Raw genomic sequence first — 72089 nt, 5'->3', positions numbered from 1 at the left:
TAGATTACACATATAAGTGAGGTCATATGGTATTTGTCTGATTTATTTCACTTAGTATAGTACCCTCTAGATCCATCCATGTTGTTGCAAATGGCAAGATATCGTTATTTTTTATTGGTGAGAAATGTTCATATATATACACATATATTTACATATATTATTTATATACCATATTATATATTATATTTATATATATATGAATATGAAGTTATATATATATCTTCTTTATCCATTCATCTATTCATGGACACTTGGGTTGGGCTGCCTCCATATCTTGGCTATTATAAACAATGCTGCAATAAACATTGGGTGCATATGTATATTTGAATTAGTGTTTTTGTCTTCTTTGGGAAGCGGATTACTTGATCATGAGATATTTCTATTTTTAACTTTTTGAACCTCCATTCTGTTTTCCACACTGGCTGAGCCAGTTTGCAGTCCTAACAGTGCACAAGGATTCCCTCCTCTCCACATCCTGACCAACACTTATCATTTCTTGTCATTTTAAACTAGCCATTCTGACTATTGTGAGGTGATAGTTTTATTCTTTTGGATGTCACCCAGATGGAATTATTTTATTTCCTTTTCAGATTGTTCGCTGTTTGTATGTAGATATTCAACTGATGTTTTGATGGTTGGCTTTGTATCCAGTTACTTGACTGAATTAATGTAATAATTTTGTTAGTGTTTTGTGGCATCTTCAGGATTTTCTACATATAAGATCACACCGTGTGCAGATATAAATTTATTTCTTCCTTTCCAGTTTGGATGCCTTTTATTTCTTTTTCTTTCTTTAGTTGCTCTGGTTAGAACTTCCAGTGTTATGTTCAGTAGAAGTCAGGAAAGGGGGCATCCTTGCCTTGTTCCTGACCATACAGGAAGAAATGTTCACTGTATCCCTATTGAGTATCATGCTTGCTGTGGCTTTTTCATAAAAGGCTTTACGTTGAGATAGTTTCCTTCTATTTTTAGTTTTTCATGATTTTATCATGTTTCATACAGATATAAACATTAATTTCTTGAGTGCAGAACATGAACAAATACAATTGCCCAGTTAGTAATGCATAATTGTGTCCTGCTCTTTCTCTCTTATTTTGGTAGTCACATCAAAGACATGGAACTAGAGAATGATACACGAATATCAGAATTTCTTCTTCTGGGATTTTCAGAGGAACCAGAACTGCAGCCCCTCCTATTTGGGCTTTTCCTCTCCATGTACCTGATCACTGTGTGTGGAAACCTGCTCCTCATCCTGGCCATCAGCTCTGACTCCCACCTCCACACCCCCATGTACTTCTTCCTGGCCAACCTGTCCTTTGTAGACATCTGTTTCACCTCCACCACCATCCCAAAGATGCTGGTAAATATACAAACATAGAGAAGAGTCATAACTTATGATAGCTGCATCACACAGATGTACTTTTTCATACTTTTTGTAGGTTTGGACAACTTCCTCCTGACTGTGATGGCCTATGACCGCTTTGTGGCCATCTGTCACCCCCAGCACTACACGGTCACCATGAACCCCCAGGTCTGTGTACTGCTGGTTCTGGTGTCCTGGATCATGAGTGTCCTGCATTCCTTGTTACAAACCTTAATGGCGTTGTGGCTGTCCTTCTGTAGTGTCTTGGAAATCCCCCACTTTTTCTGTGAGCTTAGTCAGATGATCCAACTTGCCTGTTCTGACACCTTTCTTAATGACATGGTGCTGTATTTTGCAACTGTGCTGCTGGTTGCTGCTCCCCTGGCTGGGGTCCTTTACTCTTACTCTAAGCTAGTTTCCTCCATATGTGGGATCTCATCAGCTCAGGGGAAGTACAAAGCATTTTCCACCTGTGCATCTCACCTCTCCATTGTCTCCTTGTTTTATTGTACAGGCCTAGGAGTGTACCTTAGCTCTGCTTCTACCCAGAGCTCCCACGCAGGTGCAGTGGCCTCAGTGATGTACACGGTGGTCACCCCCATGCTGAACCCCTTCATCTACAGCCTGAGGAACAGAGACATAAAAGGGACTCTAAATGTATTTTTCAGAAAGAAGCCATAAAAGGGCCATTTTTTCAAGAAGTACCTGTTATTGCAGGCTAATGCCTAACAGCCAGAAATTGTGATTCGTTAATCAGATCATGAAATAAGAACTTAATCCCTCTATCTGTATCCTGGAGTGTCACATTTTCTAAATTCAACTGCTTTATTAAACTTTCTGCTCCTTTTGATAGCCAACAATTTTTTTTTCTTTTTTGTTTTCTTAATTTCCATATTAGTTCCAACCCTGAATCAGGAACGATTTGGAGATTTCCATTTGCCTCGTAGAGTGATGAACTCTACTAGTTTCATGGAATAAACTATGTTTTGCAACTGAGACCATTCTCATAATTTTATTGTAGAGGATATTCTGAGATCACAGGTTTTCGCTCTGTGTCTGCCATTCATTTCCATGTTAATACTTTAAATGCTCTTTCTGGTAATACATACTTAACCTACTAGTTTGTTCTGTAGCTAGTCTTGGGGTTTTATGATCCTCGTTAGGATCCTATTCTCATAGCAGCTCAGCATCCACAGTATACCCAGCACAGAATAATAAAGCAAAAATCATTTATGAAAAACACAATCCAAGTGTAATCTACAGAAAGACAAATTTGCATAAACCAAGTTACCCAATACGGGTTCAGTGTCAGGGAAGACCTGAAATGAGATGAAGCACAATTTTCGATCACATCATATTTCTTTGTGGAAAATGTGCTTTTGATGATGAACATCTACCATTGAAGTCGGAATAGTTGGCGTCCATGTTTAAAGGGTTTTATTAATTAAAGTGAAGACTGTAGTGGCAGATTTTATATTATTTAATTGGATGATTTTGCCATTCTACTTGAAAATTTACAGTGCTGCCTACAAATATTACTCCTTTTTAAAAAAATGTTACAAATGTTATAGTGTGAGTGAGTGAACAGAAAGTGTTTTCACTGTCATTAAATTTTTTACTTATCTTGTGATGCTTTGCTGCTGATTTTATTTATTTGCATCTTCTCCTCCTCCCCTTTTCTTTGCTCTAACAAATGGCTTGCAAATTTGCTTAGGTTTTCAAAAATTAACTCCTAGGTTTGTTAATCTTTTCTATTGGTTTTCTGGTCTATGTATCATTTCTGTATGCTCTGATATTTGGTATTTCTTTTCCTCTGCTGCTTAGGACTTAGTTTGTTCTTTCTCTAGGTCTTTGAATCATACAGTTAGGTTATTCACTTAAGCGCTTTTATTTTTCTTAATGTAGACATTTCTAGCTATAAACTTCCCTCTTAGAGTTGCTTTGGCAACATCCCATAAGTTTTGATAGGCCATGTTTCCATTTTCATTTGGTTGAAGATATTTATTTATTTATTTATGTATTTATTTATTTTTTATTATGTTATTTTAGTCACCATAGTATCATTAGTTTTTGATGTTGTGTTCCATGATTCATTGTTTGCGTATAACACCCAGTGCTCCATGCAATACTTGCTCTCCTTAATACCCATCACCCTGTTACCCCATTCCCCCCCGACACCCTCAGTTTTTTTCCCAGAGTCCATAGTCTCTCATGGTTCATCTCCCTTTCTGATTCCCCCTCTTCATTTTTCCCTTCCTTCCCCTAATGTCCTCCCTGCTATTCCTTATGTTCCACATGTAAGTGAAACCATATGATAATTGTCTTTCTCTGCTTGACTTATTTCATTAGCACAATCCCCTCCAGTTCTATCCATGTCAATGCAAATGTTGGGTATTCATCCTTACCAATAGCTGACTAATATCCCATTGTATATATAGGCCACATCTTCTTTATCCATTCATCTATTGAAGGGTATCCTGACTCCTTCCACAGTTTGGCTATTGTGGACAATGCTGCTATGAACTTCGGGGTGCATATGGCCCTTCTTTTCACTACATCTGTATCTTTGGGGTAAATACCTAGTAGCGCAATTGCTGAGTCATAGGGTAGCTCTATTCTTAACATCTTGAGGAACCTCCATACTGTTTTCCAGAGTGGCTGTACCAGCTTGCGTTCCCACCAACAGTGTAAGAGTATTCCCCTCTCTCCACATCCTCACCAATATTTGTTCTTTCCTACTTTGTTGATTGAAGATTTTCAAATTTTCTTTTTGGTTTCTTCTTTTAACCACCAGCTGCTCATGAGTGTGTGGTTTAATTCCCACATGTTTGTGAATGTTTCAGATATCTGTGCCCTTAAACTCATTGCAGCGTTATTTACAATAGTCAAGACATGGGAACAGCTGAGTATCATCAACAGGTGAATTAATGATGATGACATATCTATACAGTGGAATTCAACAATAAAAAAGAAGACATCCATTCCTTTGCTAAAACATGGATGGCCTCCGAGAGCATTATGCTAAGTGAAATAATCAGAGAATGACCAATGTTGTATGATCTCACTTATATGTGAAATACAAAATCTGAACTCATAGAAACAGAGAGTAGGTTGATGTTTGTGGCTGGAGTTTGTGGAAATGAGAAGATGCTGGTGAAAGCCTACAAAACTTGAGTTATAAGATGAATGAGTATGATTTCACTCAGATGTGGAATATAAGAAATAGTGCAGAGGATCATAGGGGGAGGGAGGGAAATTTGAATGGGAATAAATCGGAGAGGGAGACAAACCTTGAGAGACTCGACTCTGGGAAACAAACTGAGGGTTGTGGAAGGGGAGGTGGGTGGGGGGATGGGGTAACAGGGTGATGGGCATGAAGGAGGGCATGTGATGTGATGTGATGTGATGAGCACTGTGTGTCATATCAATTGATGAATCTTTGCACACTATATCTGAAACTAATGAGGTGAATGAGATGAATGAGTTCTGGGAACATAATGTACAACATGGTTTATATGGTTAACTATACTGTCTTGAATACTTGAATGTTGCTAACAGAGTACATAGTAAATGTTCTTACAACAAAAAGAAATGATAACTTTGTGAAACGATGAATGCATTCAGTAAGTTATCCTGGCGATCATTTCACAATGTACATGCATATAAAATCACCAAGTTGTATGCTTAAACTTCCAGAATTTTATATGTCAATTACATTTCAATAAAACTGGAAAAATGAGGAGTGGGGGATGGGGTAATTGGGTACGGACATTAAGGAGGACACGTGATGTGATGAGCAGTGTGTGTTATATGCAACTGATGACTAATTGAATTCTACATCTGCAGCTAATGATGTACTATGTTTTGGCTAATTGCATTTAAATTAAAAAAGCAAAAGTGGAAAAACGATGAAAAAATACTCCTATGTCTCTGTCGTCTTCCTTGCATTTCAAATGTCTCCTCCTTCTAGCAGAATTTTCCCCATAAAAAAGGAGTGCCAGAATGAAAACCATTATGAATATGTCAATGAGAAGGTCAATGAATAGGAAAAATGTATCTATATTAAGGATGCTATGAAGATGGCATCAGTGATACAACTGTTCTTAGCCCCATCAATTGGTGAGTTAGAAATGGGGTCCCTGTTCTCTCTGAAGTATCTGGAAAGAAAAACTTTTATTTCTTTGATATTTTCTTGGACTAGGAATGGTGACCTACAAGCAAGAGGTGGGGAGTAAATATTTACTTTGGAGGAAAGCCTGACCTTCTGAACTAAATTTCCATGACTGTGGAGTAGACACATAATTCAGTCTTACTGTCTTCTCAAAGATCAGTGCACTGCTGAAGGTGGGAGTGGAAATGAAACCTCTCAAATTGAAATTTACACCAGTGGTAGACTGTTGGCAGAGAGGGTCCCACATCCCCGTTGTTCTATGTGGCCATGTCTTTGGCAATGTGGTCAGCACCTTCCATTAGGTGGTAGAGACCATTCCTCCACCTTTGATCTTGGCTGTATTAGGATTTTTTATTTGCTGTGGCCAGCAGGATATGGAGTGACAGTGGACCTTAGAGTCTTGGTGCATTTCTGGTGCTCTGTCTTAGATCTCTGGCTCCAAAAGTGAATTAAGGCAGGTGGGCTGCCAGAGGAAGTGAGGACATGTGGAGCAGAGCCCAGCCAAAGCCACCTGGGATCCGCCACAGCTAGCTAGCCAAGCCCCAATTATATTAGAATGCCCCTGAGTGATCAACAGAGCTCTCCCAGCTGACACACAGGTGACCCAAGTCTTCTGAGGAAATCAACACAGATTGGAGTAACTCATCACCAAACAATTCGATTTGACACTAAAGACGTTAATTAATAAGACTGATAAACCTCTGGCCAGACTTATCCAAAAGAAAAGAGAAAGGACCCAAATTAATAAAATCACGAATGAAAGGGGGGAGATCACAACTAACATCAAGGAAATAAAAACAATATTAGAAATCATTACCAGCTACTATATGCCAACAAATTAAGCAACCTGGAAGATATGGATGGCTTCCTGGAAACTTACAAACAACCAAGACTGAAATAGGAAGAAATAGACAACCTGAATAGACCAATAACCAGTAACGAAATTGAACCACTAATCAAAAACCTCCCAAAAAACAAGAGTCCAGGCCCAGATGGTTTCCCAGAGGAATTCTATTAAACATTTAAAGAAGGAATCATACCTATTCTACGGAAACTGTTTTTTTAAAAAAGAAACAGAAGGAAAACTTCCAAACTCGTTCTATGAAGCCAGCATCAACCATGATCCCAAAACCAGGCAAAGACCCATCAAAAAGGAGAATTACAGACCAATATCCCTGATGAATATGGATGCCAAAATATTCATAACCAATATGGATCATAGCCAATAGTACATTAAAAGGATTATCCACCAAGACCAAGTGGGATTTATTCCTGGGATGCAAGGGGTGTTCAACGTTCACAAATCTATCAATGTCATAGAGCACATTAATAAAAGAAAACACGAGAACCATATGATCCTCTCAATTGATGAAGAAAAAGCATTTGACAAAATGCAGCATCTTTTCCTGATTAAAACTCTTCATAGTGTAGGAATAGAAGGAACATTCCTCAACATCATAAAAGCCATCTATGAAAAGCCCACAGGGAATATCATTCTCAATGAGGAAAAGCTGAGAGCTTTTCCCTTAAGGTCAGGAACATGAGAGGGATGCCCACTCTCACCACTATTGTTCAACATAGTATGAGAAGTCTTAGCCTCAGCAATCAGACAACAAAAAGAAAACAAATAGGCATTCAAATTGGCAAAGAAGAAGTTTAACTCTCTCTTTTCACAGATGACATGATACTTTATGTGGAAAACTCAAAAAACTTCACTCCCAAATTACTAGACCTCATAAAACAATTCAACAATGTGGCAAGATACAAAATCAATGCACAGAAATCAGTTGCTTTTCTATACACTAACAATGTAACTGTAGAAAGAGATATTAAGGAATCAATTTCACTTACACTAGCACAAAAAATCATAAGATACCTAGGAAAAAACCTAACCAAAGAAGAAAAGGATCTGTGCTCTAAAAACTACAGAACACTTATGAAAGAAATTGAGTTAGAAACAAAAAGACGGGAAAACATTCCATGCTCATGGATTGGAAGAATAAATATTGTGAAAATGTCTATGCTGTCCAGAGCAATCCACACTTTTGTTGCCATCCCTGTTGAAATACCTTTGGAATTTTTCACAGAGATGAAAAAACAAACTTAAAATTTGTATGGAACCAGAAAAGACCCCGAACAACCAAGGGAATGTTGAAAAAGAAAAACAATACTGGGGGCACCACGTTGCCTGACTTCATGCTGTATTACAAAGCTGTGATCACCAAGACAGCATAGTATTGGCATAAAAACAGACACATAAATCAATGGAACAGAATAGAGTCTCCAGAAATGGACCCTTAGCTCTATGGCCAACTAATCTTTGACAAATCTGGAAAAAATATCCAATGGAAAAAAGACAGTCTCTTCAATAAATGGTGCTAGGAAAATTGGACAGCTACATACAGAAGAATGAAACTGGACCATTCTCTTACACCATACACAAAGATAAACTCAAAATGGATGAAAGACCTCATTGTGAGACAGGAGTCCATCAAAATCATAGAGGAGAACATAAGCAGTAACCTCTTTGACAACGGTGACAGAAATTTCATTCAAGACATATTCCAAAGGCTAGGGAAAGAAAAGCAAAAATGAACTTTTGGGACTTAATCAGGATAAAAAGCTTCTGCACAGCAAAGGAAACAGTCAATAAAACTAAGAGGTGATTCATGGAATGGGAGAAGATATTTACAAATGATATTTCAGATAAAGGGCTGGTATCCAAGATCTATAAAGAACTTCTCAAACTCAACACCCAAAAATCAAACAATCCAGTCAAGAAATGGGCAGAAGACAGGAACAGACACTTCTCTAAAGAAGACATACAAATGGCTAACAGACACATGAAAAAATGTTCAACATCATTAGCCATCAGGGAAATTCAAATCAATGCCACATTGAGATATATCACCTTACACCAGTTAGAATGGCCAAAATTAACAAAACAAGGAACAACAAATATTGGTGAAGATGTGGAAAAAGGGGAACCCTCTGACACTGTTGGTGGGAATGCAAGCTGATACAGCCACTCTGGAAAACAGTGTGGAGGTACCTCAAAAAGTTAAAAATAGGGGTGCCATGGTGGCTCAGTCATGGTCTGAGTGTCTGCCTTCAGCTCAGGTCATGATCCCAGGGTTTTGGGATTGAGCCCTGCATCAGGCTCCTTGCTCAGCAGGGAGTCTGCTTCTCTCTCTACCCCTCCCCACTGCTCGTGGTCTTTCTCTCTCTGTCACTCTTTCTCTCTCAAATAAATAAATAAAAATCTTTTAAAAAGTTAAAAATAGAGCTACCATTCTGTTCACCAATTGCACTACTAAGTATTTACCCCAAAGTTACAGTTGTAGTGAGCAGAAGGGACACCTGCATCCCAATGTTGTTAGCAGCAATATCCACAATTGCCAAAAGTGGAAGAAGCTGAGATGCCCTTTATTGGATGAATGGATAACGAAGATGTGGTTCATATATACAATGGCATATTACTCAGCCATTAGAGAGGATGAATACCCACCATTTGCATCGACATGGATGGAACTGGAGGGGATCATGCTAAGTGAAATAAATCAAGCAAAGAAAGGCAATTATCATATGGTTTCACTCATATGTGGAACATAAGGGATTGAATGGAGGACAATAGGGGAAGGAAGGGAAAGCTGAAGGGGGGAGGAGATCAGAGAGGGAGACAAACCATGAGAGACTATGGACTCTGGGAAACAAACTGAGGGTTTCAGCGGGGTGGGGACTGGGGGGATGGAGTTGCTAGCTGATGGGTAATAAGGGGGGCATGTGTTGTGATAAGCCCTGGATGTTATGTGCAACTAATGAATGGTGGAACACTACGTCAAAAACTAATGATGTACTGCATGGTGGCTAATGTAACATAATAAAAAAAAAGAAATAAATTAAAAAAATAAAGAGCAGGCGGTAACATCAAAAAAAATACAACATCCAATACATGATCCATGAAAGAAAGATTGGACTTCATTAACATTGAAGATGTTGATCTACAAAGAATACTGCCAAGACAATGAGAGGACTAACCACAAACTGGGAGACAATATTTGCAAAAGAGATGTCTGATAAAAGAATATTATCCAAAGCATAGAATATTCTACTCCCCCCAAAATGAGCAAAATGATAAACCAACACTTCACAAAAGGAAGTATACAGAAAAAAAACAAGAGTTGGGCATTTTTATATCAAGCATAGAAGGCTTATTTTTCCTGTACTTCCTTCATCATTATTTGGCTGTTTCTTTTGTATGTGGTCTCATAGAGGATGAGGTTAGTTGTTTTCTCCCTTATCTTATGTGGCATCATGTCACTGATATTCTTGGGCTTTGGGTATTGATCTCTCATTTGACATTTCCAAGGGGCACACTCTAATCCTCATTCTGGATTTCATCCACTGAGCAAAGGGGTCCACAGACTGTGCTCTATAATATTGCCCACACCATGACAATTCTATCGTTTTGTACTCAGTAATTTTCTTCCTATCATTCTGTCTTCAGGCATCATATCACACACACATTTATTTCATTGTGCTCTGTCCTCACTGTTATGATACATGATTCAAAAGTGCATGGACCTCACTTTCCTGGTTCACATTTGTTTTTCACCAAGTTATGTGAATATATGTGCTTAATATAAAAAGACCTAAGAATATGAAAAGTTATAGAATTGAAAGAATGAAGGGATCACAAAACCAGGCTACAAAGTAAAATGAGTAGTTTCAAAACAGCTGTCCTCGGTGAATTTGTATGAAAAACCAAATCGAACTGAAATGGGATATAAAATAGCAATCATCAATGATATCAATGTGGATTAATAAGTAAATTGGAAAAAGCCTAGTTATGAAAGAATATAACATGTAATGTTTCCAGAATATTCTGGCCCATGGAAGATCATCAGTTTTTATTTGTTATATGTGTCAGGAATTAGGTCTCAATGTATAAGGACATTTACTACATGGCAAGGTTGTATTTCTGATTCATTGGAAAAGGTTGAATTGCTAAATAAATGCTGGCATATAGGGATATCTATTTGAAAGAATATGAAATCGGTCCCCGTCTCAGATCTTACTAAAACTCAGAGGATTATGAGTGGGGTGTTGGACTTACCTGGCTGGGGTGTCTGACAGGCAGGTCACCATGTGGAAGCCTGAATTCCTCCCTGGACAGCAGGTGATAGAGACTCAAGCTCTGATCTCAGCCGAGACAGCAGGAAGCACTGCAGCATCTGCCCCCGCCAGAATTAGGACCTGGAACAAACAAACAAGAAGCATGGCTCTTCCCTACAGGGTTGCACAGGCTGACAGACTGGAAATGAGGAAGTATTTACAGCTCCCTGTAACTGCTCATTAGGCACACTTCCCTCTTGTGACTCAGGCCTCTACACACATGATTCTCAGGGGGAAAAGTCCACTGGACTGAAAGGATATTTTCCTATTCAATCTCAGTGACCAAAAGACAGGGTTAGAGGTCAAGTGAATCCAGTTTTTGGTGATTTTTTTTCCCTTTTACTCCCTTTCCCTGAACTTGCCCCCTTCTTGATGTGTGAATCTTCTAGTATTTTACCTCACCACCAATTTGTAATTTTCTCCAAGTCTAAGACCTAATAACCTGCCTGGATTAGGTCTCTTTATCTTCAATCATTGACCTGTGGTGGGGACGCAGCCATGCTATCTCCGGACAGGGTCTATTTTTCTTTTCAATAAGGCAAAAAAGTGGATTCTTCTGCTAATTAACCTTGGCCACTACACACATTGGCTTCAAACACATTGACTATCACAATTAGGACTTTCTTACTTTCTACAGTTAAGAGCTGTCACTTAATGCTGTGTCATAAAATGGTTGTAATTACAAGGGATGTGTTTAGATCTTTTTATGTACTATAACATTCATTTGTATCTCATAGGGATTGTTTGATTTAATATTATAAACATCTTATCCCTGAGGAAGTACATTTATGGACTCCAATCTACATTGCAGACATGGTGCTTGGTGCTGCCTAGTGATCTGTCCACATGGAATATCCGAGTATGTGGTGGCCTTGAGTGTCATTCTTTCAGGATGCTTCTAGTTCTCAAACTCTGTGGCACTGGTTTCAACCGGAAAATAATTTGCCCCTGGGGATGTCTGGTGATGTCTGAAGGGATGCTGCTGAACACCTACAATCCAAAGGAAAGCACCGCCAAATTGTCATCATCCTGCCACAAATGTCAACCATAAAACATGAGAAATCCATCTAGCTCAGCATCTCTCCAACCTCAATGTGCCTGTGAATCCACACAGGTCCCACTACAAAGGCAGGTCTGATCACAGGGCCTGGGTGGCCCAGAGATTCTGCATTTATAGCAAACTCTCGGGTGATGTTGATGTGCAGGTCCTGGTGTGTGGAGCACTCTTGGGTTAGCTAAGCTGTGATCCTCTGTTAGAGGTAGGTGTAGGGAGTTTTTAGGCTTTTGTACCAAATATTGTCATTGCATGAAATTTTTAATTAACCAGGCATTCACTCATTCTTCCGGCTGTGTAAACTCTGTATGTTGCTTTCATAAGTGACCAAGATAATAGACTTATGAAAAAGACTTTGTAGTAGACAGAATATGGCCCTCCCGAATGTGTCCACATCTTAACCCCCAGTACCTTCATGTTTTTTAGATTTTATTTAAATTCAATCTAGTTAACATCTAGTGTATTATTAGTTTCAGGGGTAGTATTTAGTGATTCATCAGTTGTGTATTAAGACCCAGTGCTCATTACATCACGTGGCCTCCTTAAAGTCCATCACCCTCTTACCCCATCTCACCACCTACCTCCCCTCCAGGAACCCTCAGTTTGTTCCCTATAGTTAAGAGTCTGTTTTGTTTCACCTCCCACTCTGTTTTTATCTTATTTTATTTTTCTCTTCCTTTCCCTATGTTTATCAGTTTTGTTTCCAAAATTTCACATATAAGTGAAATCATATGGTATTTGTCTTTTTCTGACTGACTTCTGTTACTTAGCATAATGCACTCTAGTTTCAAATGGCAAGATTTCATTCTTTTGATGGCTGAGTAACGCTCCATTGTATATATGTACCACATCTTCTTTATCCATTTATCGGTTGATGGACATTTGGACTCTTTCCATATTTAGCCTTTGTGAACACTGCTGCTATAAACATTGGGGTTCATGTGCCCCTTCAAATCACTATGTTTGTATCCTTTGGGTAAATCCTTAGTAGTGCAATTGTTGGGGCCTAGGGTAGACCCATAACCAGGAAGAAATTGAATCAGTAATAAAAAATCTCCAAACAAACAGAAGTCCAGGGCCAGATAATTTCCAGGTAATTCTACCAAACATTTAAAGAAGAATTAATACCTATTCTTTTGAAACTGTTTCAAAAAGTAGAAATGAAAGGAATACTTCCAAACTAATTTTATGAAGCCAGTGTTACCTTCATACCCAAAGCAGACAAAGACCACACTTAAAAGGAGAATTACATACCAATATCCCTGATGAAGATGGATGAAAAAATTCTCAACAAGATATTAGCAATTCAGATCCATTGGTACATTAAAAGAATTATTCACCATGACAAAGCCACATTTATTCCTAGGTTGCAAGCGTAGTTGAAAATCCAAAAATTAATCAAAGTGATACATCACATTAATAAAAGAAAAGAACTATATGATCTCCTCAACAGAGGCAGAAAAAGATTTGACAGAATAGAGCATCCTTCCTTGATAAAAACCTCAAGACAGTAGGAATAGAAGGTACATATCTCAACATCAAAAAGGCCATATAGGATAGACCCACAGCTAAAATCATTCTCAATGGGGAAAAATGGAGAGCTTCTCCCCTAAGGTCAGGAAGGTGACAGGGATGTCCACTGTCATCACTGTTGTTTAACCTAGTACTGGAAGTCCTAGCCTCAGCAGTCAGACAACAAAAAGAAATAAAAGGCATCCAGATCAGAAAGGAAGAAGTAAAAATTCACTCTGTTCAGACAACATGATATTCTATATAGAAAACCCAAAAGACTCCACCAAAAAATTGGTAGAACTATTACAGGAATTTAGCAGAAGTCTCAGGATGTAAAGTCAACACGCAGATGTCCATTGCATATTATGCAACAACAATGAAGTGGCAGAAAGAGAAATCAAGGAATGGACCAAAAACCATAAGATTTGCACCAAAAACCATAAGATACCTAGGAATAAACCTAACCAAAGAGGTAAAGGATCTGTATTCTGAAAACAGTGGAACACTTATGAAAGACATTGAGGAAGACACAAAGAAATGGAAAAACATTCCATGCTCACGGATTGCAAGAACAAATATTTTTATAATGTCCATGTTACCCATAGCATTCTACACATCCAATGCAATCCCTATCAAAATATGATCAACATTTTCACAGAGCTGGAATAAACAATTCTGAAATTTGTATGGAACCAGAAAAGACCACAAAAAGCTAAAGTAATGTTGAAAAAGAAAACCAAGGGGCACCTGGGTAGCTCATTTGGTTATGCAGTCAACTCTTGACTTAGGCTCAGGTCATGGTTTCAGGTTCTGGGATCAATCAAGCCCAGTGTCAGGTTTCTCAGTCAGTGGGGCATCTAGTTGGGATCTCTCTCTTTTTCTCCCTCTGCCCCTTCCCTTGCTTGTGCACTCTCTCTCTCTCAAATAAATAAATAAAATAATAAAAATAAATAAATAAATAAATAAATAAATAAATAAATATTTAAACAAAAAGAAAAAAAGAGAAAAAGGAAACCAAAGCTAGAGGCATCACATTTCTGGACTTCAAGCTGTATTACGAAGTTGTAATTATCCAGACAGTACGGTAATGGCACAAAAAAAGACACATAGATCAATGAAACAGGATAGAGAATCCAGAAACAGACCCTCGAATATATGGTCAGCTTATCTTTAGCAAAGCTGGAAAGAATATCCAATGGAAAAAAGACAGTCTCTTCAACAAATGGTGTTGGGAAAACTGGCAACCACATGCAGAAGAAAGAAACTGGACCACATTCTGACACAATACACAAAGATAAACTCAAAATGGATGAAAGACCTAAATGTGAGATAGGAATCCGTCAAAATCCTAGATGAGAACACAGGCAGCAACCTCTTTGACCTCAGCTGTGGCATGTCTTATTAGACTTGTAGCTGGAGGCAAGGGAAACGAAAAAAAAAAAAAAGTGAATTATTGGGATTTCATCAGGATAAAAAGCTTCTTCAGGGCAAAGGAAGCAGTCAACAAAACTCAAAGGCAACCTACGGAATGGAAGAAGATATTTGCAGATGATGTATCAGATAAAGGGTTAGTATCCAAGATAAATAACTTCAAACTCAACATGCCAAAAACAGAAAATCCAGTCAGGAAATGGGCAGAAGACATGAACAGACATTTCTCCAAAGAACACATACAAATGGCCAACAGACACATGAAAAAATCCTCAACATCACTCATCATCAGGGAAATACAAATCAAAATCACAATGAGATACTCCTCACAACGGTCAGAATGGCTAAAACTAATAACTCATGAAACAACAGGTGTTGGTGAGGATGTGGGAAAGGGGAACCTCTAGCACGAATGGTGGGAATGCAGGCTGGTGCAGCCTCTCTGAAAACAATACGGAGGTTCCTCAAAAAGTTCAAAATACAACTATCCCCAGTACCGTTAAAGTGTTATTTTTTATAGCAAAGAAAGATTAAGGTAGCAGATCAAACAGGGTTGCTTATCAGCTGCCATTAAGATAAAAAAATTAGCTATGGTTGACCAGGTGGGCCGAAGGTAATCACTATGGTCCTCCAAATGTTGATGAGGGAGACAAAAGACTGGTGTCAGAGAGATTTTGAAAATGCCACTCTGCTTGCTCTGATGGTGGAGGAAGAGCCATGAGCCAAGAAATGCAAGTGGCCAAAAATTGAGACTAGAATTGGAAAGAAAACAGATTCTCCCTTGAGCCTCTAGAAGGAACTCACCCTTGCAAACACCTTACTATTAGCAGTATGAGACTCTCTCAAGCTTCTGCCTCCAGAACTGTAAGAGCACATGTGTGATTGTTTTAAGCAACTCGTGTGGGGATATTTTACAGCATCAGGGGGACTCTCATACAGACATAGTCAATGTAATTATTTGATGAAATTAAGTTTAATCTTGCCAATTCACTCAGAGCTTCCCTTGGATGAAGGCAATTTACATGTAAAGAATCCACATTAATTAGAAAAAAAATTAAATCAATTTGGAGACATTCTGTCCCATCAGCTGGTACAGTGAATTCCTCGTGGCACAAATGTGCCTGTGGTCTGATTCTGAGGCCTTTGAGGCAGTGACATAGGAAAGGAACTCAGGATCAAAATTAAGGTCACTCATTGTAATTTATGACTTTGTGTCTATATATATCCATCCTTTTATTTCATGTTGATCCAACCATTCATTCTTTTGAGTCCTATCCTCTCCAACCTTTCCTCAGGTCTCCTTTCAACACAAAAGATGAAATCATAAATTGTCTCTGTGTGTACACATGTGGGGAGTGTGCTTATTTGAAAGAAAAATGTGTACAAGGGGTGCCTGGGTGGCACAGCGGTTAAGCATCTGCCTTCAGCTCAGGGTGTGATCCCGGCGTTCTGGGATCAAGCCCCACATCAGGCTTCTCTGCTATAAGCCTGCTTCTTCCTCTCCCACTCCCCCTGCTTGTGTTCCCTCTCTCGCTGGCTGTCTCTATCCTGTCGAATAAATAAATAAATAAAATCTTTAAAAAAATGTGTACAAACACACACATGTCACAACCACACACATGTCACAACCACTATACTGGACTGTTTTCTTAGGAGTAAAAAATGAATTTCCATACATTTCATTCTTTCTTACAAGATTCATTTAACATATATTTAGTAATCCACACTGCCTTGAAAAATAAGGAAAGAGGCTCAGAGAACTTGAATTTTTAATAATTACCTAACAAAGCAGTCGAAGCTTACCTAACAGTCTTATACACAAATGGAAACTTGTACTATGTACTCTTCACTTTCGTGTAGCTCCTTTAATTCTTCAAATTCTATACTTTAAATATGCAGTTTATTGTGTGTCATTATACTCCAATAATTGAATTACGTGGAAAATTTCTATTGCACATGGCTAAGGGAAGGATCTAGAGCACAGGTAGCTGACTCTCCATTGAAGGTTTGGGAGAGAGCTCTTCTAACATGTAGGAAAGTGCCATGAAATTCAAACAATTCATATAAGTTCATTTAATTTCTAAATAGAAGAATACCTTACCTGTAGAAATGTAGCAATAAGACCGTGAATTGGCTGAGACAGAAAAGCACTACAGCCCCATACAACACTGTTGATGAATCTTAGAAACACAATTTAGAGATTCACTCCTGACCACAGACCCCCGAGGAGCCCAGCAGAGATCAGAAATGCTTCCCAGAAATTAATGCCATTTGATTATAGAGACATTATTGATGAGGAGAACAAAGGCAAGAGAAATGCAGGTAAAAGCCAATCTCCTTACAATCTGCAGCCCCTGATGAATCCCTCAGACATTCAGAGCTTGACACCACCCCAGGAACTCCTGGCTGCCTTGATGTTGGTATTTCATTAGAGACTGACAGCAACCTTATCTTGACAATAGCCAGAGCTCTAAGGTCCTGTAAACCTCACATTCAGCATCCAGAAATTCCTTAGAAACTTATATTATCTCTATTGCCTCCCTCCACAAACTCAAAAGTATGAATCAGCCACTCTTCGCAATCCCAGTGCAGTTTGTCCTGCCCCCAGGTACTGTTCCCATACTATAATAAAAGCAACTCTTTGCACCAAAATTGTCTCAAGAATTGTTTCTTGATCATTACATTTGGCCACTCCATATCAGTATGATATCCCATTTGACAAGGACAGCCTGTTACATGGAGAGAGTTGACTGACACAATAATCTAAGTGAACAGACCTGAGGCAGTTAGAACATGTGCTGTTTTTATTTGTGGCACAGGATCTGAGAAGTGAGGACAGCAGTCATGATCTTTCTGTTATTCACGTTTATTTCCGATGACTTTATGACCAGGTGACTATATGTGGGCTTCCTTCCGGGTCACTGGGAAAGTTTGAAGGACGTGCATGTTGGTGCAGAAGAACTGGTGACCCTGAACCACATGACCAGCAGGACATCCAGCTCTCCCAGCCTTGATCATGCAGGTGGAAGAGATTTCTGAGCAGGAAGGAGGCACAAAATGGATGATACTGATACTGTTCATTCGCCATCCCTTAGCATTTGTGGCAAATATTAGGAAAGGGGAGTGATTTTGTGTAACCATAGAGAGAGTCATATTAGCAGGAAGCAGCGGGTGTTTTCAAGTAGAAACAGGAAGATAACGGGTGATGAACCACAGAAGACTCTAACCAACCATTCACCTCAATGAATAAACCCCCTCAGTTGTGGACACCAATCTTCCGTGCTTCGGTAAATAGATTCACAGCATGAACAGTGAGGTTAAAAAAAAAAAAAGAAAGAAAGAAATATTTTGTGTGGTAAGAAAATGAGTGTTTTGAAATTTTGCTTCGTTGTACTTATGGTCATCCTGACACTAAGAACATGGAAGGTCAATCTATTTATTCAAATTGGTCTTTCCATGTCGACTGCCCTGGGAGAGATCTTGTTAATCAGTGTTTGCCAGCGGCGATGGTTGGCATTCTGGATGCTGAGCTGAATCACAGTAGAAATAAAAGAAGATGAAAATTGAGAGGGAGGCAAACCATAAGAGATGCTGACTCTAGGAAACAAACTGAGGGTCGCTGGAGAGGAGGTGGGCGGGGGGATGGGGTAACTGAGAGATGGGCATTAAGGAGGCATGTGATGGGATGAGCACTAGGTGTATGCAACTGATGAATCAGTAAATTCTACCTCTGGGGGCGGGGGGGGGGTCAGGAAGACACTGGTTAGGAAACACAGGAGCATGTTTGTAGATAAGTGTCTGGAATTGAGCTTTGGATTTCTGAGGCATGCAATTCAAGGACAACCATGGTGAATAAACACATTGTCAGGTGTGGGACACTATTACCAGATAAGCCCTCAGGCTGCCCCCAGCTGTGAAGTAACTCTTCACAAAGCCCTGGGTCACCTTGATACTGACACATGAGTGACCCTGCTTTTCCCCTTCAGCATCCAAATTCTAATTGTATAAGATTATCCAATAAAGCATGAACCCACAAACCCTTATATACTCTGGCCATGGACCCTAATAAAGACAAATCCCTCCATAATTCTCTCTCTTTCTCCCTCTCAATGCCTCTCTCCACCTCTGAGACCTTCCAGAATGGCCTTTGGGCATCCCATGTGCCCTCCAGGACCTGTGAGGAATAGACCTGGTTTCGTTAGAGTTCTTTGATGGGTGTTGCTGAGGCCTGTCTTGCGATCACAATGAGAACCCAAGGGCTGGTGCAGCCACAGCAGAGGCTCTGGCCAGGGAAGCAACTGTGGGAATGTCCACAAGCACAGGGCGCAGGGGGTGCCTGGGCTTTCCTAACCTGAGCATCCCTGTCGGTAGCCTGAGATGTAAAGGGAACAAGGTAAGAGTCCACATGATCAGGAAGAGGAGTAAAGGTAGTGATGTAAAAAGACTGACAGACTCTAGGTGAAAAGTGGGGTTTTGTATTCTCTACAATAAGGTCATGTGAAGGGTTTAGTGGCCAAGGTAGTTTCTTCCATATGAAGAATACAACCCATGATTATTCTTTTGGGAAATCTAGGGAAAATTTACTTGGCATGGTATGCATGATTTGAAATGAAATTAGTTAGAAGAAATCCAGCTTGCCCCTTGGAAGATACAGAAATTTCCAGGCATTTGTGACTCAAGGTTTGGGAAAGCATTAGGAATATATGAAGATGGACAAAGGGGAACCTGCCTGTGTATGAGACAGAGTAGAAGGTTAATAATCTGAGTTATAAAATGTGTGGAAAGGTTGAATACAAACAAATGGAAATTCCAGAAAATAAATAGAAGGAGCAGATTCTACTTCCACAGCCTGATCAAAGACTGTCAGTTCCTGGCTCTGAGGCTCCGAGCCCTGCAATCATGGGCACTTCTTAAGCCCTAGAACGTATGGCCCTTACATCACTGGAACCCCAACAATTCTTTTCAGAGCTCCCTTTATGTCTCTGTTCCTCAGGCTGTAGATGAAGGGGTTCAGCATGGGGGTAACCACCGTGTACATCACCGAGGCCACTGCACTTGCGTGGGAGCTCTGGGGAGCAGCAGAGCTAAGGTACACTCCTAGGCCTGTACAATAAAATAAGGAGACAACGGAGATGTGAGACACACATGTGGAAAATGCTTTATACTTGCCCTGAATTGATGATATTCAACATATAGAGGAAACAATCTTAGAGTAAGAGAAAAAGATCCCAGGCAAGGGAGCAAGACCCAGCAGCACAGTTGCAAAATACATCACCGTGTTATTAAGAAACATGTCAGAACAGGCATGCCCGACGACCTGATTGAATTCACAGAAGAAGTGGGGAATTTCCACCTCTGAACAGAAGGACAGCCGCAACACCATTAAGCTTTGTAACAAGGAATTCAGAACACTGATGATCCAGGACACCAGAACCAGCAGCCCACAGAGCCAGGGGTTCATGATGACTGTGTAGTGCAGGGGGTGACAGATGGCCAGGAAGTGGTCATAGGCCATGGCAGTCAGGAGAAAATCATCCCAGCCTGCAAAGAGTAGGACGAAGTATATCTGTGAGATGCAGCCTGCATAGGTTATGACTTTGCTCTGAGTCTGGATGTTCCACAGCATCTTGGGGACGGTGGTGGAGGTGAAACAGATGTCGACAAAGGACAGGTTGGCCAGGAAGAAGTACATGGGGGTGTGGAGGTGGGAGTCAGAGCTGACAGCCACGATGATGAGTAGATTTCCACACGCAGTGATCAGGTACATGGAGAGGAAAAGCCCAAATATAAGGGGCTGCAGTTCTGGGTCCTCTGAAAATCCCAGAAGAAGAAACTCTGAAATTCTTGTATCATTGTCAGGTTCCATGTGGTGGTGGAGGCTACAAGGAAAGAAAAAAAGATAATTTTCAAGCAAATGGGATTCATTTATGTATTTATTTTTCTTCATTTTTTATGTGTTAATTTTATTTAAATTCCATTAGTTAACCTACAGTGTAATATTCATTTCATGGGTACAATATCGTGATTCAACACTTCATGTAACACATGGTGCTCATCACATGTCCCCTCCTTCATCATCCTCCAGCACCTATTTCCTCCATCTCCCCACCACCTCCCCTCTGGTAACCATCACTGTGTTCTCTGTGGTTGAGAGTCATTTCTTGGTTTGTCTCCCTCTTCCTCTCTCTCTTTTTCCTTTTTGCTAATGTTTTGTTTCTTAAATTGCACGTATGAGTGAAATCATATGGTATTTGTATTTCATTGATTGACTTATTTTGCTTAGCATAATACTCTCTAGTTCCATTGTGTCATTTCAAATGGCAAGATTTCATTTTGGTTTATGAATGAGAAATATTCCATTGTACATACATATACCACATCTTCTTTATCAATTCATCTATTGACAGACACTGCAGCTATTTCCATAAGTTGGCTATTGTAGATAATGCTGCTAAAACCTTAGGCTGCATGTATCCCTTTGAATTATTATTTCTGTATTCTTTTGGTAACTATCTAGTAGTTCAATTGCTGCGTCTTAGGTCAGTTCTATTTTTAACTTTTTTTTTTAAAGGTTTTATTTATTTGAGAGACAGAGAGTGAGTGAGAGAGCGCACACACACAAGCAGGGGGAGGAGCAGAGGGAGAGAGAGTAGCAGGATCCCCGCTGGGTAGGGAGCCTGATATGGGGGTCTATCCCAGAACCCTGAGCCAAAGGCAGATGCTTAAGTGACTGAGCCACCCAGGCGTCCCTATTTTTAACCTTTTGAGGAACCTCTATACTGTTTTGCAAAGTGGCTCCACCAGTTTGCATTCCCTCTGAGTAAGGAAAGGGTTAAGGTACAGGCAGGGAGAGGTAGGAGGCCCCTGAATCCCCTGACTAGGTTCTTGCAGGGCTACTTAACCAGGTTCACAGAAATGCCAGATGCAGAGAAAAGTTATAGATAAGATATTAACCAGAGAGAAGGGAACATAAAGAATCCACCTTGTTTGTCCCAAATATAGATGAGATATTCACATGATAGTTATAAATTCACTTTGTTGGTCTTAGATGTTATAGATGAGATATTTATCAAGTTCTCTGGTCAATTTTCTGTTAAAGACAGACCTTAACTGTCTTCAGGGTCAACCCATTTGAAACCCCTCTCACTACAGAGAGCTTTTTTTCCTTTCCTTTCTGTTCTCACCTTCCCTTAATAAGCTTTCACTTTACTTCACATTTTTGTGTCCGTGAGATTCATTCTTTGGCTCCATGAGACAAGAACCCTGTGACCCTGCAACCATACCATCAGGGCAAAGCATTCCTGCTTCGCCACATCCTCACAAACAACTGTTGCTGTTTGTGTTGCTGATTTTAGCCATTCTGACAGCTGTGAGGTTATAGTGCATTGTGGTTTTGATTTGTAGCAAATGGGCATTATTAACAGAGTGACATGTTACAATATATATTTTGCTATCAAGAAAAAAAGAAAGAAATATATATTTTTTGTATTGATCCGATCCCATTTAGGGGAAGTTACATGATATCAGGAAGATACCTGATTAGGAATTCCTGTCCATTCAGCCTTTTCCCCAAGAGGGCATGTATTACAGTTTTAATGAGAAATGCCTTTCTGCATTTGAGGAATATATGATGTGTACTGACATCTTCTAGATAAAAAGCATAAGGTGCTGAGAAAGAAAAGTCCATATATCCTTTGGGTAAATACCTAAGAGTGAAATTGTTGGATCATAGGGTAGCTTTATTTTTAACTTTTTGAAGAACCCCCATACTGGATTCCAGAGTAACTGTGTCAATTTTTATTCCCACCGATAATGGAAGATGGTTCTCTTTTCTCTGCATCCTTGACAACACCTGTTACTACCTATGTTGTTAATTTTAGCCATTCTAACTGGTGTGAGGTGATATCTCATTGTGGTTTTGATGTGTATTTCCCTGGTGATGAGTGATGTTAAGCATCTTTTCTTGTGTCCGTCAGTCATCTGTATGTCTTCTTTGGGAAAGTATCTACTCACGTCTTCTGCTTTTTTCATAAATGGATTATTTGTTTTTTTAGGCGTTGAGTTTGATAAGTTCTTTATATGTTTTGGATACTAACCCTTTATCAGATATGTCATTTGCAAATCTCTTCCCCCATTCTGTAGGTTGCCCTAGTAGGTATTTACCCAAAGGTTACAAAAATACTAATTCGAACGGGGTTCATGGCACCCTGATGTTTATAGCAGCATTATCAACAATAGCCAAACTATGGAGAGAGCCCAACTGTCCATCGACTGATGAATGGATAAGGAAGATGTGGCACATATATACAATGGAATATCTCTCCACCAACAAATGTATGAAATCTTGCATTTGCAATGATGTGGATGGAGCTAGAGTGTACAATGCTTAGTGAAATAAGTCAGTCCAAGAAAGCCAAATACCATATGATTTCACTCAAGTGTGGCATATAAGAAACAAAACAAGTGAACATAGTGGGGGAAAAAGAGAGGAAACCAGGAAACAGACTCTTAAGTATAGAGAACAAACTGAAGATTGCTGGAGGGGAGGGGGGTGGGCGATGAGTGAAATAGATGATAAGGAATAAGGAGGGCTCTTGTGATAAGCACCTGTTGTTGTATGGAAGTGCTGAATCAGTAAATTATACACCTGAAGCTAATATTACAGTGTATATTAACTAACTAGTATTTAAATAAAAACTTAGAGAAAAAAAGCCCTTACAATCCTATGATGGAGAAAGAATATGTATAAAAAATAAAAAATTGTATACCATGTAAAATGGTGACAGGTGCTATGAAGGAATAAAGTTGTTATAAAAAGGAATGGATGAGGAAGGTGCTTGAGATTTAAAGGAGTTTAGGAAGACGTACAGAGAAGGTGACATTTTAAGAGAGGCTTCAACAAAAGACTGAGCAGGAGGCAGGAGGATATCTGGGGGAGGTGTGTGCCCTGCAGGGAAAGCAGAGCGAAGGCCCTGCAGAAGGCACTTACTGCAGATCTGCAGATCTCAACATGCAGTCAGTGTGGTGAGGGAATGAGAAAGAGGGAGAGAGAGGAGAGGTGGTGGCAGAGAATGTTTAGGACCGAGGTGGCTTTCCTGCCACTGATGGGACTTGGAGACACAGGGAGTCCTTCCTTCACATGTAGTTCTTTACATATTGTTGATTTTTCCCACCAAGGTATTCTTTAAATAGAGATAGATCCCTTCCTTATTTCCATCTGTTGGTGAACATTCTGGCATTTAAGGGTCACATGTTGGAGTATATGAGCTTGGGTACCATTTCCCTGAGGACGACTCATGCAGTCACACACCCACACAAGCATGCACACATGAGCACACAGGTAACCACAGACATGCAGTGCACTCTGGTCTCCTGGCACTGTGCTGCTATCATGCTTTTCTTGCCCCCAGCCACAATAACTTTGAAAGAAATGATAGAAGTCAGCAGTCAACATCAGATTACCTTTACCCTGATTAATGCATAAACAGTACTTAAAATCTAGTTAGTAAGCCTCCGAAGGACATGGAAACATGGGCTCCATTTTCATACGATCACTTTGTGTCCTGTGTTTAAAGAAACATAAAAAAGCAGTTCCAAAAACACAGAGAGGAAAGAAATGGACACAAGGCGTAAAGGAGATCTAATAAGCTCAGGCAGTCCCTGAGAGACTGTGATGAACAGAGAGCTTCCCTGCTTCTGGCAACATTCCAGCCCCAGTCCACATCCCCTGATGCCCAGAATGATTAACAAAGCAGGAAACAGTGTATCTAAACAAGAAAGGAGTGGTATTTTTATGATGTCAAGACATTTTACTGATTGAATATCCCTCTAGAACAATGTGCAAAGGGAATAAACCTGCAATCTACAACAGAAAATATACAATGTATGACAATAGAAGGGGATTTTTAAGGATGAAACAAACTGAGGGCTTCGGAGGGGAGGGAGGTGGGGGAATGGGATAGGACGGTGATGGGTAGTACGGAGGGCACGTATTGCATGGTGCGCTGGGTGTTATAAGCAACTAATGAATCATCAAACTTTACATCAGAAACCAGGGATGTACTGTATGGTGACTAACATAATATAATAAAAATATTATTATAATAAAAAAATATAAAAAATAAAGATGAAATAACAAAAGACTCTTCTGAATGCTTTAAATGAAAAAATTTTGGAATCAGAAAACCACATTTTGAATGTCAGATCTACCACATATAAGCCGTTTGAACTTGGGAGAGACAACCAATCCATTCCAAATGTGAATATCCTTACTGAACTAGTGGGGATAGCAGCACTCGTCCTCTTAGGGTGGCAGACAGCATTCATCAGTATATGTAAAAAGCTTACAATATAGTTCCTTCCTGTGACTAGATGAATGATTATCACTGGTGAACAGGTTGGCTGAGTTTTTTCTTCTACCTCACAAATGTCTCCATCATTGCCATACCTCTTGGTAATGAAGCATTACAAAGTAAAGCTACTTAGCATACTCCTTTTTGCATATGAAACACATTTTTTAATGTGAATACTCACTGTGAGAGAAGATGCTGAGAAATGTATGTCTCAGGAACTGCTGTTGCAAGGGAAGAGCTACCTGCATGGGTCTGGGGCTTTCTATAAATACAGAACATGCTCGAAACCACCACATCTTAAAAAGTTCACCACACTTGCCTCCAAGCTAATACTCTGTTTTCCTAACTCTTTAGCTGCAAAACTCGGTTTGTTCTCATTTCACTGGAACCAGTTTATGTCCCCCGTTTCCTTCCTCTGTCGCATCCAACTGGACTTCCACTCCCACCAGGTATTGATGACAATGATGCCTGTATTGTTGAGTCCAATGGACACTTCCCTTTAGAACACATTACATAAAATAATTATAAATGAGTCTATCTCGTCTCAGGTGACCTCGGGTAAAAGTTCTCAGCTTCCATTCTCTCTAATCCTGTCCTGAAATACCTGCTGAGCTCTGAGACTCACCTGGGTGGGGTCTATAAGATGAAAGTGTTCATGGGGAGATTTGAATTCATCCCTTGGTGGTTGATGATGAGACCAAAGCTCTGTTTCCAGACAGGACAGCAGGAAGCAGTGAAGCATGGGTCCCCCAGCCAGACTTAGGAACACAAACCTATAACAACCATGTCCTGGCCAGTCCAAGGTTCCAGATACTGAAGTTCTGCAGTAGAGGAGATATTTACAGCTCAGTATATCTGCTCATTAAGCACTGTTTCCATTGTTACTCCCACCTCAGAGCACTCCATTCCCTGTGGGTCACTGGTCTGGACAGAAAGGAAACTTTTCCTGCTGAGACTCTGTTCCTGGGAGACCAGAGTAGAAGTCAGGTGAATCCAGTTTTGTATTTCTCATTCTCCTGAACTTGCCTGCCTTCCAGAGGTCTAACCTCCTTGCGCTTTTCCTTAACCTTGAGATGATATTGAATTTATTTAGTTGAGGGTTTACTCTACCGTTTATAGCTTTGGGGTGATGTTAATAAATAAGCCATGTGATCCTCTTCATGTGTGGTTTTGAATGAAAAGTCTAAGTACTCACCTTGGAGTCTGAAATAAACTCTGTGTGTGATCCTTCAAAGGGAGGGCCCCTGAGTTGACCTCAAATACACCTCTGACAAAGACTTTTAGTAGCAGAATAACATCACCAAAATATTTCCACATCTTAATCTACAGAACCTGTGGATATGTCTTGTATCATGACAAGGGAGAATTAAGGTTGCAAATAGTATTAACTTTGCTAGTCTTCTGACCCCAGAAAAAAGTTATTCTGATTATTCAGCTTGGCTCAATAGATCACAAGTGTCCTCCGAATGTGGAAGAAGGAGATAGACGATTGGAGTCAGAGAGAGATTTTGAGGTGCTATGTTCTTGGCTTTGAAGACAAAGGGAGGGCACGTGAGGCAGGGAGAACAGGTGGCTCTAAAGCTGGAATAGGCAAGAAAACCTATTCTCCCCAGACCTCCAGAATGAACCCTTCTATGCAGACAGTGATTTTAGCCCAGGGAGACCTATATCAGACTTCTGACTCCCAGAACTATCAGAAAATAAGTTGATTTGTTTTAAGGCAGCAGCATGGTCATTTGTTGCAACCACAATAAAAATCTAGTCCAGACATTTATCCAGTAACACTTTATTCAAATGAAATGAATTCAGCCTTAGATCTTATTCATTTATATTCTCTTGGATAAGGATATTCGGTAGTATAATCCTACTTGAAGTGGACAAAGAAATCTGAAGTCACTTTGGAGCTATTCAGCCCCAATAGCTGGTACAGAAAATCTCCCATGCATGAGCCATGCTGACTTGCAGGCACTAATGTATAAAAATTGAATCATTAAAGCCACTTGTTATATCTTAAAACTTTGTGTCCAAATTTTTACATTCTTTTACTTTCAAGTTAATCCAAATATTCATTCTTTTCATTCTTATCCTTGCCCAATTTCTCTCAAGTTTACTTGTGACATGAAAGATCGCCTAATAATGAGTCTGTATGTGTGCTTATGAGCGCCCACATTTACTTAAAAGAAAGACGTGCATACACACACACACACACACACACACACACACACATTATACTCCTCACCATTGAACATTTGTTTAGTGACCTACAAAATATGACTACAGATTTGTTTATTTCCACAGTATCCTTTTGCAATTAGTTTTATTATCCTGTGTTATCTTCAGGAACAAGAAAACTGAGGCTCAGGGGAATTAAATTTTAGTAAGTTACAGAGCAAACTAGTAAAGCTTACGTAATCTGGAATTACGTACAAATGGAATCATTCAGAATGTGCTTTGAAATTCTACAACTCCATTAATGCAACAAACTGTGTACTTTACTTAAAGTTTTTAAAATTGAAGTATAGTTGACAAAGTTACATTAGTTTCACATGTACAATATAACGATTCGACCCACAAGTCTTTATGTTATGCTGTGTTCATCACAATCACCAAACTATATATTTTAAATAGGTGCACTTTATTATATATAATTATACTTCGATGATATAGTTAAAAGGAAAAAGTCTAGTGGGGCATGGCTCAGGGTAGGATCTAGAGCACTGGTATAGCTGATTCACATCAAACAGGAATGGAAGATATCTCTTCTAACTAGGAAGAAAGCAAAGTGTCTATATGGATATAGGATCAATGAAATTAAATTTAGGCAATTCACATCTGGTATGCCCACTCTAAATAACTACCAGGTGCTGATTTTATATTCAAAATACTCTTTCCCAAAGAACAAACAAAGCCCAATGTGAATAAAATAAAGGACAGAATAAAGATCAAAGCAGAAATACATGGCACTGAGACTATCAAAAGGAACAGAAAAAAATCAATGAAACCAAGATCTGTTTCTTTGAAAAGTTAAACAAGATTGACATACCATTAGCCAGACTCATGCAGAAAAAAAGAAAAAGGACAAAAATAAATAAAATAAAAAGTGAGAAAAAGGTAACAACTCTCCCCATAGAAATACAAAAAATTATGAGATTACTATGAAAAAGTATATACCAACAAAGTGGACAATTTTAGAAGAAGTGGAATAAATCCTAAAAACATAGAATCTCTAAAACGGAACCAGGAAGAAATAGAAAATCTGTACAGACCAATCATAAATAACAAAATTGAAATGTTAATAAAAAAATCCACCCAAAAAGTACAAGTTCAGGACCAGATGTGTTTGCAGGTGAAATCTAGCAGACATTTAAGGATGACGTAAAACCTATTTTCCTCAACTATTAAAAAAGAAGAAGAAGAAGAAGAAGAAGAAGAAGAAGAAGAAGAAGAAGAAACCTTCCAAATAATTTGTATGAGGCCAGCCTTACCCAGTTAGCAGAACCAGACTAAGATACCACAGAAAGAAAACTATAGGCCAACATACTAGATGAAGATAGATACAAAACCCCTCAACCAAATATTAGCAAACCACATACAACAATATATTAAAAGGATCATTCACCATGATTGGTTGGGATTTATTTCAGGAATGAAAGAATGTTTCAATGTTTGCAAATCAATCGGTGTCACATACCACATAACAAAATGAAAGAGTGGCAGGACATATCCATAGTGTAGTGGGACAGTATATTGTACTTAAAGGGTCTGTACAATAAGAAAATTTAACATTGTAAATATCTATGCTTCCAACATCAGAGCAGCCAATTATATAAACCAATTAATAACCAAAATAAAGAAACACATTGATAATAATACATTAATAGTAGGAGACCTCAACACTCAACTCACAGCAATGGACAGATCATCTAAGCAGAAAATCACAAGGAAACAGAGCTTTGAATGACACATTGGACTGGATGGACTTCGTAGATATATACAGAACATTCCATCCTAAAACAACAGAATATTCATTCTTCTCGAGTGCGCATGGAACTTTTTTCAGAATAGACCACATACTGGGTCACAAATCAGGTCTCAACTGATACCAAAAGATTGAGATCATCCCCTGCATATTTTCAGACGACAATGCTGTGAAACCAGAGCTCAAACACAAGAAAAAATTAGGAAGGAACTCAAAGGGTTGGAAGTTAAAGAGCATCTTGCTGAAGAATGAATGGGTCAACCAGGAAATTAAAGAAGACCTTAAATAGTTCTTGCAAACTAATGAAAATGAAAACACATCAGCCCAAAACTTTTGGGATACTGCAAATGGTGTCCTTAGAGGGAAGTACATAGCCATCGAAGCCTCCCTCCAAAAAGTAGAAAAATCCCAAATGCACAAGCTAACCTTATACCTAAAGGACCTGGAGAAAGAAAAGCAAATAAAGCTTAATCCAAGCAGGAGAAGAGAAATAATAAAGATTAGAGCAGAAATCAATGAAATAGGAACCAGAAAAACAGTAGAACAGATCAACGAAACTAGAAGCTTGTTCTCTGAAAGAATCAATAAGACTGATAAGCCTCTGGCCAGACTTATCCAAAAGAAAAGGGAAAGGGCCCAAGTTAATAAAATCATGAATGAAAGGGGGGAGATTATGACTGACAGCAAGGAAATAGAAACAATTATTAGAAATTATTACCAGGAACTATATGCCAACAAATTAAGCAATCTGGAAGAAATGGACGCATTTCTGGAAACTTACAAATTACCAAGACTGAAATAGGAAGAAATAGACAATCTGAATAAACCAATAACCAGCAAGGAAATTGAAGCACTAATCAAAAACCTCCCAAAAAACAAGAGTCTAGGGCCAGATGGCTTCTCAGGGGAATTCTACCAAACACTTAAGGAAGAAATAACACCTATTCTACTGAAGCTGTTTCAAAAATAGAAACTGAAGGAAAACTTCCAAACTCGTTCTATGAGGCCAGCTTTACCCTGATTCCAAAACCAGACAAAGACCCCATCAAAAAGGAGAATTGCAGACCAATATCCCTAATGAACATGATTCCAAAATACTCACCAAGCTAGCGAATAGGATCCAAAAGTACTTTTGGATTAAAAGGATTATTCACCAAGAACAGGTGGGGTTTATTCCTGGGATGCAAGGATGGTTCGACATCCACAAATCAGTCAATGTGATACAGCACATTAATGAAAGAAAAGACAAGAACCATATGATCCTCTCAATTGATGCAGAAAAAGCATTTGACAAAATATGGCATCCTTTCCTGATTAAAACTCTTCAAAGTACAAGGATAGAGGGATCATACCTCAATATCATAAAAACCATCTATGAAAAGCCCACAGTGAATATCATTTACAATGGGGAAAAACTGAGAGCTTTTCCCTTAAGGTCAGGAACACGACAAGGATGCACTCTCACCGTTACTGTTTAACATAGTACTGGAAGTTCTAGCCTGAGCAATCAGACATGAAAAAGAAATAAAAGGCATTCATATTGGCAAAAAAGAAGTCAAACTCTCTCTCTTCCCAGATGACATGGTACTTTATGTGGAAAACCCAAAAGACTCCACCCCCAAAATACTAGCACTCATACAGCAATTCAGCAATGTGGAGGATACTAAATCAATGCACAGAAATCAGTTGCTTTTCTATACACTAACAATGGGACTGAAGAAAGAAAAATTAAGGAATTGATCCCATTTACAACAACTCCAAAAACCATAAGATACCTAGGAATAAACTTAACCAAAGAGGTAAAGGGTCTGTACTCTAGAAACTACAGAACACTTATGAAAGAAATGGAGGAAGACACAAAGAGATGGAAAAACATTACATGCTCATGGATTGGAAGAATAAACATCGTTAAAATGTCTATGGTGCCCAGAGCAATTTACACTCTCAGTGCTATCAGAATAACATTGATATTTTTCACAGAGCTGGAACAAACAATCCTAAAGTTTGTATGGAATCAGAAAAGACCTTGAATTGCCAGTGAAATGTTGAATAAGAAAACTAAAGCTGGGGGCATCACAATGCCTGACCCATTTGGTGTTTTTGTTTTGTTTTGTTTGTTTTTAGTAGTCTCCATGCCCTGGGAAGACCCAAGGTGGGGCTGAACTCAGGACCTGGTGATCATCATCTGAGCTGAGATCAAGGGTCAGCCAGTTAACTGAGCCACCCAAGTGCCCTAAGAAATTTGGTTACTGATAAGGATCTTGATAACAAAAAATAATAATAGCACCCTGCTGGCAGTGTTTAAGTGTTTGCACACATTATCTCATTTAAGTATTCCAATAATACTTATGTGATTAGTAGCATTACCCTTTTATTAGGGAAGAGGTGGGTGGAGCTTATGGTACTTACCTGATTCGCTCAAGGTCATGGCTGTGGTGAGAAGGCTCACCCCTTCTAAGGTCTGTGCAGGGCTGTCTGATTCACATGGTCTCTCAGGCATCAGGTTATGTTGCCTCCAACCAAATCTTATTATAATAACAGTTTAACCCCAACACATAAATACACACTTCTACAAGTCAGCTCCCCAACTAAGAAATGTTGTGTGTCTCGGGGCTGCAGCCTTACAAACAAATAAAATTCTACACTGATATGTATTAAGGTTTCCTTAATATGATAATTTCACTCATTTGCTTGTTATACAGTTTAGCACATTTTTGCATTTATATATTTATTCCCACGTATTCTTCCTATGTTTTTCATTTGCAACCTTAGATCATTTCTCTTCTTAGGTATTTATATTCTTGTTGGTTTACAAGAACGTTTTACATGACTTCACTTTATATTTTGTAATATCCAATGTGTTGTAAATATTTTTCCTAGTTTTATATATATTTAAACATTTTCTTTATGTTCGACCTGTAGGTTTTCATGTGCTGGAATCCATCAATTATTGTTCTCAATTATTTTACTTCCATCTGGTTTATGTTCAGAGGATTAATGTAATCCTTCTTCTAGAAGGCTGCTGCTATTTTATATTTTTTCTATAAGTTCATTTTAGTCATTTTATTTTTCTACAAATTCACTCAATGCCAAAAAGTGGTTGGCATTAAGATAGAGATTTAATGTTATTTTGCTTCTGACTAATAACAAGTTGTCCAAGCACCATTTATTTCTAAAGCCATGCTTTCCTCATTGATTTTGATTCCACTTTTATAATATAACAGCTTTTTACTTTTTAGAATTTGTGTTTTCTTATTCTCCTGTCTTGACACCAATAGGCTTAAGCCAATTTCACAACGTTTTGATAAATGGAAGTTTATTACACATTTTAATCATGAACAGAGGCTAGGTTACCTTTCCAATATTGATTCTTTGCTTTGCCTAGGAGCAGGACACTGATTTGATAGGATTGGCAATATACTCCAATTAAAATATCAGTATAGATATGATCATGTGCCTTGGCTTCCTGTTGCTTTGGTAACCAGTGATCGCAGACTTAGTGGCTTAAAAGAAAGCACAAGTTATTACCTCACAGTTCTGGAGATCAGAAGTCCAAAATGGGTGTCCCTGGGATAAAAATCACATTGTCTGCACGGCTGCATTCCTTTCTGGAGACTCTAAGGGGTAAGCCACTTTTTTGCCTTCCCCAGCTTCTAGAGACTTCCAGCACCCCCCGTCCCATGGCCCCGTCCTCCATCTCCAATGCCTGCAGTGGCTGGCTGAGTCCTTCTCATGTCTCATGTCTCAGACTCTTGTTGCTGCCTCCTTTTTCCATTCACGGACCCTTGTGAGTACAATGACTTTATCCAAATAACCCCAGATAAACTCTATTTTAAGGTTGGGTGATTAGCAATCCTAATTCCTTTGATAGCTTTAATTCCCTTTCTTTTGTAACCTAATATTTTCACAGGTTATGAGGATTGGGATGGGGACATTTTGGAAGGCCATCATTCTGCCTAATATACCATGTGACACAAATATGCCCAAATGTATGTGAGCTGAAATCTCTTAGTGGAGGATCTAGGAAAACATGTATTTTCCTAATGAAAAAAAAAAATACATCCTCAAAATGGTGAAATAGGATTTTCCTGACATCTTTTCCTGAAGGGCACCACTTTTGACAACTCATGATTGAGAGTACCTTCGTGGAAGTACAAGGGTCCGATGAAGAAACTCAAGCCTAAAATTGGTGTAAAATACAGCCAGCACTGAACACTCTGAAGAGAGTAAGAGGAACAATTACACTTCACCGCCATACCGTATATCTCAACGCAGCACACTCAGTGCCACGGGAGATGTTCTTGTCCAGAGACTTCTCCTGTGGATGAATGTGAGTGTGTGAGTGAGTGCCTGATTTCCTCACCTGTGCTGGATGCTACCAGTGACACACACTTCATTCCCAACTCACCCAGAAAACTGTCCCAGAGGCAGAGGAATCCTGGACTCACTTCCTGTCCTAAAGGAAGCCTTTTTGGTATCATCCTGAGTTTAGGAAATGTGGAACTTAGATGGTCACAGAGGTCCCTGTGGATGGAGCACCTGCTCTGTGCCAGGGAATTTCCTGTGAGCTCTAAAGTATTACTAAGTTCCCAGACCAAATCCTTAGATGGAATTTGTCCAGTTTATAGATAAGGGAACAAAGGCTTGGAAGGTTCATTTCCTGTCATGAGGGAAAAGTGACACCTGTAAACTTGTTTGGCTGCCTAAGGTCAGATCAGAGGAGGGTGAGGGGATTCTGAGAGAAGAAGATCACATCTGACTCTGACACTGGACCACAGCCTTAACGTACAAAAGTGTCTACAGACCAAGACAGACAACATCAATGACTGGGATCAAGTTACAGATGCAGACTCTCTGGGCCTCCCTAGACATGCCATAGTAGTAGTAGCACTTCCCAAGCTACAAAGTCAAAAATTTCTCCGGATATTTTCAGGTGTCCTCTGGAGGCAAAATCATCCCTGGTTGAGAACCACTGTCCTATCTTGTTGCATTCCAGTCAAAGCACATCAGCTCATAATGACCCAGTTCATAATTCTGGTTGATCACTCAACCCTTCCAAGTCACATTTCTACAAATGTGCAATGAGGCTCATCGTTTTATGGTCCTAATAGAAAATCTTTTGCACAAAATAAATGAGGCAATCCATATAAGATTCTAAGCTCAGCCAATGATGACTTAAGTGGTCTAAATACATTTCTTATACTACCGGCTGTTTTAATAGGGAGGACTAATAATAATAATAATAATAATAATAATAATAATAAAATAAAAAAAAGTGAAGAACTAAATGTCACCTTTTAACCTGTATTAAAAACACCACTAAGATCCTGATTGATTTGTCAAAAGAATTATGAATCAAAGGATTGTTGTACCCATGGTTTTATAGCAAAGGAACACACTCTTGCTTGTTGAAGAAGGAAGAGCAATTTTCTAGAGCTATCAGGAGTTGTGCTTCCACCACAAGTCAATGTTTTGGAGACCAAAGGGGCATGGTTAAGACAGGTTCCTCAGTCTTAGTTTTGGAAAATAACTTTCCCTCAGGGCTGTGGAAAGTTTCAATGTTGGAGCTCTGGAAGCCAGGCAAGTTCAGGGAGGAGTAATAAACATTGGAGGCACTTAAATTCTAACCTGGTCTCTTGGGAACAGAGAATCAACAGGAAAAAACCTCCGTTCTGTCCAGATAAGTTCCCATGGGAGATGTGCTCAAGGGTTGGAGTAATAATGGTAAAAATGTCTAACGAGCAGGTATAGGGAACAGATACAGTAAACATAGGAGCTGTAAATATCCCCTCTACTGCAGCCCCGGGGCATGTTCAACCTTGAGCTGGAGGAGACATATTGTTCTTGCATTTGGATTCCTAAGTCTGCTGGGGGACCTATGCTTCACTCCTTCCTGCTGTCCTGTCTGGGGACAGAGCTTCATTCTCCATCATCAACCATCCAGGGACCAAGTCGGACCTCCTCATCGAGATCTTCCTCTCACAGACCCCATCCCGGTGAGTCTCAGAGCTCAGCAGGTATTTCAGGAAAGGGTCAGAGAGAATGGAAGCCGAAAGCTTTTGCCTGAGGTCACCTGACCGCCCATCCAGCCTAGCCTGGAGCCAAGTGATCACTGTGCCTGTTGGCCTGGTGAACTCATTCATTTACAGTCATTTATTTAATATGTTGAAAAAAGAAATGTCTGTGCACTTGGCAATACAAGGATTACTGTAGATCACTAAGTGTGGGAATAAAAGTCCGGCTGGATGAGACTAGAGAAGGAATGGGAGGCACTCTCGTTAGGAAAATGTGAACACTTCCAAGAAGATTTGCAGTGAAGGGAAATATGAAAATAGACTATTAGGGATGGAGACGGGTGTGGAGCAGTGAGGGCATTTACAAGAGTTTACTGGGCGCCTGGGTGGCTCAGTTGGTTAAGTGCCCAGCTCTTGGTTTCATCTCAGCTCATGATCTCGGGTTTGTGACATGAACCCTGTGCCAGGCTCTGCGCTCAGTGCAGTGTCTGCTTGAGAGTCTCTCCCCTTCTCCTTCTGTCCCTCTTCCTCATGCTCACTTGCTCTCTCTCTTTCTGAAATAAATATTTTTGTTTTTGTTTTAAAGAGATCAAAACCCAAAGCTCAGGAATTATAGAGAAAAGAAGCCACAAAGAGAAGGGCCAGCCTAGTCTGTTACTGGGCCATAGGAAGACAAGGGTGGTCAAACACATAGGAATAAATATGGAATAAAAACCAGACCAAGGGCCTGATGTGGGTACTGTAACGAGGTGATTGGGGAAATAAAAATACAGTCAGTGTGCGGTCCCTGAATCTGGAGGAACCCCAGCACCCACGCTGGCTGCCTATTCTCTCTGCAACCTGGCTGTTCTAATGGGCTCTTCATTCACAGTGCTTTCCCCTCATCAGCAGGAAGTGCCCTTCTTTTACAGCTATTCCTTCATTTACTGCCATGGATAAGAAAGTGTTGACTGTATCCCAGCGCAAAACATGCCTTTTACATGTGATCCAGTACCTGTGCAAGGCAAACACAGAAATACATACATTTGCACGTGGACGCGCACACACGCACACATAGGGCTCAAGGAGGAAAACCACGAAATGATTTGCCATGTGCCCTGACTGCATGTGATCTACTCTGATATTTTGTGTTGTGCCTTATTTATTCTTCTCTATTATATTCTTATAAACCACAGTCTGACTCACAAACGGTCCCTGAGAATATGGCAAACATTTCTCTCTTAATTCTTCCATTCCTGTGCTAGTAATTCCCTGCTTCTGTTCTCTCTCTCATCACTGACAACTTCTCTGAGTAGAAGTTGTCTCATTCCTTCATGCAATATGAATTTATTCCTACTGTTTCCAAACAAACTCGGTCTGGAGGTAAAGGTCAAGAGTCTGTATGACATGCCCCAGGGCACCCACAGTCTAGCAGGGAAACATACATGGAATTAAATAAAAGTTACACAGTGATAACCCCCACATCTAAATTATTGCAAGAGAAAAAGTGTCCTTTTTCGAAGGGAATGTTACAAAACAAAACAAAACAAAAACAAATTCATGAAGGTGACTCCTTACAGTCTGAATGAGGTGATGGGATTGTGAAGACAGAGAGGAGATGAATGATCCCAAAGAGACCAGTGGGTGACTCCAAGCAGAGGGCAGCAGGTGCATGGAGGCTCTGAGCCTGGAGACAGGGGCTTCAGGTGAAGCTACAATTCAAGTCCAGTGTTTGTGAAATTGATGTGGGTGAGGCGGTGGGAGAGGGAAACTGGTGGGTCGATCGGGGGAGGCAAGCCAAGTGTTGGAAGCTGTGGAATTTGGGCTTCACTCTCCAATGGGGAGTCACCAAGTTAAGGTGTGGAGTTGGGACAGTGATTCAACTACAAAATAGAAAGAGCTTCCTGGGTAAATGTGACTATTGGCTAGAGGGCTCCAGCCTGTGGTAGGTGGAGAGATGACAAGGGACTGAAATAAGGCTGTGGAACTGGGGACCCAGAGGTTGGGAAGCAATGGGGACATTGAGAAGAGAAAAATTAGCCAAATCTCATCACCGGTGATAAGCACTCATTATCAACAGGAGGGACTATGCTAAGCTCTTTCCATACATTCACTAAATTTGTCAACCACCTGAGGAGAATGGACAGCTCTAGTCCTCCTATTTGGGGGAGGATATTAACATTTAGGACAATTTGGTTGTTGCTCCAATTCAAACAGCATATAGACATAGATCCAAAATTCAAAACCCAAGTTATAAAAGTTTTGAATTTTACATCGTTTAGAAAAGTGATTTTTTTTAAGCAAATAATCTTTTAAAATCCCCCACTTCTGCTGCACTGTGTGTACGTCCTTTTGTGAGTTGTGGTGTCTTCCCTTTGCTTGTTATTCTCGTGTGATGTTCAATGGGTCAGATGACTTGGTAACGTAAAATCCTCCCTACTCTTTCTTTTGGACAAATTGTCTTTTGCTGCTTTATTATTCTGGGAATCAAGACACTGTAACTGGGGTTGGAGTGTTGCCAGGACCAAGGACGTTTGCTCCTCCTCACCATCCAGGGGCCACCTGAGCTTGTTAGATCTTTCTCCCCACTTTTCTTCCTGAAAGTTTTTGGCACTGATTTTTTTGTTTCTTTAAATACTGGACACAAAATGATCCTATTAAAATAGAGACCCATGATTACTTGCTCATAAGAGACTTAACTCCTAGAATTTGGATGAGGTTTGACATTGTCTGGGGAAACACAATCTGATACTGGCAGCTTGCCTTGTATCATTGTTTGTCTAATTATTATGGCTAGAGGTGAGAATAGCCTGGTAGTGATTTTTAAACCAATAAATGAACAAATGAAAAGCAGAATGGTGAAGGGGAGTGGGAGATACAGGCTTCCAGTTAAGGAATGAATGAGTCACGGGAATAAAAGGCACAGCGTGAGGAATCTACTCAGTGGTATTGTCAGAATGTTGTGTGGTGACAGATGGCAGCTCCACAGGAGGTGAGCACGGTGTAATGTTTAAGCTGTTGTCACTGTGTTGTACACCCAAAACTAATGTAACATTGTGTGTCAACCACACTCAAATTTTAAAAATTAATTTTGAGAAATTCAAGTCTGTTCTGAGAGCCTTGGCAACACTATTCTCTCTGATGAGCACATGCTTCCCTGGATAACTTTGTGTCTCCTGCTGTCTCCTCCTGAAGCCTCTGCATAAATGTGTGCTGATTTCACTCACATGTGGAAAATAAGAAACAGTGCAGAGGATCATAGGGGAAGAGAGGGAAAACTGAATGGAAAGTCATCAGAAGGGGAGAAAAACCATGATAGATTCTTAACTCAAGGAAACAAACTGAGGGTTGCTGGAGGGGTAGTGGTGGGGGGATGGGGTAACAGGGTGATGGGCATTAAAGAGGGCATGTGATGTGATGAGAACTGAGTGTCATGTTATTTTTTGTTTCCCGTAGTCACCTCCACCACATGGAACCAGGAAATGATACACACATTTCACAATTTTGCACTCCTGTGTTGTATCACTTTCAGGTGTCCAGTTTATAGAGGCTCCCTCCCCTGTCAGTTTATCTTCCAATATTTCCCTGAAAATTCAAGATTCCACAAAAACGTAGTCATTTTTCTGCTTGTAGAGATCCAGATATGTTTTCTTACATCTCAGGTTGAATCTGTGTATGTTGGGGATGGTTTGATAGATTTCCAACTAAATTTGAGGGAACAGATGAAACAAGGTCCCTTACGCTGCTACCATCTTGCTCCTGACCCTCTATGTAGACCCCATAAAAATGTTTTAAATTCTATTAGTTAATGTATAACTTCTTCCTTCTCAGTTTCTTGCATTGATTAAGATGGTTTTACCTGTAGATTTTATTTGTTTATTTTTTATTTTGGGATATTGTACACATGAAACAAATACTACACTGTAGGTTAACTAACTGGAAAGCATTGTCCACAATAGCTAAATCGTGGAAGGAACTGAGATGCCCTTCAACAGAGGACTGGATTAAGAAGTTGTGGTCCATATATACAATGGAATATTACTCAGCTATCAGAAAGAACGAGTTCTCAACATTTGCTGCAACATGGACGGCACTGGAGGAGATAATGCTAAGTGAAATAAGTCAAACAGAGAAAGACAATTATCATATGATTTCTCTTATCTATGGAACATAAGAACTAGGAAGATCAGTAGGGGAAGAAAGGGATAAAGAAAGGGGGGGTAATCTGAAGGGGGAATGAAGCATGAGAAACTATGGACTCAGAAAAAAACTGAGGGCTTCAGAAGGGAGGGAGGTGGGGGAATGGGCAAGGCTGCTGATGGGTAGTAAGGAGGGTACGTATTGCATGGTGCACTGGGTGTTATATGCAACTAATGAATCATCGAACTTTACATCAGAAAAAAAACTTAAAAAATAAAAAAATAAAGAATAATAAATACATAAATGAAGCCCATTTGCTTGAAAATCATTATTTAATTTTTTTCATTCCTTGTAGTCTCCACCACCACATGGAACCAGACAAAGATACAAGTATTTCAGAATTTCTTCTTCTGGGATTGTCAGAGGACCCAGAACTGCAGCCCCTCATATTTGGGCTTTTCCTCTCCATGTACCTGATCACTGTGTGTGGAAACCTGCTCATCGTCCTGGCCGTCAGCTCAGACTCCCACCTCCACACCCCCATGTACTTCTTCCTGGCCAACCTGTCCTTTGTAGACATCTGTTCCACCTCCACCACCATCCCCAAGATGCTGATGAACATCCAGACTCAGAGCAAAGTCATAACCTATGAAGGCTGCATCACACAGATGTATTTTTTCCTACTCTTTGTTGGATTTGATGACTTTCTCCTGGCTGTAATGGCCTATGACCATTTCATGGCCATCTGTCACCCCCTGCACTACACAGTCATCATGAAACCTACCTATTGTGCACTGCTGGTTCTGGTGGTCTGGGTGATGAGTGTCCTGAATTCCTTATTAGAAAGCTTAATGGTGTCATGGCTGTACTTCTGTAGAGAAGTGGGAATCTCCAGCTTTTTCTGTGATATCAAACAGTTGGTCCAACTTGCCTGTTCCGACACCTTTCTTAATGACGTGGTGATGTATTTTGGATCTGGGCTGCTGGGTGGTGGTCCCCTTGCTGGTATCCTTTACTCTTACTCTAAGATAGTTTCTTCCATACTTGGGATCTCATCAGCTCAGGGCAAGTATAAAGCATTTTCCACCTGTGTGTCTCACCTCTCCGTTGTCTCCTTATTTTATTGTACAGGCCTGGGAGTGTACCTTAGCTCTGCTGCTCCCCAGAGCTCCCACACAAGTGCAGTGGCCTCGGTGATGTACACGGTGGTCACCCCCATGCTGAACCCCTTCATCTACAGCCTGAGGAACAAAGACATAAAGAGGGCTCTGAAAAGAATTTTTTGGATTCCAGTGATGTAAGGGCCCATTGTCCTGGGGCTGAAGAAGGGTCCATGATTGCAGGGCTCAAGCTTCAGAGCCAGGTACTGCTATTCTTAGGTCTGATTAGGGGAGTGGAATCTGCACCTCACATTTATTTCTTGGAATTTCCAATTGTTTGAATTCAACTTTTCCACACATTTAAGTAACTCACCTATTAACCTTCTGTTCTGTCTGATGGACAGACAGTATTCCACTTTGTCCGTTTTCATATGTTCCAATGTTTTCCCCAAACTTCAATTACAAATGCCTGGAAATTTCTGTATCTTATGTGGGGCAAGTTCAATTTCTTCAAACTAATTTCATTTCAAATGATTTATACCATGCCAAGTAAATTTTCCCTAGATTTCGCAAAAGAATAATCACGAGTTGTATTCTTCATATGAAAGAAATTACATTGGCTACTGAGCCCTTCACATAACTTTTTTGTAGAGAATACAAAACCCGATCACAGAATCACATTGATTCTGTCAGTCTTTTTACATCACTACCTTTACTCCTCGTCCTGATAATGTGGACTTTAACATTGTTCTGTTTACGTCTCAGGCTCCTGACAGGGGTGCTCAGGCTAGGAAAGCCCAGGCACCCCCTGCACCCCTGTGTTTGTGGACATTCCCGTGATGCTTCCCTGACCAGAGCCTCTGCTGTGGCCGCACCAGCCCTTGGGTTCTTACTGTGACTGCAAGACAGGCCTCAGCAGCACCCATTAGAGAACTCTAACAAAACCAGTTTTATTCCTCACAGGTCCTGGAGGACAGATGCAGAAAGTGCAGAGGGTCAGAGAATCAGAACAAGAGAGTGAAAGCCCTGAACTGGGGCCCTGCCTTTATTGGGGTCCATGGGCAGAGTGGCCAAGGGTTCCCAGGTTCACTCTTTATTGACCAGTTTAAAACATAACAGTGAAATTCTGGCAGGGAAATGGAAAGCAGGGTCACTACTCATTCAGTATAGAGGTCACCCAGATCTTTCTGCAGAGGTACTTCATGGATGGGGACAGCCTCACTGCTTACCTGGTAATAGTGCCACACACCCGACACTATGTTTATTCAGCATGGTTGTCCTTGAAATGGATGCTTCAGAAATAAAAGCTTCATGTCAGACACTTTCTCTACAAACATGCTAAAAATAGTCTCCTTGTTTTATTCTGTTATTCACCTAGGTGTCCAGAATGCCTACCACAGCCACTGGCAAATGTTGATTAGCAAACCTATCTCTCCCAGTGGAGTCAACCTGGAAAGACAAATTTGAATGAATAGATTGACTTGGTATGTTCTTAGTGTCAGAGATGATTGCAAATATGTGGATGCATTTTTGGTGGGGGTAAATACTCAGTAGTGGGATCCCTAGATCATAGAGTAGGTCTATTTTAATTTTTAGGAACCTCCACACCATTTTCTGAATGACTGCACCAGTTTGCATTCCCATCCACAGTACAGAAATGTTGCCCTTTCTCCACACCCTTGCCAACATCTGTTGTTTCCTGTGTTGTAGATTTTAGTCATTCCGACAGATGTGAGATGATAGCTGATTGTGATTCTGATTTGCATTTCCCTGGTGAGTGCTGTTGAGTGTATTTTCATGTGCCTGTTGGTCATCTGGATGTCTTATTTGGAGAAATGTTTGTATATGTCTTCCGTCCATTTTTAATTGATTTTATTAATTTTTTGGTGTTAACTTGTATAAGTTCTTCATGTATTTTGCATATTAAACCCTTATTTGGTATATTATTTGAAAGTATCTTTTTCCACTAAGTATTTTGTCTTTTTGTTTTGTTGACTGTTTCTTTTGCAGGAACTTTTTATTTTGATGTAACCATTTACAACATGGATGGATCCAGAGGGTATAATGCTAAGTGAAATAAGCCAGAGAAAGGCAAATACCATATCAATTCATTCACATATGGGATTTAAGAAACAAAACAAGACAAAAAGAGAGAAACAAAAAAATCAGCCTCTTCAATATGGAGAACAAAGTGGTGGTTACCAGAGGGGAGGGGATGGGAGGATGCATGAAGTAGGAGAAGGGGATTAAGAGCACACTTATCAAGGGGCTCATGGGTGGCTCAGTTGATTTAGCATCTGACTCTTGGTTTCTACTCAGGTCATGATACCAGGGTTGTGAGATCAACCCTTGCATCAGGCTCCTCTTAAGTGTGGAGTCAACTTCAGATATTCTCTCCTTCTGCCCCTCCCCATGCTCTCTCTCTCTCTCTCAAATAAATAAATAAATAAATAAATAAATAAATAAATACAATATTAGTAAAAAAAAAAGAGTACACTTATCATGATGCCCAGTGAGTAATGTATAGAATTCCTGAATCACTATAGTGTACACTGTATGCTAATTATACTGGCATTAAAAAAATAAAAATATTTAAGAACTGTGAGGGTGCAGCATTTCAGGCAACCAACTTTATTACTATCCAAAATATTTCCTTTACATGGTGTGCATCTATTTATGGAAGCAAAGATAATTGATATCCACAACTGAGGGGGTTTATTCTTTCAGGTGAAGGATCTCTTAGTCTCTTCTCTGTTTTATCACAGAGTTATTTTCCTGTTTCTACTTGAAAATTTCCACTGCTACCATGTTATATGACTCTAGTGTTCCATGAAATAACTCCCATTTCTAGTATTTGTCATAAATGCTAGGGGATGGTGAAAGAACAATATTGGCATCATCAATTTCCCACCTCCTTCCTGCTCAGAAGTCTTCCACCTGTTGGGGCACCTGGGTGGCTCAGTTGTTAAGCATCTGCCTTCGGCTCAGGGCATGATCCCAGTGTTCTGGGATTGAGCCCCACATCAGCTTCCTCCACTGGGAGCCTGCTTGTGTTCCCTCTCTCGCTGGCTGTCTCTCTCTGTCAAATAAATAAATAAAATCTTAAAAAAAAGAAGTCTTCCACCTGTGTGATCAGAGGACACTTCACAGGAGAGCTGGATGTCCTGCTGGTTGTGGTTCAGGGTCATCAGTTCTGCACAGACGTGCACATCCTTCAAACTCCCCCAGTGACCCAGAAGGAAGCCCACATATAGTCACTTGTTCATAAAGTCATTGGAAGTAAACTTGAATAACAGAATGATCATGCCTGCTCTCCTTAAGGTCAGATATGCAACAAGTAAAAAGGAGCACATGTTGTAATTGTCTCAGGTCTGTTCACTTGGATGATTGTGTCAGTCAACTCTCTCCATGTCACAGGCTGTCTTTGGCAAATGGGATATCATAACACCTTTACAATCAAACAGAAATATATGCTGGGGAGTGTTTCTGATCTCTGCTGGGTCCTCATGGATTTGGAGTCAGGCATGAATCTCTACATATTTTTTCTAAGGCTGAACCATGGTGTCGTGTGTGGCTGTAATGCTCTTCTGTTCCAGCCACTTTATGGGCTCTTATTACTACACTTCCATATGTAAGTTAGTCTTCTACTTATAGAAAAAGTTTGGTTTATCGTGTGAATTACTTAAATTTAATTTCATCGTTCATATATCCATAATTAACACTTGGCTTTCTTCCCCATCAGAAGTGCTATCTCCCATCCCTCTTACATGAGAGTCAGCTGCCTGTGTTCTAGATCCTACTAGTAGCCATGCACCATTAGGTTTGCTCCACTGAATTAATCATTGGAGTAAAATTATACACAATAATCTGCATATGTGAAATGTACACATTGGTAAATTCAAGGAGCTACACGGAAAATGAAGAGTACATGTTGCAAGTTTCTATTTGTATATGAGTTAAGGCTGTACATAAGTTTTAACAGTTTCATTAGGTAATTACTAAACATTTAAGCATACCAAGCATCATATTCCCTATTTCTGAAGGTAACGTGGGAATCTAAACATGACTTCATATGGACATTGTGGGGAATGAATAAAATGTGTGGAACTTCCTTTTTCACCTCAAAGAAAACATTTGAGGGTAATGGTTGTGTCTTGTGTATGTGTGTGTTTGCATACATTTTCTTTCAAATAAGCTCACTCACATGTGTTCACACACAGACACATTCATGATTTCATCTCTTGTGTTGATAGGGATCTTGAGAAAGCTGGAAAGGATAGCACTAAAAAAGAATGAAGTTTTGAATTTATGTGATATAAAAGGATGCAGAAATAAAATATTTAAATTGCAATGAGTGACCTTAATTTTGATCATGAGTTCCTTTCCTATGTCACTGCCTTGAAGGCCTCAGAATCAAACCACATGCACATTAATGTCATGAGGAATTCACTGTATAGTTTGATGGGGTAGAATATAACCACATCGATTTAAATTTTCCTTTGTAACTACTGTAGGATTTTAATATAAATTTCCCTTATCCAAGGGAAGCCGATAAGTGACTTGAGAGGTTTAAACTCCGTTGGCTCAAATAATTTTATTGCCTATGCCCATATAAGATTCCTCCTGCTGTTATAAAATATCCCCACCCTAGTTACTTAAAACAAACACACATGTGCTCTTACAGTTCTGGAATCAGAAGCTTGGAAGGAGTCTCATCGGGCTAATAGCAAGATGTCTGCAGGGTGGAGCTCCTAGAGGCTTGGGGGGGGATGTGTTTTCTTTCCAATTCCAGTCTCTCTTGCTGGCCGCCTGCATTCCTGGGCTCCTGGCTCTTCCTCCACCTGCAGAGTCAGCAGGGCAACAACTCGGACAGCAACTCTCTTGTCTCCCTCCTCAACATTTGGAGGGTTGTTGTGATTACATTCATCCCACTTGGACAATCATGGCTAATCTTTTTATCCTTTCGTCTTTTTTGAATTTATTTTTTATTTTTTCTTTAATTTTTTTTTAAATTAAAGTATCATTAACATATAGTGCTTTATTAATTTCGGGGCTACAATATAATGATTCAACAATTCTATACATTTCCTAGCACTTATTAAGTATACTCTTTTTTAAAGTTTTTATTTAAATTCTATTTAGTTAACATGCAGCATAATATTAGTTTCAGGTGTACAATTTAGTGGTCAACACCTCCATACATCGCCCTGTGCTCATCAGGGCAAATGTGTTCCTCAATCCCAATGACCTCTTTCACCACCTCTTAGCCATTTATTTTTATTTTTATTTTATTTTTAAGTAGGCTTCATGCCTGGTGGAGAGTCCAACGTGGGGCTTGAACTCAGGACCCTGAGATCAAGACCCAAGCTGAGATCAAGAATAAGAGGATGGATGACTGAGCCACCCAGGTGCCCCTTAACCATTTGTAACTGCACAGCTCAACAGGATGAAATACATTCCCATTGTTGTGCAGTTGGCACCACCATCCATCTCCAGAACTCTTTTCATCTGTTGAACCTGAAGCTCTACACCTAGATATATATTTTTTAATTACCAAAATATTTTATAATTTTGGAAGAAACAACAGCTCTTAATTTATCTTAAAACATTAAACTCTTTTTTTTAATGATTTTTTTATTATATTATGTTAGTCACCATACAGTACATCCCCGGTTTCCAATGTAAGGCTGGATGATTCTTTAGTTGCGTATAACACCCAGTGCACCATGCAATACATGCCCTCCTTACTACCCATCACCGGTCTATCCCATTCCCCCACCCCCCTCCCCTCTGAGGCCCTCAGTTTGTTTCTCATAGTCCATAGTCTCTGATGATCGGTAGGGGAAGAAAGGGATAAAGAAAGGGGGGATAATCAGAAGGGGGAATGAAACATTAAACTCTTAACTGATTTAGCAAAAGTGTCATGGAAGCCAAGGACTGTAGTCCTGTGGTTTTATATCAAAGCAATACAGTTCTTCACCTTTTTGAAGGGGGAAATAGCAACCTTCTGAAGATATCAGTGTTGTGTCCCACAACAAGTCAATAATTGGGGGGCCCAAAGAGCCTAGTAAAGAAAAATTATTCACTCTTAGATTTGGAGAAATCTTTAATTCAGGTTTGGATAAGGTGCTAGGAGGTTAGGTCTGTGGGAGGCAGGTGAGTTCAGGGAGGAGTAATAACTGGATTCAACTGACTTGTAATCTGGTCTCTTGGGACGAGGAAACTGCAGAAAAAAGTCCTATCTGTCCAGGGCAGTGTCCCATGGGGGATGATGGGCTCAAAGGTTGGAAAAATAGGAGGGAAAGATGCTTAAGGAGCAGATAGTGAGCTGTAAATAACTCTTCTGCTGTTGTCCCTCAGCAGGTGCAACCTTGGGTGGAATGGGACACGGGTATTTCTTCTGGAGTCCTAGGTCTGGCTGGGAGACTCCTGCTGTATTGTTTGAGAACAGAGCTTCAGTGTCCACCATTAACCATAGAGGGAGGAATTCAGCTCACAGAGACCCCCATGCAGGTGAGTCCAAAATCCCAGCAGGTATTGCAGGAAAGGGTGAGAGAGAATAGAATGGTGAGAACATTTACCTGACGCCCCCTGAGATCTAACCCAGACTAGTCCAACACTGGGACATCACTGTGGTTGTTGGCTTGACTGATTAACTAATGAATACATTTACTTATGATCCTAGAAAGAAAAGTAAACATTGAAAGCAGCCATGCAGGAGAGATTGTTGAGGATTAACTACTGCTGGTGGAAGAGCGGTGATGGGTGGCAGCAAGTGGTCCCAATAAGAGTAGAACACTAGTCCAAGAATTTTTGTAATTAAGGGGAATAGAGATATAGGGTATTAGCTACAGGGTTAAGCAGTCAAGTGAGGGCATTCTTTTTATTCTTGTAAGCCAGGGGGGATTTGAGTATGTTCCCAAATTGATGAGAATGATCCAGTCCAAGGGATCACTAGACGTACATTTCACAGTGTCCTTTTCCTTGCTGGGCATTCCAAACAATTTTTTTAAAAATTAATATGTGAAAGGGGTATACAAAAAAAGCAATTATATCCTTAGTGGCAAGAATGAGTATATCTGTGGGTTTCTTAGATGTTTGCCTTCTCTATGGCAGATTGTGTCAGTTCTGTGCTTTTGTTTGGTGGGTTCAAAGTGTTTATATTCCTGCTGTTGATTGCATTTTTTCAAACATAGGGATTGGAGATTTTCCATCAACTTTGCTATTTGACCTTTAGTTCCTTTATGTATGTGTAGATGTATTTGAGGGTAGTAGGAAAGTTAATAGATTTTGTGTGCTCAAACCTATCATTCGGTCATATTTTCCTCCCTCCTCTTGCTTGTTTAAGTGTACAAAGTTCTTCTGCAACATTTGAAGTAATACATCGTTTATACATATTTCCAGCCTGTGTTCACTTTTCTGGTATTCCTTATTGTACCATTTGGCCTTTTGTGATTAGATCTATTTCTCAAAGTCATGGCACCTGCAGCCCTCATGTGGAAGGGATGCTTCTTTATCGTTTGACTAACATTCACCTTTTCTTCCTAAACAAATATGCTGTAGTATATCTGTACATGAGATGAAAGCTTCACTTTAGATAATGCTTCCTATCCACTTTTTTTGTCATATTCTTTTATTTCCAATTTTTATGTTTTTTAAACATAATTGGTACACTCAGTGGGGGGCTCAAACTCACAAGCCCAAGAACAGGAGCTGTACTCTCTACTGAGTCAGCCAAGTGCCCCTGTTTCCAAGTCTTTAGCACTTTAATCTTGAGTTAGTGACCCATGTTGACGTCATTACAGTGATACTGTTTTTTGCCTGTCTAGAAAGTTAATTTTAGATTGTCATTGTGTTTCAGACTGTTGTTTGAGATAGCTCCATGCCTAACCTACTCTCACTCCTACTGCTATCCTTTGTTCCATAAGCTCTTTTTTAAATAACAATATTTTTTATTATATTATGTTAGTCACCATATAGTACATTCCTGGTTTTTGATGTAAAGTTCAATGATTCATTAGTTGCATATACACCCAGTGCACCATGCAATATGTGCCCTCCTTACTACCCATCAGCTCCATAAGCTCTTAGTGTCTTCTAAAATTTACATTTCTAGGGGTGCCTGGTGGCTCAGTTGGTTAAGCCTGTGACCTCTTATTTCAGCTCAGGCCATGATGTCAGGGTCATGAGATGGAGCCCTGAGTTGGGCTCTGGGCTGATTGTGGAGCCTGCTTGAGTTTGTCTCTCCGCCTCTCCCTCTGTCCCTCTTCCACCCAGCTTCTGTGCTCTCTCTCTCTCAAAAATATTATGTTTCTCTATTATGCACAGACAAATATTTGTACACTTAAAAAAAGTGTATGTATTTATTATGTATTTATTTGAGAGAGAGAGAGAGACAGAGACAGAGAACGTGTGAGAGAGCACAAGCAGAGTGGAGGGGTGGAGGGAGAGGGAGAACCAGGGAGCCAGACAGGGTGCTGGATATCAGCGCCCCTGGATCCTGACCTGAGCCTGAGACAGACGCTTAACTGGCTGAGCTACCCGTGTGCTCCTATTCATACACTTTCATACATATTCAGGAATAGAATCTTATGCACATTGTAAATTGTCTTTAGGCTCTGGCGCAGTGCTTTTTTTTTTTTTTTAATCTTGTCCCCCTGGATAGTACCTTACAGACTTGCCTCCATCAACTAGTATAATGCTAATTCATTACTTCAGTGATTGCAGAGTATTTCAGGGTGCGGCTGGGTCATTGACACTTTTGAGCGTTTTTCATATTCTTTCTCATTAAGTTGCTATTTTCTCAATCACACACAAATATTTTGAGATTGAGTTAAAACATGACACTCAGCAATGTTCTGAGGCAATTTAGGCTGTCAGACTGGGGAGGTGTCACTAGAGGCCAGAGATGCTCTAAACATCCTACATTGCCCAGGACAAACCCCAGCACAGAGATTGATCTGGGCCAGGATGTCAATAGTACTGAGATGAGAAACCCCGAGGTAAATACAATTTACAGCTATTTTCAGATTATTTCCCCCAAATGTGATAGCACCTCACATTCCTGTGATGAAAATTAAAGACAAGCACTTCGCTACCTGTTTAAGAGTTCTAATCCCAATTAATGTGATAGTATTTTAAGGTTTTTGAGGGGCTAATGGGTGTGGAAGGGATGCTTTGCTATTTTCATAAACAATTAGTGAGTTTGAGCAAATTCATATATTTGATCATCATTTTTTTTAGTGTATTGTATTAGTCACCATACAGCACATCATTAATTTTTGATGTAGTGTTCCATGATTCATTGTTTGCGTATAACACCCAGTGCTCCATGCAATACATACCTTCCTTAATATCCATCACCGGCCTATCCCAATCCCCCACCCCCCTCCCCTCTGAAACCCTCAGTTTGGTTCCTGGAGTCTATAGTGTCTCATGGTTTGTCTCCCCTTTAATTCCTCTGCCCCCCTTTACTCTTCCCTTCCTTCTCCTAGTGTCCTCCATGCTATTCCTTAAGTTCCACAAACAAGTGAAACCATATGATAATTGCCTTTCTCTGTTTGACTTATTTCACTTAGCATAATGTCCTCCAGTTCCATCCATGTTGGTGCAAATGTTGGGTAATTGTTCTTTCTGATGGCTGAGTAATATTCCATTGTATATATGGACCACATCTTTATTCATTTGTCTGTTGAAGGGCATCTTGGTTCCTTCCACAGTTTGATTATTGTGGACATTGCTACTATGAACATTGGGGTGCACGTGGCTCTTCTTTTCACTACATCTGTATTTTTGGGGTAAATACCCAGTAGTGCAATTGCTGGATTATAGGGTACCTGTATTTTTAACTTTTTGAGGAATCTCCATACTGTTTTCAAAAGTGGCTGTACCTACTTGCATTCCTACCAACAGTGTAAGAAGGTTTCCCTTTCTCCACATCCTCTTGTCAATTTCTGCCATTCTATCTGGTGTAGGTGGTATCTCAATGTGGTTTTAATTTGAATTTCCCTGATGGCTAATAATGTTGAACATTTCTTCATGTATCTCTTAGCCATTCATATGTCCTCTTTGGACAAGTGTCTGTTCATGTCTTCTGTCCATTTTTTGACTGGATTATTTGTTTTTTGGGTGTTGAGTTTGAGAAGCTCTTATGGATCTTGGATATCACCCCTTTATCTGTAGTGTCATTTGAAAATATCTTCTCCCATTCTGTGAGTTGCCTCTTAGTTTTGTTGACAGTTTCCTTTGCTGTGCAGAAGCTTTTTATCTTGATGAAGTCCCAAGAGTTCATTTTTGCTTTTGTTTCCCTTACCTTTGGAGACTTATCTCGAAAGAAGTTGCTGTGGGTGATGTGAAAGAGGTTACTGCATATGTTCTCCTCTAGAATTTTGATGGATTCCTGTCTCACATTGTGGTCTTTCATTCATTTTTTTAAATCTTTGTGTATGGTGTAAGAGAATGATGCAGTCTCATTCTTCTGTGTATAGCTGTCCAATTTTCCCAGTACCATTTATTGAAGAGACTGTCTTTTTTCCATTGGATATTTTTCCTGCTTTGTCGAAGATGAGTTGACCATAGAGTTGAGGGTCCATATCTGGGCTCTCTATTATCTTCCATTGGTCTATGTTCCTGTTTTTGTGCCAGTACCATGCTGTCTTGGTGATCACAGCTTTGCATTATAGCTTGAAATCAGGCAATGTGATGCCCCCAGCTTTGCTTTTCTTTTTCAACATTTTTTTGGTGATTCAGTGTCTTTTCTGGTTCCATACGAATTTTAGGATTGTTTGTTTCAGCACTTTGAAAAATGTCATTGATATTTTGATCAGGATGGTGTTGAAAGTATAGTTTGCTCTGGGCAGCATAGACATTTTCACAATGTTTATTTTTCCAATCCATGAGTGCAGAAAGTTTTTTCCATCTTTTTGTGTCTTCTTTAGTTTCTTTCATAAGTGCTCTGTAGTTTCTAGAGTATAGATCTTTTACCTCTTTGGTTAGGTTTATTCCAAGGAATCTTAGGGTTTTTGGTGCTATTGTGAATGGAATCAATTCCCTAGTTTCTCTTTCTACAGTTACATTTTTAGTGTATAGGAAAGCAACTGATTTCTGTGCATTGATTTTGTATCCCACCACATTACTGAATTGCTGTATGAGTTCTAGCAATTTGGGGGTGGAGTCTTTTGGGTTTTCCACATAAAGTATCGTGTCGTCTGTGAAAAGAGAGAGAGTTTGACTTCTTCTTTGCCAATTTGGATGCCTCTTATTTCTTTTTGTTGTTTGATTGCTGTTTCTAGGACTTCTATTACTGTGTTGAACAATAGTGGCGAGAGTGGTCATCCCTGTGGTGTTCCTGATCTTAAGGGAAAGGCTCTCAGCTTTTCCCCATTGAGAATGATATCCACCATAGGCTTTTCATAGATGGTTTTTATGAAATTGAGGAATGTACCATCTATCCCTACACTCTGAAGTGTTTTAATCAGGTAAGGATGCTGTATTTTGTCAAATGCTTTTTCTGCATCAATTGAGAGGATCATATGGTTCTTGTTTCTTCTGTTATTAATGTGTTCTGTCACACTGATTGATTTGCAAATGTTGAACCACCCTTGCATCACAGGGATAAATCCTACCTTGTCGTGATGGATAATCCTTTTAATGTACTGTTGGATCCTATTAGGTAGGGTCTTGTTGAGAATCGTGGCATCCATATTCGTCAGGGATATTGGTCTGTAATTCTCTTTTTTGATGGGGTCTTTTTCTGGTTTTGGGATCAAGATAATGCTGGCCTCAGAGAATGAGTTTTGAAGTTTTCCTTCTGTTTCTATTTTTTGAAATAGCTTCAGGAGAATAGGTATTATTTCTTCTTTGAATGCTTGATAGACTTTCCCAGGGAATCCATCAGGCCCTGGACTCTTGCTTTTTGGGAGGTTTTTGATCCCTGATTGAATCATGTTACCGGTTATTGGTCTATTTAGGTTGTCAATTTCTTCCTGTTTCTGACTTGATATTTTTTGACTGGTTTCCAGGAAGGCATCCGTTTCTTCCAGGTTGCTTAATTTATTGGCATATAGTTGTTGATAATAATTTCTAATAATTGTTTCTATTTCAAAGGGGTTAGTAATGATCACTTCCCTTTTGCTCATAATTTTATTAATTTGTGTCCTTTCCCTTTTCTTTTGGATAAGTCTTGCCGGTGGTGTATAGATCTCAGTAATTCTTTCAACGAATCAGCTTCTAGTTTTGCTCATCTCTTCTATTGTGTTTCTGGTTTCTAATTCATTGATCTCTGCTCTAATCTTTATTATTTCTCTTTTGATACATGGCTTAGCCTTTATTTGTTGTTCCTTCTCCAGTTCTTTAAGGTGTAAAGTTAATTTATTTATTCGAGATTTTTCTCTTTCTTTCTTTCTTTCTTCCTTCCTTCCTTTCTTTCTTTCTTTCTTTCTTTCTTTCTTTCTTTCTTTCTTTCTTTCTTTCTTTCTTTCTTTTTGAGTGATGCTTGGATGACTATGTATTTCCTCCTCAGGACCGCCTTTGCAGTATCCCATAGGTTTTGGACTGATGAATTTTCATTCTCATTGGGTTCCATGCATTCTTTAAGTTCTTCTTAGATTTCCTGGTTGACCCAAACATTGTTTAGCAGGATGGTCTTTAGCTTCCAACTGTTTGAATTTCCTCCAAATTTTTTCTTGTGATTGAGTTCCAGTTTCAAAACACTGTAGTCTGAGAATATGCAGGGAATAATCTCAATCTTTTGGTAACAGTTGAGACCTGATTTGTGACCCAGTCTATGGACCATTCTGGAGAAAGTTCCATGTGAACTTGAGAAGAATGAGTATCCTATCATTTTAGGGTGGAACATTCTGTATTTATCTATGAGGTCTGTCTGGTCCAGTGTGTCATTCAAAGCTCTTGCTTCTTTGTTGATTTTCTGTTTAGATGATCCTTCTATTGCTGAGAGTGGAGTGTTGTCATCCTCTACTTTTGACATATTATTATCAATATGTCTCTTTATTTTGGTTAACAAAGGCTTATGTAGTTGGCTGCTCCTGTGTTGGGGGCGTAGATAATTATAATCGTTAGATCCTCTTGTTGGATAGACCCTTTAAGAATGATATACTGTCCTTCTGTATCTCTTACTACAGTCTTTAGCTTAAAATCTAATTTGTCAAATATGAGAATTGCTATCCCAGCTCTCTTTTGAGGTCCGTTGGCATGAAAAAGTGAGGTTCTCCATTTCCTCATTTTCAGTCTGGATGTATCTTTATGTTCAAAATGAGTCTCTTGTAGAAAGCATATGGATGGGTCCTGTCTTTTTATCCAATCTGCAACCCTGTGCTGTTTCATGGGGGCTTTTAAGCCATTCATGTTGAGAGTGATTCTTGAAAGATGTGATTTTATTCTCAGCATGTTGCCTGTGATGTCCTTCTTTCTATAATTGGTCACCATATTTATCTGCCCATTATTAATATATGCCCATACATTATATGTCCATTTTCTACAGTTTTCAGCATTTCAAATGATTTTTACAGATTATTGTTTCTATGTTGAATTCTGTGACAATATTTGGACAATAAAAATGTTTTAATTTCTATGAGTTAATATAAAATTTCTTCCTTCTCAGTTTCATGGTTATATAAGATGGTTTTATGTGTAGATTTTGTTTTCTTCTATTTTTTTATTTTGGGTAATTTGGGTAATTTTAAAGACTTGGGGGATCTTTGGTATTTTTAAAATTTATTTTTAACCTCTGTGTAATTAACATGCAGTGTTATATTAGTTTTGGGTGTACAGTATAGTGATTCAACAATTGTATACATTACTCAGCGTTCATCGTGATAGCCTACTTTTTATCCCCTTCATCTATTTCACCCTCCCCCCCACACACTTCCCCTCTGGTAACCAACAATTTGTTCTCCATATTGAAGAGTCTTTTTTTTCTGTTTGGTTAGTCTCTTTTTTCTTTGTTCATTTGTTTTGTTTCTTAAATTCCATATATGAGTAAAAGCATATGGTATTTTTTCTTTCTCTGACTGACTTTTTTGAGTTAGCTTTATATCCTCTAGATTCATCCATGTTTTTGCAAATGGCAGGATCTCATGTATAACTGTTGATATCCTTTATCTACCCACTAACCTACCCTCTGGCAAATACCAGTTTGTTCTCTATATTCAACAGCCTGGGCAGTTTTTTGTTCATTTGTTCTGTTTTTTAGATTCATATATAAGTGGGATCATATGGTATTTGTCTTTGTCTGACTTATTTCACTGAGTATAGTGAAACTTGCAAAAAGTCTATACTCTCTAGAACCACCCATGTTGTTGCAAATGGCCAGACCTCATTCATTTTATGCCTGAGAAATGTCCATCTTCTTCATCCATTCATCTATTGATGGACACTCCGACTGCTTGTAAATAATGTTGCTAAATGTGGGATGCATATATATTTTTGAATTAGTGTTTCGTCTTCTTCGCTATTTACCCAGTAGCGGGATTACTCGATCATGTGGTATTTCTATGTTTGGTATTTTGAGGAATCTCCATACTGTTTCCACAGTAGCTGAACCAGATTGCATTCCCACCAACAGTGCATGAGGGTTCCCTCTTGACCACTCCTGCACTAACACTTGTTATTTCTCGTCATTTTAAACTAGCCATTCCGACTGGTGTGAGGTGATAGTCTTACTCTTTTGGATGTCACACAAATGGAATTATTTTATTCCCTTCTCAGATTGTTCACTGTTTGTATGTAGAAATGCAATGATTTTTTGAGGGTTGGCTTTGTATCCAGTTACTTGGCTGAATTAATTTATTAGTTCCATTAGTGTTTTTGTGGCATCTTTAGGATTTTCTACACATAAGACCACATTGTTTGTGTTCATAAATTTATTTCTTCCTTTCCTGTTTGGATGACTTGTCTTTTCTTTTCTTTGTTTAATGGCTTGGCTAGAAGTTGCAGTGTTATGCTGAGTAGAGATCAAGAAAGTGGGGATCCCTGTCTTGTTCCTGATCATAAAGAAAAAATGTTGATTGTATCCCCATTGAATATCATGCTTGCTGTGGGTTTTTTATAAATGGGTTTATGTTGAGATAGTTTTCTTCTATTCCTAGTTCTCAGTGTTTTTATCATGTTCCATGCACAGATATAAACATTAATTTCTTGAGTGCAGAATATAAAGGGTAATGTGTCTGCCAGGTTAGTAATGCATGGTTGTGTCATGCACTTTTTCTCTTATTTTGGTAGTCACATCGACTCCATGGAACTAAAGAATGATACACAAATTTCAGAATTTCTTCTTCTGGGATTTTCTGAGGAACCAGAATTGGAACTCTTCCTCTTTGGGCTGTTCCTGTCCATGTACCTGGTCACCATACTTGGGAACCTGCTCATCATCCTGGCCGTCAGCTCTGACTCCCACCTCCACACCCCCATGTACTTCTTCCTGGCCAACCTGTCCTTTGTAGACATCTGTTTCACCTCCACCACAGTCCCCAAGATGCTGGTGAATATACAAACACAGAGAAAAGTCATAACTTATGACAGCTGCATCATGCAGATGTACTTTTTCATACTTTTTGCAAGTTTGGACAACTTCCTCCTGACTGTGATGGCTTACGACCGCTTTGTGGCCATCTGTCACCCCCTGCACTACACGGTCATCATGAACCCCCAGCTCTGTGGACTCTCATTTTGATGTCCTGGATCATGAGCATCCTGCATTCTTTGTTACAAACCTTAATGCTGTTGCGGCTGTCCTTCTGTACAGAGGTGGAAATCCCCCACTTTTTCTGTGAACTCAATCAGATGATCCAACTTGCCTGTTCTTATACCTTTCTTAATAACATGGTGATGTACTTTTCAGCTATGCTGCTGGCTGGTGCTCCCTTGGCTGGGATCCTTTACTCTTACTCTAAGATAGTTTCCTCCATACTTGGGATCTCATCAGCTCAGGGCAAGTATAAAGCATTTTCCACCTGTGTGTCACACCTCTCCGTTGTCTCCTTATTTTATTGTACAAGCCTAGGAGTTTACCTTAGCTCTGCCGCTACCCAAAGCTCCCACTCAAGTGCAGTGGCCTCGGTGATGTACATGGTGGTCACTCCCATGGTGAACCCCTTCATCTACAGTCTGAGGAACAAAGATATAAACGGGGCTCTGAATGTATTTTTCAGAGCAGCCATAAAGGTGCCATTTTTTCACAAGTAGCTGTGCTTGCAGGCTTAATGCCTAATAGTCAGAAATTGATATTCTTTAATCAGATCATGAAAGAAGATCTTAATCCCTCTTGTATATCCTGGAGTTTCAATATTTCTAAAGTTCAACTGCTTTTTTTTAATAATAATTTTTTATTATGTTATGTTAGTCACCATACAGTACATCCCTAGTTTTTGATGTAAAGTTCCATGATTCATTATTTGCGTATAACACCCAGTGCACCATGCAATACCCATCACTGGCCTATCCCAATCCCCTATCCCCCTAATATAAAAGTTCAATGCTAAAAAAATCTTAATTGTCCATCATGAAAAAATATTGGGGAGGTCTAGGGCAAAAGGAACACAATGACTAATGATGTGAGACAGGAATCCATCAAAATCCTAAAGGAGAGCATAGGCAGCAACCTCTACGACATCAGCCACGGCAAACTTTTTCATGACACATCTCCAAGGCAAGAGAAACAAAAGATAAAATGAACTTGTGGGACTTCATCAAGATAAGAAGCTTCTGCACAGCCAAGGAAACAGTCAAAAAAACTAAGAGGGAGAAGATATTTGCAAATGATACTACAGAGAAAAGACTGGTATCCGAGATCTACAAAGAACTTCTCAAACTCAATACACAAGAAACAAATAAACAAATCATAAAATGGGCAGAAGACATGAACAGACACTTTCCAATGAAGACATACAAATGGCTAACAGACACATGAAAAAAATGTTCAAAATCATTAGCCATCAGGGAAATTCAAGTCAAAACCACTCTGAGATACCAGCTTACACCAGTTAGAATGGCAAAAATTGACAAGGCAAGAAACAACAATTGTTGGAGAGGATGTGGAGAAAGGGGATCCTTCCTACATTGTTGGTGGGAATGCAAGTTGGTAGAGCCATTCTGGAAAACAGTGTAGAGGTCCCTTAAAAAAGTTAAAAATTGAGCTACCTTATGATCCTGCAATTGCACTACTGGGTATTAATCTAAAGTTCAACTGCTTTTTTGAATTTAAATAAGTCCATTTGTTGAATTTTCTGGTCCTTCTGATAGCCAACAATTTTCCTTTTGTTTTCTTAATTTCCAAAGTTAGTCCCAAACTTGAATCAGAAACCATTTGTAGATTCCCATTTGCCTCATATAGCGATGAATGGTCCTAGTTTTATGAAATAAATGACATTGGCATCTGAGGTCATTTTTATAATTTTATTGTGGAAGAAATTCTGAGATCACAGTTTTTCACTCTGTGTCTGTCATTCCTTTGTATGTTAATACCTTAAATGTTCTCGATTATGTACACTTCAACCTATACTAGTTTGTTTTGTAGGAACTTACAGTCCTCATTGGGATCCCATTCTCTCATCAGCCCAGCAGTTGCAGTATCATTGGCACAGAATAGTAAGTGAAAGATTCCCTATGAAAATCACTCTCCAAGTGTAAATAAAAGTAGGACAGATTTACATAAGCTAATTGACTTAAGGTGGGCTTGGTATCAGAGAAGACCTGAAATATGATAAAGTAAAACTTTCTATCACACCATATTTTATCATGGATAATGTGTTTTTGATGATGAACATCTACTCAATGAAGTGTGGGATATTTGGTGACCATGTTTAAAGTGTTTTATTAATTGGAGTGAAGAATTAGTAGCAGATTTTGTATTACTTAATTGGATTATTTACTATTTCTATTTGAAAGTCTCAAGTCCTGCCTACAAACATAACTCCTTCATTGCCTTAAACTCTCCCCCTTTAAAAATGTTGTCATAAACATTATAGTGTGAATAAGTAAACAGTTGGTGTGTTCACTCTGTCATTAATTTCTTTACCCTTTTTATGCTCTAAACTCTCTTCCATCATATGATCAAAGGATGACACAGAAAAGGGCTTGAATTCCTGTCCAGAAATGCTCTGGGAATGGAAAATTGTGATTGAGGGTTCCACAAATTATACCTGCAAAAACATACAGGTCTTTCCAACCTCTACCAGTTACCTGGATGGGAGTCTCAATATGGTGGTAACGTTTTAGTACAGTTAACTGAAATAAATGTGAATAACCAGACCATTATGAATAGTCCTTTCAAATATCAGAACAAATGTCAAATATAAGAGCCAGTATTTTATTCTTAATATTTTCAGTTGTGTTTACACTGATTATTATTGAATAAGTCAGCTATTGCTGCGTGACAAGCCATGCTAAATGTAAATTATATAAGACAATGTTTCTCTTAAAATCACATAGGGGGTCTATGTTGGGGAAGATTTCTGGTCAGTGCTGGTCTCCTCATGAGGCTGCAGTCAGCTGTGGGTCAGCTGGAAGTGCTCTGCTAATCCTGTGTTCTCACATTTGTGGTCTTGCTGGTGCTAAGCTGTTCTAGGTTGGCCATGAGCAACTGAGCTATGGTCAGTTTCCTCCTACAGCAAGCTAGACTGGACTTTTATCCATGGCAGAGGCAGGGTTACAAGTGAGCAGCAGAAACACACAATGGCCCCTTGAGGTACACTGTCATTTTCAGCATACACTAGTAGTCAAGGCAAATAAAACAGTAAGTTCAGTCCAGATTCAACACTGGAGAAATAGACTCCACCTTTCAATGGGAGGAGCTTCACAGTCACATTGCCAAGTACATGGATACAGAGATAAGTGGTGAATTAAGGCCATCTCTGCAAAAGGTCTACCACAAGTAAAATTTTTCAATTTAATAAGGTTTTATTGGTGCAGGACATAATGTCAACATAGAGAATGATATAGTAGAGTACAATATAGTGGTTCAATAATTCTACACATGACTTGGGGCTCATCATGGTGAGTGTGCTCGTAAGGGTTGTGTTTGCAGGATTTTCTATATTTAGTTCATATTATCAGATTAATGTCAGACCTGTCCACAGAGACCTGGCAAGTCAGAAAGGGCTGGAAAGACATATTTAGGGTACTAAATGAGAAGAACATGCAGCCAAGGATGCTTTATCCAGCAAGACTGTCATTCAGAATGGATGGAGAAACAAGGAGCTTCTGAGACAGGCAGAAACTGAAAGAATATGTGACCATCAAGCCAGACTTGCAAGAAATATTAAGGGGAGTTCTATAAAAGGAGACGGACTCCACGAGTGATACAGAACAGAAATTTACAGAGATAATCTATAGAAACAAGGACTTCATGGGCAACATGCTGAGAATAAAATCACATCTTTCAAGAATCACTCTCAACATGAATGGCTTAAAAGCCCCCATGAAACAGCACAGGGTTGCAGATTGGATAAAAAGACAGGACCCATCCATATGCTTTCTACAAGAGACTCATTTTGAACATAAAGATACATCCAGACTGAAAATGAGGAAATGGAGAACCTCACTTTTTCATGCCAACGGACCTCAAAAGAGAGCTGGGATAGCAATTCTCATATTTGACAAATTAGATTTTAAGCTAAAGACTGTAGTAAGAGATACAGAAGGACACTATCATTTTAAAGGGTCTGTCCAACAAGAGGATCTAATCATTATAAATATCTATGCCCCCAACACGGGAGCAACCAACTACATAAGACTTTGTTAACCAAAATAAAGAGACATATTGATAATAATATGTCAATAGTAGAGGACGACAACACTCCACTCTCAGCAATAGAAGGATCATCTAAACAGAAAATCAACAAAGAAGCAAGAGCTTTGAATGACACACTGGACCAGACGGACCTCACAGATAAATACAGAACGTTCCACCTTAAAACAATAGGATACTCATTCTTCTCAAGTTCACATGGAACTTTCTCCAGAATGGTCCATAGACTGGGTCACAAATCAGGTCTCAACTGTTACCAAAAGATTGAGATTATTCCCTGCATATTCTCAGACTACAGTGTTTTGAAACTGGAACTCAATCACAAGAAAAAATTTGGAGGAAATTCAAACAGTTGGAAGCTAAAGACCATCCTGCTAAACAATGTTTGGGTCAACCAGGAAATCTAAGAAGAACTTAAAGAATGCATGGAACCCAATGAGAATGAAAATTCATCAGTCCAAAACCTATGGGATACTGCAAAGGCGGTCCTGAGGGGGAAATACATAGTCATCTAAGCATCACTCAAAAAAATAAAAAAATCCGGAATACGTAAACTAACTTTGCACCTTAAAGAACTGGAGAAAATACATAATCTGTAAATAAATAAACACTTTCACTTCTTTCTTTCTTCCTGATTTGGATGCCATTTATTTCTTTATCTTACCTGATTGTTCTAGCTAGGACATGCAGTATTATGTTGAATAAGAGTTGTGAGAGTGGACACCCTTGTCTTGCTCCTGATCACAAAGAAAATGTTTTCTGACCTTTCAACATTGAGTATGATGTTATTGTGGATTTGTCATATACGGTCTCATTTTATGTTGAGGTATATTCCTCCTATACCCAGTTTGTTGGAGCTTTTTTTTTTTTTTTAATTCATGAAAGGGTGTTGTATTTTGTCAAATCTTTTTTGCATGTATTGAGATGATCATATGATTGTTGTATTTCCTTCTATGAATGGGGTGTATCACATTTATTGTTTGGCTAGAGTGGTTTAAGTCCCACATATCTGAATATATTAGATATCTGTGCCCTTCTATTCATTGCAGCATTATTCACAATAGCCAAGACACAGAAACAGCCCAGAATCCTTCAACAGATGAATGAATAATGATGGCATGTCTGTAAAATGGAACTCAACAAATAAAAAAAGGAAGACATCCTGTCCGTTGCTAAAACATTAATGGACCCTGAGGGCATTATGCTAAGTGAAATAATCAGACAAAAAACAATTACTGTGTGATCTTACTTATAATGCAAAATACAAAAAGCTGAACCCATAGAAACAGAGACTAGGTTGATGTTTGCCTGTGGCTGGGGTGGGGAAATGAGAAGATGCTGGTGATAGCCTACAAAACTTCAGATATAAGATCAATGAGTTCTAGGAACTTACATACAACATGGTAATTATGGTGAATTCTATTGTGTTGTATACTTGAATATTGCTAACAGTGTACATAGTAAATATTCTTACAACAAAAAAATGATAAGTTTGTGAAGTGATGGATGTATTGACTATCCTATCATGGTGATAATTTCACCATGTATATGTATATGAAATCACAAATTTGTATGCCTAAATTTCCAGAATTTTATATGTCAATTATATTTAATGAATCTGGAAAAAATGAGGAAAAAATATTCCTATGTCTCTGTCTTCTACTTGCTTTTTAAATGTCACCTCCTTCCAGTGGAACCCTCCCCATAAAAAATAAAACATAGTATCAGGATGAAAACCATTATAAATATGTCAGTGTCAGTCAACAGTATATACATAAGGATGCCATGAATATGGCATCGGTGATACAACAGTTCTTATCTCCATTAATCAGTGAGTTACATACAAGGTCCCTGCTCTCTGAGACATCTGGAAAATAAATCTTTCACTTCTTTGATCTTTTATGAGACTAGGAATGGTGATTGCTAGGCAAAGCGTGGGAGGAAATATTTACTTTTGGAGGAAAGCCTGACCTTGTGGAGTAGAATTTCCATAACTGCTCAGTAGACACATAATTCAGTCCCACTGTCTTCTCTGAGATCATTCCACTGCTGGAAGTGAAAGTGGAAATGCAACCTTTCAAATTGAAGTGTACTCCAGTGGTAGACTATTTGCCGAGATGGTCCCACATCCCTGTCTTTCTCTGTAGCCTTGTCTTTGGCAATGTGGGAAGGACTTTACCTCAAGTGGTGGAGACTCTTCCTCCACCTTTGATCTGGGCTGGATTAGAATATTTTATGTGCTGTGACCAGGAGAATATGATTTGGTGACAGTGGACCTTAGAGCCTTGGTGCATTTCTGCTGCTCTGTCTTGGAACTCTGATTCTAAAAAGTGAATTAACCTGGGTGTGCTACCAGATAAAGTGAGGATATGTGGAGCAGAGCCCCGTTGTCCAAGCCAAGGCCACCCTGGCTAGCTAGCCAAGCTAGCTATCCAAGCCCCAGTTATATTGGAATGCACTGGAGAGATCAGCAGAGCTCCTCCAGCCGACACACAGCCAACTCAAGACTCTTGAAGAAATCAACAGATTATAACAACTCATGACCACACAATTCCACTTGATACTAAAGGCATTATAGCAATCCATTTGCTTTCAGGATGGCTTGTTATGCAGCAACATTCACGATCATTCTGTTAATCAAGTTTATTTTGGATAACTGTTAAAAAGTGACATTAGGGACATCTGGGTGGCTCAGTCAGTTGAACTTCCAACTTAGTGTCAGATTAGGTCATGATCTCCAGCTCCTGGGATGAAGCCCGACTTTGGGCTCCATGCTCAGTTAGGCAGCTAGAAGTCTGCTCGAAATTCTCTCTCCTTCTCTTTCTGCCCCATCCCCCTTTCTTGGTCTCTCTCTCACTCTCTCTCCAATAAATAAATAAATAAATAAATCTGAAACAAAAAGAGTAACTCTAATGAGGATATTTTTCAGGTACCAAGAAGAGTTTGGAATACCATGCATTTTTGTGGAGAATAAATAATGACCCAGAATCACATAAGTAGGAAGGAATTCGCTCTCTCTGTGTCCTGCAGAGACATCTCGATTTTAGCCCAAAGAGACTCATTTTTGGCATTGACTTCCAGGACTGGAAGAATATAAATTTGTTTCTGTTAAACCATCATTGTGGTACTTGGTGATAGCAGCAATAAGAAAGTGACAAAGACATTTCCCCAGTAAAATTTTCTTTGAATAAACTAGATTTAAGCCTCTCAAATCATTCACTTAGCTTCTATGGGTCAGGGCATTGTGTGTTGAAACCGTATCTTAAGTACAAGAAAAATCTAGTGAGTTTGGAGATTTTCAGTCCTATTAGCTGGTATGGAGGAGTTCTCCTTGCATAAATTTCAATGTGGTTCTGTCTTTGAGGCCTCTGGGCACTTAGGTAGGAAATGTGATCCGTTGTGAAAACTAAAGCCACGTGTTCTCTAGATTTTGTTTTTCTAAATTTTTACACTCCTAGCATACGTGAAAGCAAACATTCATACTTTTCACTTCTTTACCCATCAAGTTTCTCTAAAGTTTTCTTTCTTTTTGTTTTTTGTAATTCATGTATGCACATGCATTTCATTCTCCCAGGACAGTAGAAAAATGCCATACAAAACGAACTCACTTTTTATATTCTTTCTTGACATGTGCACGGTCCACCAATGCTCTCTCCCTCCAGCTTCCTGATGAGTGAGTAAGGACCACAAGGAAAAGGAACTCCATGTTACGCTACCTTTTCTTTCCTGTCTTTGTCATAATTTTCAGCCTCAGTAAATGCAGGGATGTATCTCTAATGAAAAAGGGTAAGATGCGGTTCCTTGGTATCGTTTTTATTTCTTACAACACCATTTAAAGCTTTCTTCCAACACAATAGATAGTTTATAACGAGCTATAATGAGGGTTAGGAGCCTTGTGCATGTACATCCTTGCATGTCAGTATGTTTTCTTGAAATAAAAATGTATGTGAATATACATACATTTACATACACCCACTCTTAGTCTTGAATATTCTTCATCCCCAACAAAGTATTTTCACACATTACATCTTGCTTTAAAACATCCCTTGAAGTTATGTTTATGATTCCACATTGCCTTCGGAAGAAAACGAAGGTTGGAGGGTTTACCCCCTAATAATTGCACAATGAAGTAGAGAGAGCTTACAGTGCACCTCCTTGAATTCTGTGGAAATGGAATCATGCAGTATGTACCCATGATTTTTCAATGACTCTTTCAATTCCTAAAGTTGCACACTTTAAATATGTACAGTTTATCACATGTAATAATGCCCCAGTAAATTAATTAGAATTAAAAAATTCTAGTGGTGCATGACTCAGGGTCAGATCTGGAGCACAGGTAGCTGGGTCACACCTATTGGGGTGAGAGAGCTCTCGTCCAGCTGTGAAAAGCATCGGTTCACATGTGGTTGTTAAAATCGAGGAATTAGGGATGCCTGGGTGGCTCAATTGGTTAGCGTCTGCCTTCAGTTCAGATCTTGATCTCAGGGGCCTGGGACTGAACCCTGAGTTGGCCTCTCTGCTCAGTGGGGAGCCTATTTCTCCCTCTCCCTCTGCCTTCTGCTCCCTGTGCTTGTTCTTAACCTCTCTTTGTCAAATAAATAAATAAATAAAATAAAATCTTTAAAAACAGAGGAATTAAACTAAGACAATTCACATTTGATAAACTCATTTATTTTGTAACTAGAAGATTTCCTACATATATGAAATGGGTAAAATGATATAAGTTGACTCAAGACAGAAGAGCACTGCAGCCACACACTTCATGGATGAGCGTTAGAATCACAACGTAGAGATTCCCACCTGACTTCAGACTCTTGAGGAGCCCTGCAGAGATCAGAACAATTCCTGACCCTAGAACTTCCTTCAATAATAAAGACATTATAATAAGCCATTTTTAAAAACTTTATTTATCTACATAAGAGCAAGAGAGAGCAAGCTAGAGAGAGAGCATGAGTGGCGGGAGGGGAAGAGACAGAAGGAGAGGAAGAAGCAGACTCCCCACTGATCAGGGAGCCTGCTGGGGGGCTTGATCCCATGACCACAGAATCATGATCTGAGCTGAAGGCAGACACTTAACCAACTGAGCCACCCCGTGGCCCCTATACTAAGCCATTTTATTTTAGGATGCTTTGTATGCAGCATTGCTAACTGATATAGTAATCAAATAAGACAGAGCTCAAGGGCATTTGTCGTAATCTGATTCTTTTTATCCTAGGCATTTGTTCTGATACTTGAAACTAACTTTCAAGATTACCTTATTCTTCAAGTTTATCGCATGTGATTGTATTATAAAAATGACTCCATTGAGGCCCCTTTGAGGTAACATGGAAAGGTTGGAAGGACATGCATGTGTGCACCAAACTTATGACTCTGATTCACATCCTGGACAGGAGACCAAGCTTGCTGGTGAGTCCTCCTGTGGTTATGAGGATCATATATAATGCGTGATACTGATGTTCTTCACTCACTGCCACTTTAGAAGTTATGACAAAATTTTGAATAGTGGGGGATAGTTCATTTGGAGAAATGGAAGGAATCACATTCATACGTAGCACAGGAAAATTTCAACTGGAATCCAGAAAACAATTTAGTAAACCCCGAACATGCCACCGGTCTTTCATCTTAATGAATACACTTTACAAATGGTATATATACCATTTGATATGGTATATATATGCTATATATATATATTATACATACCATATTTGAGATACCAAAATTCAATGAATAGATTTCATCTTAATGAATACACTTTACAAATGGTATACATACCATTTGATATGGTATATATATGCTATATATATATATTATACATACCATATTTGAGATACCAAAATTCAATGAATAGATGAAGTGTCTGATGAAGAAAAATTTTTTCACAGCAATAAATGTGCACTTTAATATATTTCTTATCATTCTTAAAGCCAAGTTCAATTCTAAGGCTACATTATGTCAACGTATTTTTTCCATATTTGCTTCTCAGTGTAGATTCCACTTGGAGACATGTATTTATTAGCATTTTTTTTGCCAGTGACTATGGTAGGCATGGCAGACACATATGTGTAACAGGACACAATCCTAATGTGCAGAAAAATCCCTTGATTATCTATAACCACCAGTACGTCAAAGTCTGCATTCCCAGGAAGAGCAGGGAAGGTAGTGAGATACAAAGGAATGCTGTTCACAGAGGTGAAGCACATGGTCTCAGATTTTTCTCTGTTATGAACTTACATAAACAGCTGTGGTGGCCAAGAGTATATTTTCCATAGGAGTAGTATTCAGTCAAACAAAAGAAAAAAATATTCACTGTGATATATTTTATTTGAGAAAATTATTCTTAGCAGATTTATATAGTCTTTTGGATAAGTGAGAACGTCTTTATATTTCACATCCTAGGTTAGCAATGGCATTGAGAGAGTATGAAGATGACAAAGAGAAAATCTCTTGGGTATCAGAGTTATCCCAAAACTTAATAAAGTATGTTATGTAAATTATTCAGGCAGGTAAAAATAGAAATTCTAGGAAAAAAAATAAAAGAAGCATGTTCCACTTTCACAATCTGATCAAAGTATCCCAATATTCGGCTCAGGCTTTGGGCGCTGCCGTCATGGGCACTTCTTCAGCTCCAGGATGATTGTCCCTTTCAGAGCTGCCATCCCAGAGAATCTCATCAGAGCCCCCTTTATATCTCTGTTCCTCAGGCTGTAGATGAAGGGGTTCAGCATGGGGGTGACCACCGTGTACATCACCGAGGCCACTGCACTTGTGTGGGAGCTCTGGGGAGCAGCAGAGCTAAGGTACACTCCTAGGCTGGTACAATAGAATAAGGAGACAACCGAGAGGTGAGATGCACAGGTGGAAAATGCTTTATACTTGCCCTGAGCTGTTGAGATACGAAGTATGGAGGAACCTATCTTAGAGTACGAGTAAAGGATCCCAATGAACGGACCAACAGCCAGCAACATAGCTGCAAAATACATCACAATATTATTGAGAAACGTGTCAGAACATGCAAGTTGTATCATTTGATTGAGTTCACAGAAAAAGTGGGTGATTTCCACCTCTGTACAGAAGGACAGCCGCAACACCATGCAAGTGTGTAATAAGGAATTAAAGACACTCAGAACCCAGCATACCAGGACAAGCAGTCCACAAAGCCAGGGGTTCATTATGACCATGTAGTGCAGGGGGTGACAGATGGCCACAAAGCGGTCATAAGCCATCACAGTGAGGAGGAACATGTCTAATCCTGTAAACAGTATGAAAAAATACATCTGTGTGATGCAGCCTACAAAGGTTATGACTTTGCTCTGAGTCTGGATGTTCAGCAGCATCTTGGGGACGGTGGTGGAGGTGAAACAGATGTCAGCAAAGGACAGGTTGGCCAGGAAGAAGTACATGGGGGTGTGGAGGTGGGAGTCTGAGCTGACAGCCAGGACGATGAGCAGGTTTCCAAACACAGTGATCAGGTACATGGAAAGGAAAAGCCCAAATAAGAGGGGCTGCAGTTCTGGGTCCTCTGAAAATCCCCAAAGCTGAAACTCTGAAATTCCCGTATTGTTTCCTGGGTCCATGTGGTGGAGGTGACTACTGGCATAGGGGAAAATAACATGACTAATTTTCACACATTGCTTACAATGACATTGGTGGTCATTGCTCTCTCTGTGGATAAGCACAATTTATATTTTCCAGTCAAGAAACTAATTTCAATATTTTGTGAATGGATTTGGTCCCCTTGAAAGGATTCTTAGTTCCTCACAACATCAGATGTTCCTGAAAAGGTTGGGTATTGTACAGTTTTAGTAAGAAATTATTTCATGCATTTGAGGAATATAGAGTGTTGACCATATTTTGGAAATTCTATCATAAAGCAGAGAGTTCTGAGAAGAAAAAACCCTACAATTCTATATTGGTGATAGAGTAGATGCATATATAAAAATTAAATGATCATGAGATGGTGACAGACACTAAGAACAAAACAGAAGCAGGTTAAGGGAGATAATGAGTGAGGTGTTATGTTGGGTATTCAGTCAAATTTGGCTAAGGTGGCATTCAAACAGAGACCTCATGGAAGAGAGGGTGGAAGAAGGGAGGTCTTCCTGGTAGAGAGACTGGTTGGTGCAAAGGCCCTAAGGAAGTGGTTCTGTGAGAAAATCAAGGGTTAGAAGGAAGCCACTATGTTGAGGGGAAAGGACAAGAGGGATAGTGATGAGAGGTGGTGGCAGTGAATTTTGTAGAATGATGTGACTTCATAGCTGCTTAAAGTTCAAGACACAGGGAGTTTCTTGTCCACACTATGTACATCTTACACTTTATGATGGTTGCAATAGGGTCCTGTCTATTGAACATCCCTTCTTAATAATATCTGTTGATTGAGTTTGGAGTGTTTATTATAAGGGTCACCTTGAAATAGAGGAGCCTGTGTATCACTGCTCTGAGGACTGCACTCACTCATCAAGGTGCATGCACCCATGTACACACACACACACACACTGTCACACACACACACACACACACACACACACACACACACACTGTCACACACACACACAACACAGCACACCATGTCCTCCTGGTGTGTGTTACTTCTATGTCCTTCTCATTTCTCCCCGACCCTCTACAACACACTGTTTAGGATATGAATGCATACACATCATATTATCTTTTCCATAAGGAATGCAGAAATAGTACCCAGATATGTCTATTCATAGCTTCCTGGAGACAAGTCATCTCGGGGTTCCATTTTGCAATGGCCACTTTCTGACCTGTTTGTAAAGAAACATTAAAAAATTGTGTTCAACATTTGGGGTCTTTTCTGGTTCCATACACATTTTAGATTATTTGTTCCATCTTTGTGAAAAATGCTTGCAGTATTTTGATTAGGATTACTTTGAATGTGTAGATTGCTTTGGGTAGCATAGACATTTTTAATAATATTTGTTCTTCCAATCCATGAGCATGGAATGTTTTTCCATTTCTTTGTGTCTTCGTCAATTTCCTTCGTAAGTGTTCCACAATTTTCAGAGTACAGATCTTTCACCTCTTTGGTTAGTTTCTTCCTGGATATCTCATGGTTTTTGGTACAATTGTAAACAGCTAAGAAACACATAGAAAAATGGTTACATCACTCAACATCTGGAAGATACAAATCAAAACCACAGTGAGATACCACCTCACACAATCAGAATGGCTAAAATTAAGATCTCTGGAAACAATATATGTTGACTCAGATGCAGAGAAAGGGGAACCCTCTCACACTGTTGGTGGAAATGCAAACTGGTGCAGCCACTCTGAAAACAGCATACAGGTTCCTCAAAAAGTTTAAATAGAGCTACCCTATGACCAGCAATTTCACTGCTTGCTATTTATTCAAAGGATATATAGTGATTCAAAGGGGCACATGCACCTCAATGTTTATAGCAGCAATGTCCACAGTAACCAAGCTGTGGAATGCCATCCACAGATGAATGGACAAAGAAGATGTGGTATATATACACGGTGCAATATTACTCAGCCATTAAAGGATCAAATCTTGACATTTGCAGTGATGTGGTTGTAGTTATCATGTTTTATGCAAAGCAAAATTAATCAGAGAAAGACAAACACCATATGATTTCATTCATGTGTGGAATTTAAGAAAGAAAACTGATGAACATAATGGAAAAGAAGGAAAAATAAAATAAAATAAAATAATAAAATAAAATAAAATAAAATAAAATAAAATAAAATAAAATCAGAGAGGGAGAAAAACCATAAGAGATGTTGGCTGTAGGACAGAAACTGAGGGTTGCTGGAGGGGAGGTTGGAGGGGATGGGGTAATCGGGTGATGGTCATTAAGGAGGGCACTTGATGGAATGAGCACTGGGTGTTATATGCAACTGATGAATCACTAAATTCTACCTCTGAATCTAACAATACACTATATGTTAATTAAATTGAATTTAAATAAGAAATTACAAAAATAACAGCAGCAAAAATATTCTGTTCAATAGACAGAGAGAGAGACAGACAGACAGAGGGAAGGAGAAATGAGATAGACATAAAAAGTAAAATGATCTAATAAGCTCAGTTGTCCTGAGAGACTGTGAGGAAGGAAAGTTTCCTTGGAACTAGTGGCATCCAGTCCTGGTTACATCCCATTTATACCCACCAAAAATAATAAAAGAGCAAAATTAAATTTGTCCACAACACAAGGTAGTGACATCTTTATGGTGTGAAACACCTTACAGAATGAACATCACAAGGGAAAAATGAGTAAAAAGAATAAACCAAAATTTCACAAAATTTGGGCATTTTTATCACCAGATAGCAGACAGCAGAAGATTTGCTTTTCCTGAGCCTATTCAAATATAAATTAGATTGCCAAGGACTCATGAATAAAATAATTTGAAAAAGTCTTTTAATGTGGAGAGAAGCAGTGTCTGAAGTTTTAGTTTCATCTCACATAAAGAGATGTGGGAGAAGTGTGCTTATGGAAGGTATAGGTGTTTCGTGGTCAAACATAACAAGAAGAATCCCTTCCAAGTGATGGCATTTCTATTTTAGAAAGATATCCAATAATAAAAGGCCAAAAGGAACAGTAAGGAATACAGAGACATGAACACTAGTTGGAATATATGTATAAAGGGTGATTTGTGAGTAATAAGTGTGCAGAAGGACATGCACTTTCAGTGTTTGGGAAACAAGTATGAACAAATGAAGAATATTAAGGCGACAGACCAATTCTAGCAAAACAAACAAACAAACCAAAAAAAGTAGAAAATCGGTGGAGGGAATATATTATGAGCAACTCCGACTTTATCACACAAAGTTTATACACTCTCGCACATTCTGCACAAATACATCTACACATACTTTAAAAAGCAAAATGGCAAGTAGCTAAATTGGTGAAATAAACAGCAATCCTTTGCTTGAAAAACATAATAAAAAAAAGGAATAAAACCCCTCCGACCCCACTATGCAAACACCAAGGACTCCCACAGACCATTTTCAACAGAGAAAGTGGGTGGTGAGCTAACCCAGACCATATTCAGGCTCACAGGTAATGAGGTAATTGTAAAAGAAGCTCGTTAGCTGACTCTTTTTCACATAATACGTGTAAAAAATTTCATTTGAATATTCGAGAGAGGAGGTACTGTGATATGTATGCTTCATAAACTGTTCTTTTTTTTCATGTTCAATTGATGGTGTATTGCATATTTTCATTGAGATATAATTGAAATGAAATACTATGTTAGTTACAGATGTACAGCATGGTAATAGGATACTTGTGTATATTGCAAAATGATCAACATGATAAACTGTTCTTGCATAGATGGACCTGCAAGAATTCTTTCATCTGGATTTTTCTGCTTGGTATGGAAATGTAGTCTAATATGTCCCAATTTAAACATGAAAAGACATGTCCTCACTTCACTGTATATCCCTCCACAGCTAATACTTGACTTTTCTACTCTGGTTAATTGCAAAGATCCTTGGTCTCATGTTCTACTTTTCCACTTCCCATCTCTAATAAGATTGGGCTTCTGTTATTATTATTTACTTGTTAACATTGAATCTTGCCTTTCTGAGTTCAATATTCACTTCTATTGTTAGCATAAGAAATTCATAAATGAGTCCATCAATAAATTTCTTTTTTTTATTTGGTCCAAGGGAATTTTTTAATAATATTTTTTATTATATTTTGTTAGTCTCCATACAGTACATCCCTAGTTTTTGACATAAAGTTCCATGATTCATGACTTGCATATAACACCCAATGCACCATGCAATACGTGCCCTCCTTAATACCCATCAATAAATTTCTTAAACAAGGTGGCAAACAGCCACAGCAAAACCTCAGGTCTGGGCTGAATTGGCCCCCAGGTGACCTCAGGTAAATGCTCTTGACTTTCATTCTCAGACCAACTGCAGTCCCTACTGGGCAGTAAAACTCATCTAGATGGGGTCTCTGCAAGGAAGGTCTCTACATGGAAATCAAACTACCTGTCTGGTTGGTAGATGATGGAGGACGGAGCTCTGTCCCCAGACAAGAGAGCAGGAATGGGTCAGACTTC

General features: G+C 39.3%; 3 pseudogenes; 2 read left to right on the top strand and 1 right to left on the bottom strand.

Moving 5' to 3' along the window:
- The first annotated feature begins 1060 nt into the window (after nt 1-1060).
- Nucleotides 1061-2044, top strand: LOC125283799 (olfactory receptor-like protein OLF4; annotated as a pseudogene).
- Nucleotides 2045-19639: 17595 nt separating this feature from the next.
- On the bottom strand, nt 19640-67606 carry LOC113250229 (olfactory receptor-like protein OLF4; annotated as a pseudogene).
- On the top strand, nt 55485-56470 carry LOC113250085 (olfactory receptor-like protein OLF4; annotated as a pseudogene).
- Nucleotides 67607-72089: the final 4483 nt, after the last annotated feature.

This window comes from Ursus arctos, unplaced genomic scaffold (assembly GCF_023065955.2).
Source record: "Ursus arctos isolate Adak ecotype North America unplaced genomic scaffold, UrsArc2.0 scaffold_14, whole genome shotgun sequence".
Lineage (NCBI taxonomy): Eukaryota > Metazoa > Chordata > Mammalia > Carnivora > Ursidae > Ursus > Ursus arctos.
Note: the sequence above shows the minus strand (reverse complement) of the source record. Positions and strands in the feature narration are given on the sequence as shown.